The 70,342-nt window shown below is 45.3% G+C and overlaps 4 protein-coding genes across 5 annotated transcripts; 1 reads left to right on the top strand and 3 right to left on the bottom strand.

The window, feature by feature from the left end:
- Positions 1–316: 316 nt before the first annotated feature.
- LOC309674068 (C-type lectin domain family 4 member E-like) lies at positions 317–9,528 on the bottom strand. The gene is made up of 6 exons (XM_082486004.1): positions 9,096–9,528; positions 5,669–5,785; positions 2,757–2,849; positions 1,985–2,136; positions 1,639–1,760; positions 317–910 (listed from the first exon to the last, which is right to left on the bottom strand). Exons 1-6 carry the CDS (start codon positions 9,160–9,162, stop codon positions 751–753), a joined length of 711 nt encoding a protein of 236 aa, XP_082342130.1. The 5' UTR covers positions 9,163–9,528; the 3' UTR covers positions 317–750.
- An 11,154-nt stretch (positions 9,529–20,682) lies between these two features.
- NECAP1 (NECAP endocytosis associated 1) lies at positions 20,683–25,980 on the bottom strand. Its single transcript, XM_082480231.1, has 8 exons — positions 25,817–25,980; positions 24,458–24,558; positions 24,209–24,313; positions 23,724–23,805; positions 23,213–23,321; positions 22,940–23,126; positions 20,897–20,990; positions 20,683–20,766 (listed from the first exon to the last, which is right to left on the bottom strand). Exons 1-8 carry the CDS (start codon positions 25,912–25,914, stop codon positions 20,718–20,720), a joined length of 825 nt encoding a protein of 274 aa, XP_082336357.1. The 5' UTR covers positions 25,915–25,980; the 3' UTR covers positions 20,683–20,717.
- Positions 25,981–36,339: 10,359 nt separating this feature from the next.
- On the top strand, positions 36,340–37,544 carry LOC309686717 (C3a anaphylatoxin chemotactic receptor-like). Its single transcript, XM_082499463.1, has one exon. It carries the CDS (start codon positions 36,346–36,348, stop codon positions 37,462–37,464), a length of 1,119 nt encoding a protein of 372 aa, XP_082355589.1. The 5' UTR covers positions 36,340–36,345; the 3' UTR covers positions 37,465–37,544.
- A 1,300-nt stretch (positions 37,545–38,844) lies between these two features.
- On the bottom strand, positions 38,845–66,532 carry FOXJ2 (forkhead box J2). Of its 2 annotated transcripts, none has more exons than XM_082494560.1 (11): positions 65,874–66,532; positions 50,816–51,168; positions 50,219–50,293; positions 48,186–48,254; positions 47,645–47,785; positions 47,008–47,206; positions 44,798–45,124; positions 43,625–43,726; positions 42,963–43,163; positions 42,107–42,205; positions 38,845–41,428 (listed from the first exon to the last, which is right to left on the bottom strand). In XM_082494560.1, the coding sequence occupies exons 2-11, from the start codon at positions 51,146–51,148 to the stop codon at positions 41,340–41,342; spliced, it is 1,635 nt and encodes a 544-aa protein (XP_082350686.1). In that variant the 5' UTR covers positions 51,149–51,168; positions 65,874–66,532; the 3' UTR covers positions 38,845–41,339. The 2 variants fall into 2 exon arrangements, with proteins under 2 accessions (XP_082350686.1, XP_082350687.1); XM_082494561.1 differs by having other exon boundaries at positions 47,008–47,203.
- Between the last annotated feature and the right edge of the window lie 3,810 nt (positions 66,533–70,342).

Below are 70,342 nucleotides of genomic sequence, written 5' to 3'. Positions count from 1 at the left end.
GAGACTCCTGGCACAAGTTCCTGTTACCCTCCCAGGCAAGACTTTCAGCCATGGAAACAAATCCTCATCCCCAGAGATGCTTTCCTGGGTGCAGTCCTCTCCAGAGCTTTGGCTGTGTGCAACGGGACTGTGTAGCCACGTTGTCTCTGAGGGGTTTACTCTCACTGGCTGGATGCAGCCTACGAGCAGTAGTTGTTTAAGGCTCTATCCTGGCGCAGCAACATCTTTTGATCCTGCTTATACAAAACACCTGCAACTTAGAGAGGGAAAGAGAAAGAGAGAGAGACACACACAGCACAGAGTCTTTTTTATGGGTTTAATATTGTATTTTCTTTTGTATAGCAAATCGGCATTTGTTCAGCAAAACCCGTGCAACCAGAGGACATTCTCTGTGAGACCCGAGAAAAAGCAGACACCTCTGCTCAAGGAGACAAAGGAAATTTCAGCTCTGAACATGGGTCTTCCATTCCTCTGTCCTCTCCCTGGAGAACTCAACCTCTTTTCAGTCGGTGGCTGCGGGACCCACTCAGAGAGAAGAGGACACAGGAGCCCAGGACCTGCTTTGATGACCCTGAGCTTTAAAGCGTTCCCTGAGTCGATACATGCACGAGGGATGCTGGACACAGGGTAATATCACTTCCACTCACATTGTCCCACCCAGCAGAGAGAAAATGCAGGATTTGGGGACCCCCATCCCTCCCAACACAGCCATGAGCTGTTTCCAGCTTGCTGCTCATCTCTCAGTTTTACTCAACATGAGGGTCGGTCCGAGAAACTTGGTGCTGCAACTTCACAAATTCGATGGTGGGTCTCGCATCGGGCATCATTCCAGTTGTAAATATTTGGACTTGTATGGATTACAACACACGGCTCAAGTGATTCATTACTTGGTTCCCCTTGCCTCCAGAATCTGAGACAGAGACAGACATGTTACTCCCCAGAGTACCCTGTAGAGCACTGCCGGAACAGGCCACAGCAGGATGCAAGGGTTGGAGGGAGAAAGAACAATTCCAGATGCTGATTCACGGATAGAAGCAGTACTTTTCGTCCTGCTCGGCTATCCCACTGGCACCAGTCTTATGTGGAAACCCGCCTTCTTCCTACAGCCAACACAACAGGGCCCTGCTCACTCATGGTGGGGGAAGCTGCTCACCACCACTCACTCCATGCACTTTGCACCCACAAGACACACGTGTGTCTCCTCCAGAGCAAGTTTGCCCTCCGGGAGGAGGCACAGTAAGGACAGCCTTGGTGATCTCTCCCTGTGCCCCATCTCTTCCACAGCATCACAGCACTGGCCGTGCCCGTGCATATACGGGCCCGTATGCATGGTGGGGGCTGTATGGATGTCAGACAAGGCTGGTCATCTCTGAAGGGTTCTTCCTGGCGAGAGCAGCTTCATCTGAGCCTACAGCATTGATAGCCGCATCACAGGTAGTTAACTAACAACCAGTAACCAGCATGGATGGGGCTGTCTCAACCTGGTGTCCATACACAGTCCTCTCCTGCTCCGTCATTGTCCTCACACAGGGAGTTGTCTCACCTCACTCTCATGCACCCACGGACACCCTCACATTTCTCCTATTCTCTCACACTACCAGGAGCCACGCCAAATACTCTCCATCTGGGGATACTCACGCTGCCTTCTCATTAAGTGGAGTCCGGTCCACCCAATGCCACTTGCCCACCTCCTGTGCAGTCAGACCGATGTAGAAATTCTCTCCACTTGGAAACTGCCGTAGCTCCTCAGTGAGAAAACGCTGGAAATGAGGGAGAGTGCAATGTCCATGAGGTGCAGGACTGAGCAGAGGGAGGCAGCAGGAGTCCCTGTGGGGCGGGAGTGGTGGCAGAGCGGAGCCGGTGCTGAAGGGGTGCAGAAAGGACACCCCCCCTCCCCTGAGCAGCACGGAGGGCATCTGAGTCCCCACCAGGACCTGGCACTGTGTCTCTGGCTGCTGTGCCCCCTGCTCAGCCCTGCACCTACCTGCTCTGCCTCGCTGGTGATCACCACCAGGTGGGAGCCCATCCCAGTGCAGTTCTGCACACTCTGAGCCCAGGACATTTCATCAACCGATAGGTAATAGCACTTTTCTTGAAAGCGTTTCCAGCCCTTTGGGCAGCACCTCAAGCCTCGCTCTGTGTGGGGAGAGACCACAGGTGTGAATGCTGATAACGAGAGAGATGGTGACAGTTCTGTAGAGACAACGCTCATGTTCTCCTTAGATCGTTTGTCCTGACAGAAAGGGCTTGAAAAAACAAGGATAGTACAGGTATTTCTCCCAATTGTTTTGGGGTATGACCAATGAGCTTTGTGTACACAAATCCATGGTAATCCTTGTAACATGATCTCAGGTCTTGACTTGACAAAGTTATTTTGGTGATCTGGTTTGACTTCTTGTTGTATGCTCTCCTTTAGACCTTTAGCCCCAGCAACAGGCAACATTGCGTCTGTCCCTGACTGGACCTGCACTTTCATTATTGCTCCATTGTTAACCTTCCCTGCGCAGGGATGTTTATGTTTTGGTTCTGGGTTTTTTTTTTTTTTATCATTTTGTCAGTGTTCACAGCCACCCTGCCCTCCAGGACATCATTAACGTGGCCCTCTCCTCCCCCTAAGCTGTTAGCAAGAAATCCTTTTTCTTCCCACCTCTGCAGTATGCCTCTCCAGAGTCTGGTCCCACCGCTGCTTGCTGCACATCCCAGCATTCCTTGTCCCCGTCCCAGAGACCTTCTGCGCCCCTCCCAGCACTACTCACCTTTGCCTTGAGGTACTGTTGTGATGCACTCCCACTCCGTGAAATTCTGCTGCAGGGCTGTGCGCTGGTCACTGCTACGGAACAAGGGAGCAACTAGAAAGGGAGAGGAAAGGCGGCAGGATTACCCCTTCCTCGCAGCTCCCCACACACCACCTCTGGGCTTCACTCTTGTTTCCCCATTTCCCCGCCAAGCACTGTCTCAGCATTGCCTCTCCTCACGCTGCCTCTTTCCATTTCACAAGTGGTAACTGCCACCCTCTCGGCAAAGGGAACGGGCCTTTCTCCTCCCAGCATCCCACAGCTGCCCGCAAGGACTCCTCCACTCACTGACTGACAAGGTCTAGCAAGGATGACCTGGCCACCAAAGCTAGAGAAGCCTGCCACCCACCCAAGGAGTGCCTGGTGGCCGTAGCCAGCCTGTGCTTTGTCACCAGAATCCATCCCATCACCGAGCAACTGACATCAGGCCCCCTTGGGTGCTGTGGAGCTGAAGGTGGGTGGTTAGTGTATCCCTGGTCCATGGGTCTGAGAAAACTAGCCTGAAGAAGCGGTATGGCTGCCGCCACAGGCAGAAAGAGTCAATCTTCCGCGTCAGACAGCAGAAGAACCCCTGGAAGGATCTCACACTGAGGACATGGCACACAGGGTGCGATTGATTCCACCTGACTACGGGCATTTACTATGGGGATACCTATAGCCAAGCTGCCTGTCTAAATCTCTCTGCAATCAGTGAATAAAAAGCAGCACCTCAGTGGCACAGTTATCTCTTCCTAAGCCAGACATCAACCATAGTTTGGATGAGTAACACATTAGATGGGCCTATTTCATCATCAGCGAAGACAGTGCAGGTGAAGGTAATCACACACAGCTAGACCTGCTGCAACCAGGGTGGAAGGTAAACTCCTAGAACTTAATAGCCACTTTATGGGGAATAATATAGTGTCAGCAGGCCATATCACATACCAAAGGACTTTTATCGCTAAGTCACACACTCAGGGATATTGACTGGAAGATGCTCAGGGTGTACTAAGTAATACAGATGTCTATTTTTATCAACAGTTTCATTGAGAAATATTGTCAGTGGTGAGGAGGTCAGAGTAATCATAGTGGCTTCTGTGCCTGATGATGTGCCTACAATGGAAGAAGGATCACAGGAGATGGGCAATGCGTGGCTGACCACATCTTTTGCAAAGAAAGGTGATCTCATCTCAACATAAAGGGGATTGGACAGTGGCCTTTGTTCTAGTTCAGTTGAATAAATCAACCAGTTTTATCAGCTGTATGAATAGACCAACTGTGTAACTGTTCATCCCTCTAAAAAATCAAAACGATGGCAATGTCTTCCTAAGTTAGCCAGACCAACATGGGGTGAGCCTATATGTGGCTTGGCTCAAAATATTGAAAAAACTGAATGAATAACAAAAACATCTCTGAAGAAAGTAATGGGCCTGAGCTGGTTTTAACTCACCCCACATATTTCTTCTGGGTCACTGGGGACACCCAGTGTCTTGATGCTGAGCATATTGCAGAGACTAGCAATGAGAATTACATTTGTACTGTGACTCACCTGGGCATTGCAATTGCTACCCTCTGCTAAGTGCAATTGTACTTGTTTTTATTTAAATGCATTTTTGTATCACTCTGCTAAATCAAAATCTTATAACATCAATTAACTCGGATAAGTAAATTTGCCATTAAAGATTAAACCTTCCATGTGTGGAATAGCAAAAAGAGCCTGGCCAGACAGTATTAGACTCTTAACGGCTTACCCTAAACCTCCCCAACTATTTAACAGAGTATTGTGAAAAGTTAAACATTTGGGAACCAAGCAATACAATCTTCTAGGACTTGGGAAGTAACAAGAGCAAAGAGAAGGGCAGCAATTTAGCCTGGCAACATGTCTTCTTCCAGAATCCATCACCTTTAGTGACACTTTGTGCAAACATGCTATGAATGATCCTTAGCAGAAAATGAGAATGAAACAGTGATCACAACCTCCACAAAATTTGTGTGCAAGAATAACTTTAAATCAATTATTCTAGTGGAGTGCAGTTAACACTAAAAAGATGGGAGAGTTCACACTGTGCAGTTAATCCTGGATATACCAGGACTAACTGTAAAAAGATGTTTTTTCCATTAGGAAAAAAAACACAGTGTGTGTCAAAGCACCTTAGAGAGTTCAAGTGTGGGTCCAGCTGCCTGTATAGACACTTGTGCTGCCACCTCCAGGCTTTTTCCCCTCTACTGAATGTAATTAAGTTCTTTTTGTGTGCTCTGCAGGTAGAGAATTGTTCCATGGTTCCAAAGAGGCCATGCAAGATGAGGATGTGCAATCTGTGAACACTGAAAAGGCCTCAGGGTAAACAGTGGAAGATTTGGGGGATGTATGCAGACATATACTAAGTCAGGACAGAAAAGCCTGAGACCTTACAGAAAGCCCAAGCAATCCTGAAACTCTAAAGATTGCCGTGCTTCAAGTAGGGCATTAGACTAGAGACCTCCAGAAGTCCCTTCCCACCTAACTCCGTCATTCTAAGAAAGAGGATGTGTGCAACAGAGCCATCTGGCATAATGCTGTGGTAGTCCTAGCTCTTGCATACCAGTTGGCCAAAATATCTGGTTTGGCTGGCCTGCAAGAGAGAAGTTTGTGTCACATTGCAAATGTACCCCTAAATCCCCAATGTTTAAATAGTCAGGAAAGATTTTTCTCCTAAACATACCATTCAAATATTCAACACTTTGGTTTTCCAAGCCCAAATGTTGGTGCTTGCATCCTTTCTCACAACAAAACAGTTCCAGAGTAAAAGTTCCCTTCTGGTTGGAAGACATTCCCCTCTAGGCTCTGATTTGTCTGCTTTTCTCCCAGCACTTCCCCCAGACCTCTCTCCTGTAACCAGACTGCACATACTCACCAAGGAGAGCAATAATAAGGGCAATGCACACCAAAAGGAGCAGCAGTGAGATCAGCCATGGGAGCCAAGATGGGCATTTCTGGGGATGGTGCTCCTGCTTCTTGGTCTCAGGAGGTACTAAAAGTAAAGGAACACACCAAACACAATAGCAGTCAACTATGCTTCAGTCAGCCCACATACTAAGGATGTACAACTCAAGGGAGAGCTGCTAAAAAAAATGCAATTTCAGTTCTGACGTGGAGGTTACACAGTTTGGGAGAGATCAGGGGACCTCTGTGGTTTCTGGAGAAGGTCAGGTTCAGTGACACTGTTCACAGCCCCAGCGGTGTTGATGAGCTAGCAATGCTAATTGCTGGTGTTTGGGGGTGAGGCCTTCACATGGCCTCAAAATCTGGAGTGAAACCATGTCTTTCTAGACTGAGCCCAGAGCTCCCAAATACAACATTGCTCTATTCGTGATACTTGAAACATTCACATGAAGATTTCATGTTGACTTCTCCCCAGAAAATTTTTTACGCCTGCTTCAGTTCCTTCTTAGCTTTTTGGGCTTTCTGTGTAGAAGGTGGTTGCTGTAAGCTGAATGAGGGCAGAAGACAAAAAAATGTGCAAAGCCATAATGGCACAGAATCACTGGAATAGTTCTATCTCTGCTCTCCAAGCCAGGGTTCAGAGATTTGTTGTAGTAAAACTAGGCTGTGCCTGGCTGGATGCCTGGGGAGAACAGAGGGCTGTGTCCAGCAGCCTGAGTAAAATATGCCACTCAGATTCAGACTTGACAGGGCCCAACTTTTTGACTAGAGGGACACTGCCAGTATTGAGGAGGTTTGAGAGCACGCAGAATAGGTCACAGGGAAGGAGAAGCTTGTTAGGAGACTGTTCTAGGTTGTGACGGGTACGCAAGCTAGGGCAAACAGGAGGGGAAAGAGGCAGCAGTGCTCACTGCAGGGTATGAGTAAAGTTTTAAGAGGGACTGATATTAATGATAAGCTTTAGAGAGACCTCATTCGTTGTTCATCACAAAATCGCCAAATCTGCGAGCAGCCATGTGTGCCTGCCAGCCATGCCTAGTGAGCAAGACTTCCAGAAACCTGATGTTTGGGGAAGCTCTCTGAGTACTTCCTAAAAGGCTGGGGGAGGCTGTTACAGCAGGGCAAAAACCATCATCTTTCATTATCAGAAGAGAAAACATTCATAGACAGACAAGATCAGATTTCCCTATCCAAATCATGTTTTTCTAGCCAGAGCTTTTGTCTGTAGTGAAGACAAGGACCTGGATCATGATCTGGAGTCCAGCTGCCTATTTTAGACAATAGATCTGACCAGTCCAAATGATTTTTTCATGTGTTACACATCCACAGATTGACTATTCAACCTGTGCCCATCCAGATCTGTGCATCCTACACTCACACCCAGGTGACGCAGAGCCAGTATGCATGCACCTCACCAGCACAACTGAAGGGCAGCAGATTTTCTGCATACTTAGTGGGTTAATCGCCCTGCAAAATCTTTCCTACAGTTGGTCTTCATACTTGTAATATGTCCAGCATGATAACAACACAACAGACCTGATCAGCATGTGTTGGTTATTCAGCACGTAATCCAACAGCTCCTAGGCATGTGCAACAAGTGCTGTGCAGCACAGATGCCTGCGTTTCTACCTGGGAAATCCTGGCTGGAAACGCAGGAACCCTAACTGCCCTGTGCTGTGAAACCCACCACGGCAGTCTCTGCCACCTCCCACCACAGATTATATGTTGTTTGATTAGCTGCTGCCTTCTCCTTTCTATCTTCCAATGACTGCCAATTTTGTTATCTCTAGAGCCCAACTACAAGAGGCTATAGAATGGGAAAATCCAAGTGAGCTTGGCCATTACCAACATGGAGTCTGCATGGCCAGAGCAACCACTCAGAAGGACAACAGAACAGCAAGAGTCCCTCAAGCACACACCCAAACCTATAGCATGACCCTGCCCTCTGCAACTCAAACGAAGGTTGCTGGATCAGGTGTCTTTGGAATAGGTCATTGGGAACACAATGGAGAGCTTCCACCCCCCACCCCCACCCACCCCCCCACACCCCGTAATGGAAATGCCAGCTGTAAGCAGAACCAGCTAATCTTGGTGCATCAAAGAACAGTGAGCTTTCAAGTCAGTCAGGAGTATGTCCATTCTTTATTTCCATGACTCATTCCTCAGAGCAGGCAAGGAATAACCTGGAGCTGATACCTGCTCTGTTTGGGATTGTAAAACTGAGGTAAAGTGGTAAATAGGCAATTTAATATCCTTAGCAGCAATAATAATTATTTGTTTATTCATTCATTCATTTATGCATACATACTTTCACCCCTCTGGAACCTGCTGTTGTATAGGGTTCTGTATCTAAGAGTGGAAGCAATGAGCCATACATGGAACGTCTCTATGTGTTCCTACTTGTGGCAAAATGACTACAGAATACATACTGATGAGAACATGTCTTAAATTTGCACAAAGCCTAGTAAAGACACCATTTTACAACCGTCATTTTTAATAGCAATAAAAATTTGTTTGGTGTGTTAATTATTTTTCAGGAGTGATAGACATCAATCACAGAATTGGATCTTCCTCTAGATTGTACACAATTATTCCTCCGTGTACTTTAGGGTGTTTTGTTTAAGCCCATTCTTCCTTTTAACTTTTGGGTCTCTCTTCTCCAAAGACCATTTCTCAATCAACCAAGGACTATAAGCTTCTGCAGCCAGTGTCACTTCTCATGAAGCTGCAGAGGCCAACTGACTACTCTACTGTAAGGAGGCATGTTGGTTCACTATTCCTGCTCTCTCCATAAGTAGGAGTCTGTAGCCTCAGTCTCACAGAGGCAGGAGCAGGAGCAGCCAGGGCTTGGGCTTGTTTGCAGCCATTTGCTGCCCTGGGAGCCCCTCCATCTTTGTGACAGATCAGATTCCTTGTAATAAACCATAATCTCTATTGTTGGTACTTAGTATTTGTCCAGAAATAACTCTCATCCAAGACTAGATAACATACAGAGAGCCAGCTACTGCCTGCATCGTACTAGGGCTAAGCACCCATCCTGGACCCTCTACCATTCACCACTGTTGGTGTTGCAACCAGGGGACTAAAGGAGCCCGAATGCGTTCCTTACTGAATGCTCACTTGAAACCTACTGTTTGCGCTCCCAGTAGTCATCTTTGGCCATGTTGCAATTCCAATCACCTAAAGATTCCCACCTCTCCTCTTACATATGTTCCTTGACCCTCTTACTTCAAACCTTCTCCAGTCTCCTGCTCATGTAGTGGTAGACAACTTCTTTTTCTCACCAATTTGTCAAGACCAGGTAGGAAACAGTCACAGAAGGAAACATGTCCATTCCCTGTTCTCTGGTCCCTATCCCTCCAAGTCCCTTTCCCCTGAATAACCCACCCATTCCTTACCTTCAACTGCTGCAGCTGGTGGTGCATTCTTGAACTTCACCTCAGCGTAGGTGATTTCTGATGCCATTTAATCACAGTGCGATCACTGTGTTTTGCTATGTAAAAGGTGGGTCTTTTTGTTCCGTGCTTCCAGAGGGAGACACGAATAAATTACTGAGCTTTTCCCATCTGCTCATTCACTCTCTGTCAATGAAGGCTGTGCTGAACACTGGAAGCACTGGCAATAACCTGAAAATTCCTGGGAGCTCAGAAATGCTCTGAACGGATCTTCAGTTTCTTAGCCCAGGAAATCAGCCCCGGCACTATGGAAACTTCTGAGACAGAAAAGAAAAATGAGAACCTAACAATTCAAGAGGAAGTTGCACTCCTCTTTCCCCATACCAGATTCTCAGCTGATAGGTTTCTTTTTAAAGATTTTTTTTTTTACCCTTCTTTTTCAACTCTCTCTCCTTCCCTTATCTTCATGCCTTTCTTTGTCTGTTAGTGATTCTACCATTGCTCTTAGGTTTGCAGCTATCATTGGTCTGAGCCCAGTTTAACCTGCAGCACAGCCCAATATCCTGGGAAGTCAGCCCCAGTTGGCCACTAGCAGTAGAACGAATTTCAAACAAGGAATTAACACTGTCCCACACGACATCCTTGTACTAACCGGACATCCTCTCTAAACTGGAGAGACGTGGATTTGATGGATGGACCACTTGTTGGATAAGGAACTGGCTGGATTGTTGCAGTCAAAGGGTTGTGATCAATGACTTGATGTCCAAGTGGAAACCAGTGACGAGTGGTGTTCCTCAAGGGTCAGTACTGGGACCGGTACTGTTTAACATTTTGCCAGCAATATGGACAGTGGGATTGAGTGCACCATCAGCAAGTTTGCCAACGACACCAAGCTGTGCGACGCAGTTGACACGCTGGAAGGAAGGTATGCCAGCCAGAGGGACCTGGGCAGACTTGAGAGGTGGTCCTGTGCAAACCTCACGAAGTTCAAGATGGGCAAGTGCAAGGTCCTGTATGTGGGTAGGGCAATCCCAAGCACAAAAGTTTGATATATCCAAGGAGAAACAGAGAATGACAAGGCCAGGGTCAGCAGGGTCGGGAAGGAGAACGAGCAAAGTGGAATTAAAAAAAAAAAAACAAACCAGGTGATGATGATTTGAAAAGTTATTGGGAAGAGCACACACAGAGATGTCTCTATCACAAGCTCTATTTCTGAGGCTGAAAAGCATTGGTTTGTATGTATTGCTCCAACACTGTCATTTATCTCCCTTTTCTGGTTTCTGGTAAAGGCCTCTGATATTACTTTGGGGAAAATGTTTTTTCTGATTTCAATCTGGGGCAGATGTTGAAAAGACACAATTAAGGGAAATGGCTGCTGAGATACGTGCTGAATCAGAAAGACTTCTGAGAAGAAATGCCAATGGGTCAGGATACACTGAAGAAAACAGGTGAGAAGGGTTCAGTCAGCAGATAGGACTTAAGAATCATAGAATGGTTTGGGTTGGAAGGGACCTTTAAAGATCTTCTAGTCCAGCTCCCCTGCCAGGGGGGACAGGGACATCTTTCACTAGACCGGGTTGCTCAAAGCCCCGTTCAATCTGGCCTTGAACACGATGGGGCATCCACAACTTCTGTAGGAAACCTCTTTCAGTGTCTCACCACCCCCAGAGTAAAGAATTTCTTCCTTATATCTAATCTAGATGTAGCTTCTTTCAGTTTAGAACCTTTGCCCCTTGTGCTGGTAAAAAGTCTCTCTCCATCTTTCTTATAAGCCTCCTCTAAGTATTGAAAAGACACAATAAGGTCTCCAAAACAACCATAAAGAAGAAGGATGAAGCTTTCTTTGGTTAGTTTGGCTAGCTGGAATCTCCTCAAGACAGATCAGAATGAGACAGTAGCAGGACACATCCAGGGAGCCAGCACAGAAGGTACACAGGGCACAGTCAGAGGTGAGATAGGGCAGTGCAAGGAAGAACATACATCAGACAGCAGAGGAAAACAATGTGGCAAGGGGGGGGGGGAGGGTGGAGGGTGTGTGTAGTGGACATCTGAACACAGATTATGAAGAACTGGCCCTAAACAGAATGCTGCATACGTAGCTGGATTTCTTTACCAAGGAGCCTCATGTCTCACATGCACTGAGCTGGCTTCACTTCTCCTTTTTGTATTGTGAGCAAAGAGGACGACTTTTATACAAGAAGAGCAGCTGCAGGACAGAAGACTGGTCCATTGAGAAGATGCATGCTGCCTGCTTCTCTTTCCAACACCCTTCCAGCACTTTCCTTTGTCTTCACGCTTGGCCATCTCGGTGGAATTAAGTCTTCCTATGTGTTTCCTGAAACCTAGTTATGTCCTCAAATTTCATGCTGAGATTTCAGTCAAATTAAGCCTCTGCACGCTTCCACACTGCCCCTGGCCAAGCAAGCCACAACAGACGCACAGTCTCATGGGGAAAAGGCTTACTTCCTGACAGGGTTTCAAACTTTCCACCATGAAGAAACAGGAAATACAATCAGCAGACAGAGAAGGAAGTCACAGTGTAGCTTCATGAGCTTTTTGCTGTTGAAACACAACTCCAAACATAGCTGAGGCATTTCAAATGCAAATTCAGGATCTAGCTGCTGATTTTATTAGAATACACTAGGTTGTGCTCAAACTTCAGGAGACAGCTCAATTCTTCCTTCTCAGCCAGAGCTGTTGCTTGCTGTCAAAATTCAACCCTGAACCATACTTCCATAGGATACAATAGGCTCTTGTGCAACAACAGTGAGGTGATATTCCTGAGGGCAAAATTTGTGCTTTGAATTTCATATGCGCTGATGGCATGTAAGTGGGTGGGAGACAGGAAGAATTGAACCCAGCAGTCAGTTGCAGAGCTGAAAACAGAAATAAAGAAAACCTCTCTTAAAAAAATCCCAAAACTCGCACTGTTTCCTTGCATTCCCACTGTTGTTCCTCAGTTCCTCTCTTCCCCTTCCACTTGTGTTCTGCCCACCCCATGCAGTACACCCTCATCCTCCCACAGTATCTGTGTTTCCCCACGGACATCTTTCATCTCAGCCCCACACAGCACTGCCAGATGTCCCATGCTCCTAACTCCCACATACCTCGCAAGCCCCAGCACCTTCCTAGAGCTCTTATGTTTGCTCACCACAACAGTCCTGCTTTCCCTCAAAGCTCAAACTCAGCTTCAGAAAGGATAGTCGTGTGCTTGCCTGTGATGACAGGCTCCTGAAATCCCTCAGGTATAAGAGAAGGAAGAACAATATCCAGGGAACCTTCACACAAGAAGCCCCAACCCACCTCTTTACAATCCCCGTTAACCCGGGATTGTTTCTTCAGAAGCAAATTAACAAATTAACCAACAAAAGCCAACAGAGGACACGTTCAGATGTATTATCTCACAGCTTTGTTTTATGCCGTTACTGGGAACATCACATCTTCACCCCCTTCCTCTTTTGGGACTGAGTGGCAAATCTCAAGGCCAGAAATTGTTGGAGGTCGGCTCCCGATACTGCAGTTGCTTGCCACAGCTGCACATCTGACTCCAAACCTGGGCCAGAGCCAAGTCCTGGTCAGACCCAGCGGCCTGTTTCAGAGACAGGGCTGTGAAGTTTAGCTTCTTCGAGTGGGCACATGGGATTTGCATGAACAAACTGTGGCCATATAACACCTTCCCACAGAAGCAATCCTTCATGCTTCATCGTTGGTGCTGTCCAAGGATTGCACAGGTCTCAACAGCCTTGAATTCAGTTTGGCTACACCTCTACCCAGTGAGGCGAATGCACCTGTCCTGGTTTGCCTAAACCACGACAGCACCTCACCTCCTTCTTTTGAATGGGGAGTGGGGGAAAGAAAAGCACAAAAATGGAGAACAACCACAAGTAACCAAGCAAGCAAGGGGGCTATCAGGTAAGGTTGCCCAGACCCATGCTGTAACTTTAGATGACCCTTGTTTGACCTCAAGCTGTTTTACTCCACATCCCTGCATGCTCTCCAAGTACACACAGCAAAGCCTTCTCAGAGGGAGGTTTTGGGGAGGGCTGCACCGGTTATTTAGGCTGTCCCACCGGGTGGTACTGCAACAGCGGCACAAACCTCCCAGGCCCTGCAGCACTGGCATCGCCTGGCTCCCTCACGCTGCTCCTGGCCTCAAGGGTAGATTTATCAGGGAGACTGTAAATGGCCTGCGCTGACCCTTACTCTGAGCCCTAGCAGCACCCGGTAGCCAAGGTGGCCCTGCTTGCCATTTGGAGACTTTGCAGCCATGGTGTGCTGCGCTTTTGCAGGCTGGCAGTGGGGCAAGGCAAGGCAAGGCACACCACCTGCCTCCGGAGCAGCGCAGCCATCGTATGCGCCCAGTCAGGATGGCAAAGGCCATCTGGAAACAACGGTAGAAAACTGAGGTAAGCCCAAGGAGTATAGTCACCTCAGCCGGACAATTCCTGGCACCTCTTCACTCAAATACACCAAGGAATTTTTAATGCCAGGCAGTGAGGGCTCTAGCTTTGGAGTTGAATTGCACACAGGAGCCTCCTCACAACACAGATGTCAACCTGGTCTGATGGGGAAGGGCATTTTGTCCCTCTCCAGGTGCCTGCGTCAGCCACTTTTGCCAGGCTAGGACACTGAAGTCAGCATTGGCACAGTAAAGCAAAGGGCGGGAAAACGGCGCTCCCGGATGCCGGCCTCCAGCATGGAGCCGGTGTTGACTCAGAGGGTGAAGGGCTCCTGCTGCTGACTCCCTGCCGGCCCCGGAGCAGCCGGCTGGGACTGACGCAGGGTGCAAAGTGCTCCTTGCTGACTCACGCTGGCCTGCAGCAGCCTGGCCCACATCTCTCCAACTCTGCCTCCAGTTCACATTTAATTGCGTATTTAGTATTTTAGGACTGGGCAGGCGCAGCACACCGCGCTGGTCCTGGCACAGCCTCTGCCCTTCCTGAGCTGAAGGATCACAGTCAGACCTCAGCGTTACCCATCACCTACCAAAACCCTGTGTCAGGTGTCTCAGCAGACACTGCTGGCCCACCGCAGGGCCCACCTCACCACAGCCAAGCACAAAAGTTGCGCTAGGAAATAGTGCAGGTTAGAGGTATCTCGTTCAACCCTTGCTCAAAGCAGGGCTGCTTCTGAAGCTAGACCAGACCACTCAGGGCAGGTTCTCTGCTTACAGGAATCCTATTTCTGTATGTAAGGACTTTTTTGCTTAAGGACTTTTCCTACTCTTCTACCCAAAAAGTATTCAGCAGTCATTTCCAAGCACAGTATTGACTTCAGCTTTTAGGCACTAGTGACCGCAGCCCCTAACTCTGGGCCAGACATGCAGCCTATGCTGCCATATCTACAGCCCCTTAGCACGTATTCTCCAAAGAAAAAGCACTCCTACCCCTCTCCTCTTGGCACTGCTGCTCACTGGAATCCAGTTCCTTGTCCCTGCCAGCTAACCAAAGCAATGATTTGTGTAGCACTACTGATGTAGTGTCTCCACACATCTTTGAACAGTTTGCTTAACACCCTAAGCTCACAGACAAGTGCTTAGACTTCACTTCAAAAAAGACCAGGAAGAATTCAGCTCCTATGGGCCAAACTTTGAAGACAACACACATATATGCACTGGCAGACCACAAGACTGGGACATCTCAATTCTAAGCCCTACACTACACTGTGCTTGAGGCCAGTGAAGGGCAGAGGGCATTAGGATAGCAGAACATGCCTGTATTTGAAAGCACCTGTTCCATTACTGCCAAACTGTCAAAAGAGAAAAGAAAAAAATAGAATCTTTAAACCATGCTTCTCTAAATTTGACATGGGGTCAGTTTTAAATCATTCAGGAAAGCATTTGAATCACAAATTGTGATACTGGTGGACATGAAGGCAGAGCTGCTATTGGACTGATGGAAAGGTTCAATAAAAACCAATAGAAACTCAGCTGTCACCCAAAGCTGTTCTGTTCCATTTTAAACCAGACCCACCAAAGTCCTTGTTCTGTCATCTTATGATTGCCTATCTCCTTCTCCTTTGTGCCTCCTGCTTGCCAAAGTCCAGACAACCTTTCTTTTCCCCTCCATCTCAGATGCTCCTGGTGACACCACCAGATGCTGCAGTTCTGCACTGTGGCTTGTTCCATACCCAGGTACAGCCCTTGCCGACGTGCCCAGCACAGGTCTCCCCTGCCCAGGGAGAAGGTTACTGCAAACATCCAACCCAGGAGTCAGCATGCTCTTGCTGAATGATGTCAGCTGCGATTTCTTTTCAGAGAGCACTTTATAGAATCATAGAATACCAGGTTGGAAGGGACCTCAGGGATCATCTGGTCCAACCTTTCATTTCACCAGTGCTAGCCCGGTCCCAGGTGCCTGCATCACCCTCTCCCGACTGCTGGGGGCCCAGCCGCTCCCTGGAGATGAGGGCTGAGCCCATGGACCGTCAGAAGCTCCGCAACGAGGGGATTCAGCGGTAGGTGGCAGCACACGGTCACGGGTGAGACTGAAGTTGCCAGCCCCGGTCGCAGGAGTCACCAGCTCAGCCAGGCTTGCAGACCAGGCTAGGAGGGCAGGGGAGCGCCGCGCGTTTTTACATCCCTAAAGCACAAGGCCGGACACAAAGGCTGCAAGTTGGGGGCAGCCCCCTCCTCCAGGGAATGTCTCTTCAGACTGCTTCAAGCATTAAAAAGCTGGTCTCCTAAGCAAGCCAGCTGCTTCTGTCCCAACATGCAGGAGTTGCCATCCTACAACGCCTGGGAAAGAAAAGTGAAAGCGGGCTACTGCAAGTGACCGGCTGGTTTACCTCAAACGCAAGCAAGGCAAGAAACTCACCACAGGCTCCCAGCAGCGACAGCTAGCAGAACGTGACTCCCGGTCAGGAGCCACTACAGGCACCAGCTGCTGCTGACTGATTTTCCCATGCTCAGAGGCAACTTCAAGGAATGTCTGTCAGAATCCCAACTCTGGACAAGGACACACAGCTATGGGTAATGGCAGCTGGCAAAATTAAGCTATCAAACTAGAAGTGCATCACATCCTGCAAAGTGCTTTCCCTGACTATTAGCACAGGCAAAGCTATTAACTTGGAAGAAAGAGACCTAAGACAATCTCTAGACTGAGAATCTATTGTTCGCATAATGTAATGAGTGCTCAATGGATTGCCTAGGCGTTGAGGCACTACCATGTGTCTTAAGTACACCAGCCCCAGTGCTCTGTTTTTATGCATTAATACCCCAGTTGTGCTCCCTCCTCGAGCTTTGTAGGTTTATGCTGATTTAACAGAATAATTTCAGGTTTGGATCCTGTTCCCTCATCAAAGATTAAGACTTTGGGGTTTCTGGTTCCTTGTTTGATTTTTATTTTGTTTGATATCCTCCAATGGACAACTCCTCTTCTCCATTTCTTCAGGAGTCCGCACACAGCACCAAGGCTTTCTTAAAGCTAGCAACTTTGTGCCTGCAATCCGTATTGTGTGGCTGTAGTAGGAACAGTTACTGTACAACTGTGAGACAGGAGTTTTAAGCCACAGAACAGAATTAATAGGGGAATTTGATCTACTGATCCACATTAAAGGCCTGGCCTTAATCCTTTACCTAGAGAATGCTATTGTCTGGAACATCAGACTGTAGGTCTTTAGCAGCCTGCATACTGGCTTCTGCTGCATTAGAAACCTCTGGCAGGTTCAGAAACCTGAAGTGCAGGAAGAGGTGGGAGGATTCATCCAGTCCAGTCACAGGGCAGGTCATTTCGTCAGTAACTTACTGTCACAGCCAACTTCTCCCGCTGGGGATGGAAAGGTTGTTCCTGATGGTTGCCAAGGAGAAGGGGGAGAGGATTTACACAAGATGTATCAAACTTGCTTTCTAGCAGGCTCTAGTGTGAGGAAAGACATGGGGACAGAGAGGACTAAGTTTGCTTTCATGAGCGGTTTCCCAGTCCCCTGTGCATAAACAGGAGTGTATCCCAGCACCTCCCTTCGGTACACCTCACCTGAAAAATCCTCCTACTCTGGAGAAATCCCCTGTTAAGCTATTCAACCCTTTTTGTTGCAAGTACCTACTGAGAAGTCAGAGAAGCTTCACCATAGCTCATGGACAAGACCCTTCAACTTCTGCCTGGCCAGGACCTACGCAACATAGCCAGGACCCACGCAACATATCCACCCTATTCACCAAAACAGGGTTTTTGGTCCTAGATCTGGAAAAAAAAAAAAAAAAAAAAAAAAGTAATTTTTTTCTGGCCACCACAGACACTAGAATATTTGATAGTGACACCAGTGTTTACTGGTCCCATTCTTCAAGCTGATTTAAAAAGTTAAGACTTTTCATCTTTATCCAGGCCACAAGATTTCAACACAACCATATGCAGAGCTTCGCTGTCTGACAGAGGAACACCAAGCAAACATGGCTGTGCAAGAAGAGAGGGCTCTGAGCAGGCTTGATAGAAGAATGTCAGGGCCCTGAGCATATTCTCCATCTTCTAGGGGACTGGCTGCCTGGATTCAGCTCCAGGTTAAATAATAGGACTTTGAGAAAGCTCAGCAAGGTTTGCCTGCAAGCTTATCTCAGCTAAGGTTCTCACCCTTGATCCCTGCCTGAGCTAGTGCAGCCATGCCCATGCCTGGCCATGTACCCTGCTGATCTATATCTTCATGCTGACCTGCTCTGATCTTCCTGCTTAGGTACTGTGGGACTCTTCCTTTGTGGGCGAGGCCACTGTTCCTGCCTGCCTTGCTGTGACTCAGCTTCCAGCTTGCTCTCCCTTTCAGAGGGCCTGCCCTTGCTGCTCCCTGACAAAGGGCCAACTCAGCTCACCTTCTCATCTCTGCACTCAGAGAGACTTCTTCCTATTTACAAGTGTGGCAAGAACCAATTCTGAAAACATCTGCAGGGTCTAGAAGCCTCTAATGTCTGAAGCGCTAAATGGCAGGGCAACTAAGTTCTCACTTGTTAGTTTTATTCACATTATTATCAAGCATCATACACACCCCTACCAGCCAGGCCTGTTTCCATGTTGTTGGATTGGTTTGGGGTGTTTTGTTTGATTTTGGGTGGGTGGTTTTTTGTTTGTGGGTTTGTTGGGTTTTTTTCCCCCCCATTTGGAACAGCCATAGGTCATTTTTGTGTCCTTCTTCCATGCTCCTACATCTTTGCCCAAACACAACCCGAATCCGTTCACTCATAAAGTTGTTGTTGTCCAGCCTGTAGGCGATCACACACTTGCAGAAGGATAAGTAGGCTACTAGGATCTTGCTGGAGACAAAGACCTTCAATCTGCAGGGCTTCCAAAGCAACAGCAATTTGACAACTTAAAAGACTCATGACATTCTTTTCCCCAATATTACTTGTTTAATTACCATTTGCACCAGTACATCTTATGCTTTATATACATATATCTTTAATTTTTGCTTCTTCAGCTTTTCAAATACATAATATATTATCTCCAGAATACTAACTAAGACAATACAGAAGAGGCTCATTGTTAGTTGTTAATTGGTGCCATGAACTTCCTTGGTTTGGGGAACTGATACATAGTTGAAATGACAGGACCTCACAATGATTTAAGCAAAAAAAAAAAAAAAAAAAAGAAAAAAAGAAAAGAAACAACCAGCAGAGTCCATGACTTTGCTAGCCAATTATAGCCACAAATTCAGAGGAGGCAGGGAGTTTAAGTACAATGAGATTGCAGGAGTGACTATGGAGGTGGGAGAGGGGCGGCAGGGAGGGAACACTAAGAAAGCCAGGGGATCAGGATTAAATGACTACTTAAAATACATCCAAGAGCAGTCTGGTCCCCACTTCCACAAGTGGAACTGCAGCAGCTTTAGAGCTATTTTCAAGAGTTTTGCTTCCCAGAGGCACGGTTTAAGTGAAACTTTGCCTCCAAAATGCCCTCAGTGTAGTAAGACGACAAAAAGAACAAGAGACCTCTGCAAGTGCAAGGTGCATACAGCTAACTACTCTCTTTTTAAAGCCTCACCAGGCAACCTTTGCCCAAAAGGAAAAAGTTACTTGCACAGGTATGCTAGCAGAGCTCATCCCAGTTACAAAAGTGTTGCTGCTGGTAGACACTTCAAACAGAAAGAAGCCTTTGAGTGAAGTACCAAAATCCTAGTGTTCTAGTAACTGGGTACAGCTGTACAAGAGTCACTGAGACCATCTTCCCAGCTAGTGTTCTGGCTTATCAGCTAGCACAGAGGGTAGCTAGCGCTGTGGTTTCCAGCCTGCCCACGGGCTTTGCCCAGAGAAATCAGCTGACTTATACTCCAGATCACATTCACAGCTGCCAAAGATGGAATAGCGTACAGATCAAAGGGCCTTAGGAAACTCTCCCAAAGAGAACAGCAGAGAGTAAGGGCCTTCTACCCCTTTCTAACCCCCTAAACCACACAGGAAATAGAGGGGGTTTTGGGGCACATTAAAAATAAAAAAATATCCAAGTTACAATAACCAGCTCACACCCCTAGAAATTTAGCCTCAGAAGAAAAGCCACAAGAAGGAACACAGGTGGGAGAATTTCACTGCCACAGTTCTCAAGATTGGGCCTACTGTACATTTCTTGCCCAAATGGCAAGTGTGAGCTGAAAAGGGAAGGAAACTGTACCTTCACCAGAGAATAATCCACTGTCCCACCATAGTTCTTACTGTGGCATGGATATGCAATACTTTAACACAGTGCCAAGTCACAACACAAGGCCAGGGCTCAGGATACTGACGCAGGAACATGAAATGCTGAGTGGTGGGATTACCTGGTTGTCATCTAGTGCAAGTAACTACCGAAATACAAAAAACAGGCCTCTTTTTTAATGCTATTTCCAGTTAAAACAGCTCAATGACAATGAGGCTTTTGCATGGGGCAGGAGGGAGAAAGGAATGAAAATGAGAGAAGTTCCTCCAGTGAACCTGCAAGCCAAACAAGGAGCCCCAAGATGGGGTGCCCACCTGGAGCTACAGCACAATGGCAGCAGGTCTACTCAAGGACTTGCATGACTCCTCCCACAAGAGCACAGGAACATCCAGCACTATCAAGAATTGCACCAGAGAGGAAGAGTAGTGTGTGCATGGGGGAAGTTCACTCCTCAGCACAGGTGTAATTAATCAAAGAGGGGTTTGTGATGAGACAAGACCTATCTCCTTACAGCTTCCATTTACAAGCTGCAGCCAAATGCAGCTGCCCTCAGCACTGCAGACCAAGCTGCAGAGAATTAAGTCACACTGCAAAGCAGCCACAAAAAGCAACAGTCTAACCAGAGAAAATTTAAATTACAAGGAACCCAGAGGCACCTACCCAGCCTCCTCCTGTACCCACCTTCTTCAGGATTCTTGCTTTCCCTGTATGGAAAGACAGGGAAAAAGAGCTGGATGTACCATGTAATGGCCAAGCAGGTGGAAGAGATGAGGCTACCTCTCTCCTACTTGCCCATCTTGTGAGGAGTCAGTATGTTCTCTTGAGGTTCACTGGTTTCACTGTGGGATCAAAAATAGTAAGTTTTGACTGAAGTGAAGATCTGGTTTAAAAAGGAAGGATTGTCCCAATTTGTTTTTGATTGAAGAACTAGAGAGGTTTGTGCCCCCTCTGATCCCATTTGGTGCCTCTAGAGCCTCTTGGTCATCAGTTTGTCCCATTCCACTGCTTTGACCATTCAGAACTGGACCCAGTTGGACTGCTGAGGAGCCTGATTGGGAACAGCACTGAAATAAAGAAAGGAGAATCAACAGAGCTGATCTAATAAGATCTAATAAGACTTCTTAACTCATGGCTCTTCCAGTGCCCATCAGGACACCACCCTTCTTACATGCAGTTCCCTTCACCACAGTTTACCTGGATGCAGTGCTGAAATCTCCCCAGAGGTCTGTGGTAGCTGATGCTGGTGCCTTGGATGTAGATGCAGGAGCATCCAAGTCTAATAGAATATCTAAGGCAAAGAAAAAAAAAACAAAAAAAAAAAAAAATCAAGCTAATCATGAAGAAAACCCCACAGGCATTTAAACTCTCACTTTACACAAACTGCTGGATGCAGTGGCAGAGAATCTTTGAAGGAACTCCAGCTCTCCCTCCAGAAGGAAGTTAGTTTTTAAGGATTTTGTTATAACAGCAGCTCCTTTTGCTGAATGTGCACTGAGCCTCCAGCTCCTACTACAGGGGTACATAGTCTTCAAGAATTATTCAGTCTCCATCTAGCATACCAACTGACAGATTTGTGACATATTACTTTTCCTGGTAGAGATAAGGCTCAGACTCAGGCCAATCTCAGCAACCGTAACATTTGTCAAGCAGACATCACCTTAAGAGTACAAATCACACACTGGAGCCCAGCCCTATTCAGAAGTTTGTAGTTTCTTCTCAGTCAGATGTGTGTACAGCACTGTTAAAGTCTCTGCCTTCACAAGAGTACCATCAGCTCTCCAGACACCTCTGTATGATCACATTAAAAGCATGTACAGCATCCAGAACACTGCAGCAACCTCTTTGTTATAGAATCACAGAATGGTTTAGGTTGGAAAGTGCCTACAAAGATCCTCTAGTCCAACCCCTCTGCCACAAGCAGGGACATCTTTCCCTAGAGCAGGTTGCTCAAAGCCCCATCCAAACCAGCCTTGAACAATTCCAGTGATGGGGCATCCGCAATTTCTCTGGGCAACATGTTCCAGTGTTTAATCACCCTCATTGTAAAGAATTTCTTCCTTATATCCAATCTAAATCTACCATCTTTCAGTTTAAAACCATTGCCCCTTGATTTTAAAGGCCACTACAGGCCCTGGTAAAAAGTCTTTCTCCATCTTGTTTACAAGCCCCCTTTATATACTGAAAGGCTGCAATAAGGTCTTCTCCCTGGAGCCTTCTCTTCTCCAGGCTCAACAGCCCCAACTCTCTCAGCCTGTCCTTATAGGAGAGGTGTTCCATCCCTTTGATCATTTTTGTGGCCCTCCTCTGGACTCACTCCAGCTGGTCCATTTCTTTCTTGTACTGGGGACCCCAGAGCTAGACGCAGTACTCCACGTGGAGATTCACGAGAGTGAAGTAGAGGGGTAGAATCATGTCCCTCGACTGTCTGATCACACTTCTTTTGATGCGGCCCAGGATACAGTTGGCTTTCTGGGCTACAAGCACACATTGTTGGATCATATCCAATTTTTCAACCACCAGTATCCTTAAGTCCTTGTCTGCAGGACTGCTCTCAATCCACTCATGCCCTAGTCTGTATTGATACTGGTGATTACCCCACTGCAGGTGCAGGACCTTGAACTTGGCCCTCTTGAGCGTCATATATATATATACACACACACGTACGTATGTAGTTCAACATATAAATATAAATAATACACATTAAATAGAATTATATACATATTTTTAAAATAAACCACTACACCCACAATTCCACTATACTTTGCACCTCTTTCTACTGCGAATACTGAATTTTCCACTCTGCCTATTCAAAACCACTCAAAAAGTGCTTCTCCTGCATCTTTCAACAACAACCAAAAGTCTATCTATATTTTTCTGCAGAAAGGAAGTGACTGTACAGTACTTTTCTGGCCACCCTATACAGCTCTGCCAGTGTCCCTAAAGCACGTACAAGTTCAGAAAAATCCAATTATTTAAAATTTCACACCCAGCCTCCCAGATCATTTTAACCACGTCGCTTGGTTTCTCCTTTTGCATGGACAGGAGCTACAACGCTGTCCTCTTGGCAAGGAGGACAAGCAGGCATTATATAACAAACATGGAGAACTTCAGGTGAAAAAGAGCAACCACAGGGCACTGTTGGCACTAGACTGCACATTGGTTCCCTGAAGCAGGCTTCAGTCCTCTCTGTGCACCTACCAGCATCTGACAGACCATTTGCACTATGCTAATGTTTACCTGCACTGCTCGCATTACTGGATTTCAGCACAGGTGGTGGTGTGACATGGTTGGCAATGGCTGTGGAAGAAGGGGGAGGTATAGGAGGGGCTGCGATTTTGCCTCCTGGTGGGGGCGGCAGCAGGCTTAGGCCCCCTGATCCAGACACACGGGGCTTGGCTGCTCCTCCTTTCTTTGTCGTCATGTTCTGTATAAAAAGAAAGAAAGAACAAGTGAGGAAGAGTCTTCATTGGCATATCTATAGAAAGAAGCAGGGTAAACTGGGCTGCTTACCCCAATGTTCAGTTTGATGGTCTGACCTTCCTTAAACCCCAGGTCTAATTTGGGACGTGTGTCAGCTTCCTGGGACTCCTTGGATATCTCTGTCTCCTGCTTTACCCACCTAAAAAGAGAGGAAAACATAAGACCCTGTGGCAAAGGGGAACAGGTTTTCAGAAAAACACATGGTTCCTCTCCCCACCCCACCAAAGAACTACCTTGCCTTGTCAAACCAGCTACCTTCCTACTCCCAGCGTAGTATAGCAAAAAGCTGGGACCACCACAAACCCAAGAGACTAACACTGCACCTGCAGCATCACAGGACCTAAGCTTAACACTTACAGATCTGACCCTGCAGGACTCTCAGCTTGCATGACAGTTGGCAGCACACTCAAGTGTCCCTGATGAAGCCAGAGCAGGACTTCACAACCATCCCAAGGAAGCCTGCGCTAAATGAACATGCACCACCACCCACCACATTCTACAGGCCAGAGGAAAAACAGCATTCCAGAAAAGCACAACTCACTTGAAGTGATCCTGCAAAGAGACGTTGAAGTCAAAGGCATCACCACGATCCGTGAAGCCAATGCCTATAAAAGCACTTCGTCCTAGCAAGGAGACAGGAGGAGTCATTGGAGGTGCCCTGCAAACGGGCCCTTGTGTTCATTTACTCCAAAATCCTTCTGCTTCTCCTAAACCACTCTGTGTTACCTCCCTCTGACACACCTGCAACTGGACACCAGAAGCTCACAGCAGTTCATTGTTCCTAGCCTTCAAGATGTACCCTTCTTCCCATCCGGCACTCTCAGAAACTGTATGGTCCTTCCCAGCCCTTGGACTCTGTGCAATGTAGACAATCCTCCTCTGTTAACCTTGCCTTCCTACCCCTCCAGGCATGCCAGCCTTTTCAGCACCCCCAACACCATTTCAATCCACCTGGCATATACCCAGCTCCACCAGGCTGTCTCCTCCACCCCTAGCACTTGGCACATGCATAACCCCTCAACTCACCAGTCCCATCCTGAATCCGAATGACAAAGTAGCGGCTGGAATCCGTCACAGTCTCCACTGCAATGCCAGGGTATTGATCTATAGGAGCCTGGGCAAAGAGTTCTCCTGTAAACAAAGAACCAGGTGTTAAGGAGAGCAACCTCTTGCGTGGCCAGGGCTGTCAAGCACAGCTCTGAGCGGGCTTAGAAGCACATGCTCATAAGCAGCAATCACAGTTGCAGTCTTGGCAAGCCACTCTGTTTCCCGTACCTGAAACCTTATCCTCCAGTTTTATGTATGCAGTTTTGCCTTTGGAGGTGACACGAAGCCGCCCTGTCCAGTCTGGATGGTCCAGTTTCCAGTCAGATGCCCTGAAAAGAAAAGCAGCTCTTCACTGACCATACTTCAATGCCTCCACTTCTGCCTAATCATCTCAGCATAAGTCTCTGTTCCCAAACCTTCAACATGCGTAGCTGCCTTATTTCACTTCTCTCCCCAAACAATATATGAGGTCTCAGCTCCTCTCTGTTCCTGCCAGTCAACACACATGGCTCTGACTGGCCTCTCTTTCCTCTGGCAAAAATGGAAATAGACACTGTCCAGAGAACATCAACTCTGTCTTTACCTTTAGAAACTTGCAGAAGAGAGGAGACTGAAATTCAGAAACTCACTTGGAACAGTAAACCCAAAAGCAGCTGGGAGCATCAGGAAGACCCCAAAAAATTAATTACTAGGATGCTGAAAAGCCACTCCATTGTTCTACCCTGTGGATAATAAAGCAATATCAAGTACCTCTGAACCTAGAGCCAGCTAGCTTACACAAAGTAAAACATAGTACACACAGCCATCTTAACTAGCCAATCAAACTCTTTGCTACAGACTGTCGTGCAAGGGAAAAAGAAGGGGGGGGGGGAAAGAGAGAGAAAAAAAACCCCCAACCTACAGGATTCTACAACTGAAAACCCCAGTGGCCTGGCACAGCATCCACAGGGGCAACAGTTTGCCAAGTTCAGCAAGTACCACTGACACCCATCAGTGCTCCAGAGGGCAAACCCATTTCTCCAGCCAGTCTGTCTGGAGACAGTCTATCTAAGCCTCCAGCTTACAAAGGTGCAGTCCACTGGTTTTGGCTAAAGAGAAAGAAGGCATTTCTAATGCCTGGTCCTGCAATCCCTTCCTAAGAACCATGCCAAACTCCTGGCTTCCTCCCCGTTCCTGTGAGAGCCAACAGACCAAACTCAACACACCGTTATACCACATCAGACTCACGTCCCAGGGAACCGGGCAGACCAGGAGCGGAGGTCAGCTCTGCTTGGCACAGCAAGCGACTCAGGTGCCCCCACCTCCTGCTCAGAACGAACAGAGAGCAGCCCCTGCTCCTCCCCGGCAGGGAGCCAAGCCTCCCCGCTTTTAGGCACAGACCAACCTACCAGAGGCAGCTCAAGCCGCTACAGCCCCCGAAGCAGCAGCCGGTGGGGGCTAAGGCCTCAGGGAACAGGCCTGACCTGCTTGCAGCCACAGGCTAAGGCCTCCCAAGGCCCCGCCCGGGGCAAGGACGCCCCTTCCCGGGCCCAGGGCCTGAGACTGGGCCTGGGCCGCGGCGACCCTGGGCGCCACACGGTCCCTCACCTGTACCCGCGGTTGGACGTGCGCGGCGGGATACGGTAGACATTAACATCGGGCTTCACGCAGAGGACGGACTCGTACTCCAGCTCAGCCGCCGCCATCTCGGCCGCGAAGCCCAGCAACCCAGCAGAGGAGCGATGGGTGGGCGCCTAATAACCGGCGGCGCTTCCGACCGCCATCTTTGGTGAGGGCGGACGCCGCCTAGGGGCGCTGGGGCGGCCGGGCGGGAAGCAGGCCACGTTGAAGGCGCGGAGGAAGGCATCTTGGATTCTGGCAGCAGAGCGCGGTGGGCGGGGAGGTGGCCATCTTGGAGCCGGTTCTGACACAGCAGCGGGGGCCGGCGCCATCTTGGGCCCTGGCAGTTCATCCGCCGGGCCCGGCACCGCCATGTTTGGTTCGGGCTGGTGAAGCGGTGCCGGGCGCCATCACGGACCCGGGCGCAGCCATAGCGGCAGCGGGCAGAGCAGGGCGGGCTAAGGAGGCCTTGCGGGGAGTCCGGCTCTCCGCCCTGGGTACTGGGGAGGCCTCCCGCCAGCCCGGTGCGAGAGAGGAGGCGGCGGCCCCGGGCTTCAGGGAACGGGTGGCACCGATCAAAAGGCGCAGGCGTCACGCCGAGAGCCGGGAAGGCAGGGCTGGGCCGTGTCGAAATATGGGGATGGGTTTTGTGCCGCCACACGGGTATCTGGGGGAGGTGGTGGGGCTTGTGGATCCCGGCGTGCCCTGGGCAGCGGGGCCGGGGCGCTTCTCTTCTCCCCTGCGTGTTTTACTTCCCTGCAGCCTCGGGCCAAAAAGCTTGGGTTTTAAATGCAAATGGGTTTTCGTTTCGCCTGTGGTGCTGGGATCAGGAAGCCTTTGGTAAAAACAGCAAACCAAAGAGACAGCAGCACAAATCATTACAAGTTTTGCAACTAGAAGTGGTGAAAATGCTTGCCCCATAAAAGTTAATTTCAGGAGTGTGACTTCCCAGAAATGTGGCCAAAGTAACTGTAGAGATAGTAGCTTATATGATAAGATAAAGACTAGTAACATTCAGAGAATCACAGAATGGTCAGGGTTGGAAGGGACCTCTGGAGACCATCTAGTCCAACCCCCCTGCCAGCGCAGGGTCACCTACAGCAGGTTGCACAGGACGACGTCCAGGCGGGTTTGAATGTCTCCAGAGGGGCAGACTCCACCACCTCTCTGGGCAGCCTGTTCCAGTGCTCTGCCACCCTCAAGAAGTTCCTTCTCATGTTTAGATGGAACTTCCTATACTCAAATTTGTGCACATTACCTCTTGTCCCGTCACTGGGCACCACTGAAAAAAGACTGTTCCCATCTACCTGGCACCCTCCTTTTATTTATAAGCATTGATAAGATTCCCCCCTCAGTCTTTTCTCCAGACTAAAAGGACCCAAATCCCTCATCCTTTCCTCATAAGAAAGATGCTCCAATCCCTTAATGATCTTTGTAGCCCTTTGCTGGACCCTCTCCAGCAGTTCCCTGTCCTTCTTCAACTGGGGAGCCCATTTAAACTGCTGTTTTCCTAATAGTGACTTCCCAGTGAAGACTGCTGTTGAAGTGCACTACTATGCAGTAGCCTGTGAGTGAGTCTTTAAAAGTACTAAGTGTTTACTGTGAAAACTGGAAGAAAAGGTGTAGGAAAACTTACAAAGTTACATATCCACAGAGCCAGGGGTGGGCATAGCATGAGGTAATTGTGCTAGGAAGTAATTTAAGCTATCCATGGCAGACTGAGTGAGCACAGTTTATTGCTGAAGGTAAAGCAAAAAGTGAATGGAACAGCACTAAGTTTGAGGAATTATTTTTTTCCTGTATGGAATAGTGTTAGTTAATGTAGTAAGAGCTGAAACAGTATCTGGAGATTTGTTTCTTGCTCTTTCCAGAAATCAGTGGAACAGGATGGTCATGAACGTCAGTCATAGCAGTCAAACAAGCTGCCTTTCTGTCAGGTCAACCGTCCAACTAGCCCGGCACTGTATCTCTGACAGTGCCCGGTGCAGAAAAACTTTGAAACGAAGGAAGGGAGTCTGTGCTGCTGATTCCATAGATATGGTAAGTGAAGCTATTTTGAAGGCAAGGACAGGAATAGTCTTGGGTCATTAAGACTAACTGAGGAGGATACTTGTAATTTAACTAGCATGTCTAAATGTAACTGGCCTGGTTTTCCCCAGAAATGATGATGTCAGCTGTATAAGTAGATACACAGGAAAGACACGTGACTAGTGTGAGCTAAGTACCTGAACAGATACAGAATGATGCAAATGCGCAGCTTCCTTTTCCCCTTCCCGTCTGCCAGCTTGCTCTTCCTCCCTGCAGCGGGAGGGAGGGGCTGACATGATCTGCTTTTTGGCAGATCTGGATGCCCCAGGGAGCAGCAGCCCACACCCTACTGTGTGGGTGCCCTGCCAGGCTACACACTGGAGCAGACAGATATCTGCCCGGGAAGAGAACTTTGAACCCTTTCATGCAGCCTGTGCAAGAGCTAGTAGGAATACACGGTGCCGATGCTTAGTGCAGATACGTGCCACAGTGCTCTGCCTCCCTGCTTGTGATATGCCAGCGTTACATTGCTTCCCAGACTGCCGACATTAAGGCAAAGAGGTTAAAGAGAGGCAAACCTTAGAGAAGAACAGAGCAGCTTAAAGACAGTACAGAATTACACTTTCCTAGTATACTAGCCTGGGAATCTGTAGCGTAAGGGGTTTGTGGGCCAGGGGTTTGGTGTGCATTTGTTATTCACATCCATGAAGCCATCCATCTAATTGTGCGATATGAAAAATGGTAATTTTTTGTTTACACACTTCTACCTGATCATTTCATTTGATACCTCCTAGTTCTTGTGCTACAAGAATTCATGTGTTACCTTCTCCATGTGTCTCTGTCATAGTTTGGGCCGGATTGGCCACTCAGGCAGAACAACAGATGCTCTCCCCTACCTCTCTTCAAAGAGAGGCAGGAGAGAGAGAAAGCGACTTATGAGTTTAGAAGGAACTAAACTACTTTAATTAAATAGTAACAATCAAATTTAAAAGGAAATAATGAAATATATACAAAACCATATCAAGCTCCCAGAATGGCAATCACATCACTGTCTGGCACTGGGGAAGTCCCAGACTGGACTCAGTGACGGACAGGAACTGGATTTCCAGATCTGGATTCAGGAACATACAGATCAGGATCAAAGGCAGACAAACAGACAGAGTCCTCCTCAGATGCTGGCCATTAAAGAAAGACCACTGACCCTTTGATCCCTCAACTTCTATACTGATCATGAGGCAGATGGGATGGAATATCCTGTTGGTCAGTTTTGGGTCACCTGTCCTGTCTGCTCCTCCCCGCAAGTGGGACCCCTCTACGCTTTTCTGCTTCTGACCCTCCAATGGGGCAAATAACAAAGTGAGCTGCCCTTGGGTGTTATAGCAATAAGTATAAGCAAAAGCTTCTCTGCATGCCGTTCCTTGGTATTAGCTGTAAACATAGGTCTTACCACTCTGAGAGTGCACAGTTTCTGCACAATATGCTGTTAATTTCAGTAGTTAGAAGAGGCCCAGCTAAAAAGTAAAGTTACTGAACAGAAAATTGGTTCTGTTTTACCTCAAACCAGGACATCAAGCTGTCTAGTCATCACTTTCTATATCATTTCTGATTCTATAATTGTTTTTAAGATCAAGGACCACCACAGCATTCAGTATTCAAGAAGCAACTGAATACTTCTCATTATATTTACCTTTAGAATAGCATTGTATGTTGACATGATTTTTCATAGAACTTTCTGCAGTGATTGCTAAGGCTTTTGTTTGAATGGTAATAACTTTTCTAGAGTACATCACTCTGTGTGTATAGGTATGGTTGCTTTTCCAAATTCAATAATTCACAATTAGCAATATTAAATTTTACCTGCCTTGTTCAGGAATGTACTTAATGGATGGACCCAACATTTGGAATTTTCCTTCTCTGCACAGAAGGTACAGGGGAAACCAGTCCCACAAAACAACCATTAGATAACTTAAAGGTTAATCCCCAAATGAGCATTTTTACAAAACAGCCCAAATACTATTTAAAATGGTGCTTCCTTCACGGAAAATGCCCTGCAAAACATATGACCCAAATACTTACCCAGTACTGAGAACCTGTTATTGTGAAGAGCTACTTTTTAATTATGTATGATCTATGTATGTGCAGGTTTTGCCAAGCTTTGTTCCCTGTTTGGTGTCCAAAGCTTGTGCTCACCTTAGCTTACTCAGCAATGTACAAAAATGCCTTGGGGTCATTCAGTGGGTTTTCTAAAGAGGAGAGTCTGAGGAAGACAAGTACAGGACAACCCTGCAGATCGTTGATGTTACTGGAGAATCCCTATGAAACTAAGTGCATGTTTGTGACAATGAAAACAAGCACATGGCAAAGACTGGCCACCAGACCACTGCAGTATGCTTTCTGGATAAGCAGTTGTGCTAGTTATAGCTAAGCTGCACAGGGAGAGTTTTGGACAGGTTTTTTTTAGGAAGACAGGTTTGCCATATACACAAGTATCATTTAGGGTCTGTGAAAGATCCTAGCTATCTAGTCACTCCACCTGCAGAAAAACGAATGGGAGATCTGAGAGGGGCTGCAAAACTTTGCATAACTGCAGAAGAAGTAGTAGAAGTATGAAATACAAGTGGAGTTCTCAGTTCTTGCCAAAGTGTTTTGGACGCAACCTGCATATTCTTGCAGGAGGGAAGCATCTGTAAATATGCTGATCACATTTTTAGAATTGTATATGGGTGTAACTATTTAGTAACTGAGACTAGTGCAGTTTTGTAATAACAACCCTGAAGCAGCAATATAAATGGTAAGTTGCATTAAGGTTTTAGCCAACTTGTTGTGTTGGCCAGTTGAGTCTCTATATCAAGATAAACTTCAATATGAAGTTTACCTGGACTTGTGCAAAGCATTTGGCACTGTCCCACATGACATCCTTGTCTCTAAATTGGAGAGACATGGATTTGATGGATGGACCATTCAGTGGATAAGGAATTGACTGGATGGTCACACTCAAAGAGTTGCAGTCAACGGCTCAATGTCCAATTAGTGATCAGTGATTCCTCAGGGATCGGTACTGCAACCAATGTTGTTTAACATCTTTGTCAGCAACATGGATAGTGGGATTGAGTGCACCCTCAGCAAGTTTGCTGATGACACCAAGCTGTATGGTGCAGTCAACACACTGGAAGGAAGGGATGCCATCCAGAGGGACCTGGACAGGCTCGAGAAGTGGGCCTGTGCAAACCTCATGAAATTCAACAAGGCCAAGTGCAAGGTCCTGCATGTGGGTCGGGGCAATCCCAAGCACAAATACAGGCTGGGTGAAGAATGGATTGAGAACAGGCCTGAGGAGAAGGACTTGGATGTGTTGGTTAATGAGAAGCTCAACATGAGGCAGCAATGTGTGCTCACAGCCCAGAGAGCCAACTGCATCCTGGGCTGCATCAAAAGAAACGCAGCCAGCAGGTCAAGGGAGGTGATTCTGCCCCTCTACTCCACTCTCTTGAGACCCCACCTGGAGTACTGCACCCAGCTTTGGACCCCCAACATAAGAAGGACATGGGCTGGAGCACCTCTTCTATGCAAAACAGCTGAAAGAATTGGGGTTGTTCAGCCTGGAGAAGAGCAGGTTCTGGGGAGACCTTATAGCAGTCTTCCAGTACCTAAAGGTGGCCTACCAGAAAGATGGGGAGGGACTTTTTATCAGAGAGTGTAGTCACAGGATGAGGGGTAACAATTTTAAACTGAAAAAGAGCAGATTTAAATTAGATATTGGGAAGAAATTCTTTATTGTCAGGGTGGTGAGACACTGGAACAGGTTGCCTGGGGAAGCTGTGGATGCTCCATCCTTGGAAGTGTTCAAGGCCAGGTTGGATGGGGCTTTGAGCAACCTGATCTACTGGGAGGTGTCCCTGTCCATGGCAGATGGGTTGGAACTCAATGATCTCTAAGGTCTCTTCCAACTCTAACCATTCTATGATTCTGTGATTTACAGCCTCATACACAAGCTGGTGGAGTATGGGCTAGATAAGTGGACAGTGGAGGTGGATTGAACAGTGGCTGAATTGAGGGAGTGGTGATCAGAAGAACTAAGTCCATCTGGAGACCAGTTACTGATGGTGTCTGGCTGCAGTTGACATGGGTTCAAGTACTGTTTAACTCTTCATTAATGACCTGGATCATGGAGCAATGTGCACCTTCAACAAGTTTGCAGATGATACAAAACTGGTAGAAGTGGCTGATGCACCAGGTGTCTCTGCTACCATTCAGAGGAATCTGGTCATGCTGGAGAATTGGGCGGACAGAAACCCCGTGAAATTCAACAAGAAGTACAAAGTCCTGCACCTGGGAAGGAACAACCCCATGCATTAATACATGCTGGAGGCTGACCACCTGGAAAGCAGCTTTGCAGAGAATGATGATGTTGTGGTCCTGGTGGACAAAAAGCTGAACGTAAGCCAGCAATGCATCCTCACAGCACAGAATGCCAGTAGCTGCCAGGGCTAGATTACGAGTGTTGCCAGCAGGTCAAGGGAGGTGATCTCTATTCTGCACTGGTGAGGCTGCATCTAGAGTGCTGGGTCCAGTTCTGGGCTCCCCAGTACTAGAGAGACATGGACACAGTGGAGTGAAACTTGTGGAGAGCCGCAAAGGTAATTAAGGAGCTGGTACACGTGTCATGCAAGGAGAGGCTAAGAGAGCTGGGACTGTTCAGCCTGGAGAAGACTCAGGGGGATGTTATCATCTAGCTGATGGGAGTGTTTAACGGAAATGGAGCCAGACTTTGCTTAGTGGTACGTGGTGACAGGACAAGAGGCAATGGAGACACAAACTGAAACACAGGAAGTTCCATCTGAACACAATAAAATAGTTTTTTACTGTGAGGGTGGTTGAACACTGGAGCAGGTTGCCCAGAGAGTTTGTAGAGTCTCCTTCTGTGGAGATACTCAAACCCAACTGGACCAGTCCTGGGCAATCTTATGTAGTTGACCTGGCTTTGAACGGTGGGGTTGGGCTACACAGTCTCTAGTCTTCCAGCTTCAGCTACTCAGTGATTCTGTGAATTAGAGCCTTTCTAAGCTAACTCAGTCTGTTTATCATGAAGGAAAGGGAGAGATCCAAATGAGAAGAAAAGAATGCAGTGTGGTGATTTGGGATTACCATCAGAGCTGCAAGTCAAAGGTCTGGTCTCATCTAAGTAACCATTTTATGAAAGTAACAAAATGACTTTTTTTTTCCTCCTTGCACCATCTCCATAGAGTATCTACATCATTAGGCCCTTTATGCTGAGGGGCAAAACACTTCATTAGTCAGGCTACTTAAAAGGTTCCTTGATCTGGAAACCTATACAGAGAGGTGCCACATCATCTCATCACTGTCCAGCATGAGCTGGCTGGACGAAAGATAAAGTGCTTACTGTGTCAAGGTTGGCTGCAGGGCAGAAGTTTTAACTTGGGGGATCAGAGCTGGCTAACTGGGGGAGAAGGACCTTCTTGCAAAGGAGAGTTTGACTAGAGATAGTGAGTCATATGGTGGTGAAAAGGCTGTGAGTCCCTTGGCCAACACGAGACACTTTCTGGCTGGGTCTGAGGAGTCCCCCAGGAAAGATGGCAGCTGAGAATAAGATGCAGCTAGAGGAATTTTCCTGGCAGGCTGCTGACAGCCCGTCCATCTTTGGGGGTACAGCCCAGCCCTGGCCTGCCTTCCTGTTTCTGGTTTCATGGGTTTTGTGTTGGTGGCAGCATTTGTGTGTTTCACAGATATGCTCAGGAGCAGAACTCTGCTCCGTCCTCATTCATTTCCCAGACCAAAACCAAAATACTGAGGCTGATTCTTGCGTATCTGGGTTTTGTCATTCCTGCTAGCAGTCTTGACTTCGCAAACTGGGAGGGGTGAGGGGGAACCCTATTGTTACACATTTGAAATGCCTCACCCTAGATGTTTTTTCTTTTTATAGTCTTGCCACATTTTTTGCTATCAGCATTTCAGTTCACCACTTCTAACTTTTCATCAGTCAAGTTCCTTCTTTTTAAAAAAAAAAAAAAAACAAACTAAACAAAGCAAGACTTTAAATACCCTGAAAGGTCAAAAATCAGATTAAAATCCCTTTGACATGAACAATTATGGTTTGCTGAGTACAGTGTTCTGTATTTGGTGAACTAAGCTGTCTCAAGCTGGGACAGAAGCTGATCTGGATTGATAAGAATCCCAGAAGTGGGATTAGCTAGGTGAATGTGCTGATCTGATAAAACATGGAAGTACATACAAGACAACAGATCAGACACCTGATGGTGGCACAGCAGAGTTTGGAATTATGAATTACTTTGATCAAAGGTCAGTGTTATGCCGACAGGCAAGACATCTGATTCAGTTGTCTTATGGAAACTATAGTAAAATAGGTCTGTGCCTATCATTCTTTTGTGTTCTATTATTCTTTGACTCAGAGCTTATTTTATTTTGATGGTGTTGAGATGGCTTCCTTTGGTTTGACTGTTAGTTTATTTTATCAGCAGATCATATGTAAAACTTCAAATATGAGTCATTCTAAGCCTTTCTGTCAGGGTCAACAACATACTTAGCACACACGTGCACATACAGGAAAAAAGCAGTTCCTAAAATTTCATGAGAGTTTCTTTTTTCAGTCACTTCAGAGACAGGACTGGTGGAGCTTGCTCCCTGACACACCGAAATATCTGCTTCACTCGGGTAGGTGTAATAAGCTGCAGAATTCTGGTTTCCTCTTAAACTTGCAATTTCTTTTTCTTCACTCCTGAAAACCTCTCTCTCCCCTCCAGTTCTCCCTTCCATCTTCATAACCACATAGCAGCCCTTTGAGCACTCTTGAAAACATATCGTGGGCAGTGTCTTCCTACTGATTCATCCTTCAGTTTGCTTTGGAGTAGGATTTGTATTACTGTCTTTACCACATTCCTTGATTCCCTACCCTCTTCACACCATCTTCTGTAGCTATATGGGAAGACAGCAAGATCCAGCTCTTGCAGCACTGTTCTCCAGTTGTCCCTGTAAAAGTTGATTCTGTGTATTTCAGAATGGAACGAACTTGTTAGAATTTGTCTCCAGTTGCCTTCCAGTGACTTCTTTCCTAGCTTTCCTTGCAGGTCACCTTCACCTAAAAGCCTCTTAGCAATTGTTACCAAAAAGTGGTAAATTTCTCAGTTTCCTCCTGGTGAAGTGGTTCTAACACTTATACATTGCTCCACATTTAGACTGTATGATATGCAAGAAAGAGATTGATGATTTGGAATTTATTTTTTTTTAAATAGTATTGATATTTATTCCTGCACACGACAGTTCCTGACTGGCATTTAAGTACTAGCATAACAGAGGTTAAAATAAAATTGGTCTGGGCTGTCTTATTCATGTCTTCTCAGTTGCTTCTGCGAGCTGTATTCAGCTCTTACCTATGCATTTTCCTTGCGTTCTGGTAATGCTTTTAGGGACCTTTCAGCAACACAACTGCCTTCCTTGATTCGGCAAGGGTTTAGTTAACAGAGATGTCATAAACAATTCTAATAATGCCTAAAGAATTAAGATCAGGCTCTTTTTCTCAGTTCTATCTTGACTTCGCTAGATTTCCTTTACTTTCCTTTCTAAATTTATTAATACCTAAGTCCAAGAATAATTGAGCAATTAAAGTTTTTCCACTGCTATTCTCATAATTTTAAAACGTCACTTAAGTATTCTGTGGCTCGGCTTCATTGTCTTGCAATAAGACACCTTTTCTTGTATCTAAAATGGCTCAAGAACATTACTGCTATTACTGTATTTTAATTTTTCTTTCTACAACTAAATCTCTTTCTGTTCTTCTCAAACCATTCGTTTCTTGCATTTCTTTTCATCAAGACTAACTTTCTAAGGAACCAGCAGAGAGCTCAGAACAAAAAAAGGGAGAAGGAAGTGCCTACTGAGACTTCCCTAAAAATACCCCTTAGCAAACAGAGTTGCTGTCCTGTCTGTTCTATTTATAATGTCCAGAAAGTGGAGCAGGGTTATTTCATCAACACAAGCATTGCTTTCTCAACCTAAACCTATTTCACTGGTTATACCAGAAGAAATCACTCATTTTACAGGGAAAAGGAACTAAAATGCCAACTTACCTTTCTGAAGAAGTGTATACAAAGCTGAAGTTGGTCAGGAAAGACACCTGGTGATAGTGTGGGCATGTGAACAGAGCACTTCACTTTAGAGCGGAGCCTAAAGAGAACCAGACTGAAATCAAAGGGGATGACAGAGAACTTAAGTTGTAGACCGACCCCCTGTTTGAATAGTGGGGCTTATGTAGCTTTCCCACCATGAGAATGATGAAGGTGTATAATGATCAGATTCGTAAGCCTTTAGCGCAAACTTGTATAGACCCATGCCTTTGTACCCTGACAGCTCTGCACTGTCACCTAGCTCAGAGATGCTTCAGTAAAGACAGAGAAGAATTTGGGGAGGAGGGTGTGAATTGCCTATTAATTTGCTTTCTGTTTTATAGCTACAGAATGCCTCGACTCCTGGGTAATAGCAGTTCATATGAAGAGACTGCTGTATATTACACATCAGGATCCATTGTCTCCATTGCTATCTTCATCATAGCTTTCATCATAGGTATCCCAGGCAATGGGTTGGTGATCTGGGTAGCTGGTCTGAAAATGAAAAGGTCTGTGAACATTGTCTGGTTCCTAAACCTTGCTGTGGCTGACTTCACGTGCTGCTTGTCCTTGCCGTTTTCCATTGTTCACCTGGCCCTCCACGAACACTGGCCATACGGTTGGTTCCTCTGCAAAGTCATTCCATCAGTCATAATCTTCACCATGTTTGCTAGCATCTTCCTACTCGTGGCCATCAGCATTGACCGGTGCCTCCTTGTGATGAAACCTGTCTGGTGTCAAAATCATCGAACAGTGAAGTTTGTATCACTAATATGCGGCGGCATTTGGATCCTGGCCTTGTTTTTCTGCTGTCCTGTCCTTCACTATCGTGAGACTAGCACTCATGATGGCAAAACTGAGTGTGGGTACAATTTTGGAGATGACGAAGTGCTAGATTACATGGATGATTCTGTATATGAGTTATTGGAGAAATACTCACCTTTAGCCTACAACGGTAATTACTCATGGGGAAATTTCTATGAAAGTGATTATTCTGTACCATTTCCCTTAGTAGTAATAAACATCACTAGGGCTGTCTTTGGCTTTGTCCTCCCCTTTGGCATAATGGCATTTTGCTATGCCCTTATTGCTTTCAGAACACGTGCAAATCGGTTTCACAAGCCGCGCAACAGGATGCTGCGAACAATTGTACTCGTGGTAGCTGCATTCTTCATCTGCTGGGCTCCATACCATGCAGTTGGGATTCTGTCCCTTGTACCTACTCTTGGAACAGGACTGAGGGAGTCATTCATCCTATGGGATCACCTCTCTATAGCACTTGCATATGCCAACAGCTGCATCAACCCCCTGCTCTATGTTTTTGTGGGACGGGACTTCAGGGCAAAGGCACGGCAATCAGTGCAAGGAATCTTGGAGGGTGCCTTCACTGAGGAACCAACGCGTTCGATCCCTTACTCCCTTGACAGAAGCAAGACTTCAACAGAGAAGGACATTAGCAGCACAGTGTAATGCAGGACTTTGGTCACCACTCTCTACTTAACAGCTTTTTTTTCTCCAACACATTTGATTAATCTGTAGATCCACATACAGGGCACTGAGATGGTTCAGATCAGAACAGCTAAGCCCCTTTATATCCTACTCTGGAGAGATGGGAATTTGGAAGTACCCAGAGTAATAATCTGAGGGAAGACTGGTGAAGCAGGAGACAGAGAGTACTTTAAAGAAGAAAGCAGGCTTGCAGAATGATTTGTGGTGGGTCATGTAGTTTAACCTCTGAATTGCTAGATGAGAATGTCATTAATTTGCATATGTCTATGTTCTATATCTCCTGTCTCTGATAAACTGCAGAGGAAACTAACTTTGATGTGTCTCCTTGGAATCTGTCACCTGTTCTTTCCTCTCCTTTAACTATACTTGGGGTCTGAGGATTTTTTCCCTTGAAAAAAGGGTAGTGGTACATTTTCTTACAGCAGCCTTTTAGAACAGCACTTGCCCCCGTCAGCTGCATTGAACTAAATTTCATGCCCTGGTAGATGCCCAATATATTTATTTGTCCCAGAAAATACATCACAATACAGTAGTAACTGGTCCAATGCACATGCTGTAGCTGTGCTCATTAGCATTCACTCACTCACTCACTGTCTCCGCACCACACCCTCCACCACCAGAGTCCCAAATCTTCCTTTTAGGAAGCAGCCTAAGATTATCCAAATGTACCTACTGCATTTTAAGATGGCACACAAGCATAATTTGAGCAACTGCAGTCATTGATGAACCAGAATAGGTGGCTGCTGGACTATGAGCCATTTGGTAAAACCCTGGAATTGAGAAGCGATGACCTCTAGTCTGACCCCAAAAAGGTGGGGAACAAGCCTGTTGCGACACAGTCATGTCCTGCTCTCTACAAGAGAGATGTGCTTCTCATGTCTTTCTTGTGGAGGAAGATAAAAATTCTGTCCCAGTCAGGCTATTTGGAGGTGTTTCCCAAGCTTGAATGTTGCCTGCTCCTGAAAAGCAGAAGTATGTTTACCTACTCTAAGGGAGTGGTATAATATCTGCATTTTGTGTTAGTCCTTCCTTCAAGGAGTAAGGTCAACACACAGTGTGAAAAATGCCACTAAGCATTGGTATGGCTTTCACATTGCCTTTCTGGCAAGCATGAGTTGAAAGAGTCACTGAACTCAGTGCCCTGTGAACAGTCTGCTGCAACAACTTTCAACTCTTTCTCTTCACATCCTAAAAGGTCTCAGTCATAAAGTACATATGGGTGCGGGGTTGTTAATTTAGCGATGTCCACACCCAAATTCCACTTCTAAAGTAAGTAGGTGGGAACCCAGCCCACATGACAGGCGCCGCTGAGAAAAAAAATCAATACCAGTACCAAAAGAGTTAAACCATAAACATTCACTTTTTCTTTTTATTAAGAAAGCATGCACAAAAATAAACTCGTGAGACCACGCCCCTCTCTCCCTGACCACTGACACAAAGCACGGGGGGGGCCACACCGCGCTGGGGGGGTCCTGCGAGAGCCCCTCTCCAGGGGTGACAGGCTGGCGTCTCACCTCTCCCTGCAGGCCGGTACCCACGCACCCTGCAGACCTCCACGCCGCCCACCCGATGCCTTCCCACGCACTAACAATGCACATTTATTTCAGGGGCAGAGGAACGAGGCTAATTTGCACACTGACCGGCATGTATTTACATATGCAAATGAGGCGCAACTTAATACGCAAATGAGGCAAATATGCAAACGAGGAGCACTTGGATACGCAGAAGGAGCCATCTCGGTTTGTTTTTCTTCTGGTGGTGTTTTCAGACTTCCACAGGGCCGGCTCTCAGTAACACCCTCTGGAAAGCACTAACTGGCACCTACCCGAGGTTGTCTCTTACAGTTGTCTCTGGTGCCACTTTACACAGAAACCCATCACACGTGCTTCCAAGCTGTATTATTCCCATCAGGAGGCAGCAGAGATAACAGCTGACTCCATGTTGAAGTTGGCTCTGGGATTCCTCATTTCTCTTGGAAACACTCAAGGACGAACTCCCCCCCAAACACACACTTAAAAAAAGAAAAAAAAAAAAAAAAAAAAAGAAACAAAAGTGTCCCTCCCGCCCCCCCATTACAATGAGACTCTGTCCACTTCCCTGACAAAGATCTAATTAGTTTATCCATACAGCAAATTTAAAAAGCAATGCCAGTTCCCCACCTTCCCCAGTTAGAGGTTACTACTCCCCTGTTCCAGGTCTGTCAAGCAGCCATGACATTTTGTTTCCATCTTGGTTCCCTTCACTGGTAAATGGGGAATAAGGGCTGGGGGGAGGCTTTACAAAATATTAAGAGGTTTGACAGAACAGAGCCATACCAGAAAAAAGGGGAACACAGGACACAGCTTTGGGGAGGAGGCATCTCAACACTCACTCCTGCTTCTGCACCTTTTCCACCTTCCTGATTTGCAAGTGCTGACAAAACTCATCCTTCGGGATTTACACTAGATTCCATCATCTCCCCAGCTGAACTGCGAGGGGTCTGACCCACCCTCCTCCCTTTTATACTATACTCTTTGGCTGTTCAGTTTAAAAATCTGCCCCGCTTTGGCCTCTCTCTTCTAATGCACCTCTTACAAAAAACACTTGTGAGGGCCTCGCAGTTACTTGACCAGAGGGTCCAGCCCCTTGACCAGAAGTCCCCTAATTCACCTCCACTCCGAGCAGCAGCTTCCTCTTCCTACTGTCAGCCCATTCACAAAGTGGGAACCACTGACTGAGAATTTGCACCTATGCAACAAGACTCCTCTTGCTGGCACTCTCTGACCACAGGCAAGGACAGTCTCCAAAGAAAAACCAGGGGCAGAGGGCCAAATAATAACTGAACAAATACTGATGGGAGAAAACTTCCAAATTTGCATATGCAAGTAAGAGCCTCACTACATATTTTGAAGGAGGGATTGAAGGGGTGAGGGGTGAAATTAAAAGCTCTGGGAAACAGAATTTGCTGAATCACATGTGACACCCCTGACTGCTTCTTTTACCTGATGGGTACATAGTCTTCAACTGGAGACTGCAAAAGGCAGTGTAGAAAATACGTCAGGATTCCCTCAAAATCTCTCAGTCCTCACAGATGGCACTGCATTCTGAAACCCAACTTCTCTGCTGAAATACCATCTCCGCTACATTCCACTTTCTCCAAACTCAGTTCTGCCCTCCCAGCTCAGCTCAGCTCTCCCTACCTCAGGGATCACCCTCTCTTTGTACTTGGGAACTCTATTTCTTTTCTTGCTTTTCCTGCTGGTGCGAGAAAGTTCACAGAGCTAAGATCACCCCTCCAGTGTCCCTTTAGCCCCCTGACCTTTACAACATTTACGAAACAACATAACTATAGGCTCCCAGGGTCCACTAGGCTCTCTCACTCCAGTAGCCAATACGACAGATTCACTGGCCACCTTGAAGGGAAAGAGGGATTGTTAAACGCAAAATGATGGAGGCAGAGAAAGATGCACTCGAGGATTCAGCCTTCCGAGGTCTTTTCATGGCACCAAGGACCCATCTTTCCGCCCTCCACAGAGCACCACGCAACACGAAAGAGCCGATCTGATGTGTCCGAGGGCACCAGAGGAGGGGGAGGGCTGTGCTCAATTATTGGTAATAATAATAATAATAATAACAATAATAATAAACAAAAGAAGAAAAAGAAGATAAAACAGGACGCAAGGAAGGATTATCTTCGGCAGCATCTTGCGGTGGCTTCTCTGGCGGAGATAGAGAATATATATCTATATACAGGCAAGGCAGGGAGACTGGGGAGGGTGGTGCTGGCACCATTCACCCCATGTCCCCCTCCCCTCCCGCGTCCTTCACAAAGGACGGGCTATCAAGTCTGTAACTCGCTAGGTGATCAAGTCCCAGTCGAAATCATCAGGGATTTCCTCATTGGCACCTGGGGGAGGCCCTGGAGGCCGAGGGACCAGATGGTGAGCTGAGCCAAAAACAAGAAAAAAGAAGAGAAAGGAAAGAGAACAGTTAGAATAAAAAATGTCATGCTTTTTCACAGTGGGCCCTTGGGCAAAAGAAAGCATAAGGGATTCAGGTCTTCTCCCTTACAACAGTCTAACAAGCAAGAACACTACTGGCATGAATTTCCCCTTGTCAGACAGCACCTACCACAGCCTGTAGGTGGTCCGCTGTGAAATTCTCCACCTCAGCTTCTACAGAGGTTAAGTTTCAGCCTCCTTAACTTTCTTTCCAGCTGACTGCTGGTAGAGCACAAAGGACTTCATCAACAGTGCTCTAGGCAATCCTGCTTTAGCAGGGGAGTAGGACTAGATGATCTCTAGAGGTCCCTTCCAACTCTGAAAATTCTGTGATTCTGTGAACAGTAGCTTCTCATGTAAAGTTGCCTTCAAGCAACCAACTGAGGGTGAGGCTGAGCTAGAACACTATTTATGTGAAGTGAAAGAAATCAGGCCACCGAAATCCTAAACCTTGCCAGAGCTATGGCAGAGCCCTAAATGGAGGGTCCCTTGCAGTCCAGGCTCCCTCTCTACCCTCAGTGCTCCGTTTGGTTAGTAAGTGCTTTGGGAGAAATGCACAAAAGGGCTTTGGAACCAATTATTTAATGTTCATTGGTATAATATGCCTTAATATCACCACTTACCTGGGCGATTATATCCTGGAGAGTCCTGGGTGGAAATCTGGTACATAGGAGATGGCCCGGAGAAGAGATGGGGAGGCTGGGGCTGACCATAGGAGTTCACTGTGAAAGGAAAGGAATAAAAAAAAAAAAAAAAACCAAACCAAACAAACAAAAAAAACCTGTTAATGTTCTGGTCAGCTGTCTTGGCCCTGACTGGGTGGCAGCTCAGCCACAAAGCAACTCACTCAGACCCACGGGATACTGAGGAGATGTTCAGCTGCTGGGTCCTAACTGCAAGCTATAGCTTGGTCAGGGATCTTGTTCTTGGAACCAGCAGGAGTTTCTCTATTATTGCAAAAGAAGAAAATTTTCATCCAGAAATGCCACATGCTGGCTCAATATCATCCATTTAGTTCAGTACTAGATGACACACACCATCACAGTTCTATTAAGACCATGATATCCTCTGTGCTCTCCTCAGAGTGCATCCTCCTACTCCTTGTCCAGTCAGTAGTTCTCCAACGTGGGTGCAAGAGCTTTCTTCCTTACAGCTCCTGCCATCTGGAACAGCAATCTCTCTACCTTGCCATTCCTTTCTGTTGGTCACCTACAACAAACACCACCCTCTTCTCCTTTTCTGGGTTTACCTTTTAAATGTATTTCTGCCTGGAGAGGTTGCGTGTTAATGCTATGCCTCACAGACATAGGACATCCTAATTCTCTCAAGCCAGAGGAAGCCAAGTTGCTACGAACAGCTCTAACAGCCTAGCCCCAAGTTGCTTGGTGCTACATTGCCTGGCAAGGCAGCAAAGTAGTTTAGGATATTCACAGAATTGAGCCTTCATTTACATGTTATTTTAGTCTCCTTCATAATTACCTTGGTTCATGGATTGCTCCTGTTTGCCAGTGTTCAGGGCACAAGAATCAGAGATTCGGGGGGGCTGCTGTGGGCCAACCAGATGGGGGAGCTGACCAGTCTGAGTAAGGAAGTGATTAAGGGAGTCACAGAGGTTGGCAATATGGTGTTGATCCAGCGTCCAGTTCTTCCGCTCAGCCTGGCGCAGACTCTCCATCAGCTCTGCAGAGGACAAAGGGCAACGTCAAAGACAGCACTCACACTGTGGTCTTCCCTGCAATGACTTTCTGTTTTCTACCCCTAAATCCTACCTTCTCCCCACAAACCCAACTTCATTGCTTCGAATCTGTCACCGAACTCCTGGAGAGCTCCATATCTAGGATACTGTCTCACTGACTCAGGTAGGGGATGGAAGAGTAGGAGGGAAAAATCTCAGTTAGCTTTCTGACATACTTTTATGAATTAATTCCCCCTGCCCCAAATTCCTACAGTGTTCAAGTGCTTCAGGGTCTTTAACAGAACCCATGAAGCAGGACACCTCATTTTACAAAAAGAAGAGTTGAGTCACTGAGAAACCCATGGACTTGACACGGTTACATAGGAACAAAAGATCTGGGCACAGCACTCGCATATTCTAGACTACAGCCCTAGTCACTAGACCTAGTCACTAGGCCAACACTGACCTGAGAATTGGGAGTGCTCAATGCTAGACCAGTTCAGCCGGTTCACCATCTTGAAGCTTTCCTTCAGGGAATCAATGTTGGAGCACCAATCAGGGGGAAACGCTGGAATGAAATGGGGACAAGATTATTCCAATGCAAACTGCCCCTTCTTTCCACCCATTAATATAGAATGATCAGCCCCTCTTCACCAAAGAGCCTGGTGCTACAGTAGCTAGAAATCCTTTCTCCCTTGGAAGACCGGGGATGGTGCTTCCTTTTTCATTTATCCCCTGACTTTATCCTGCATCCCTAAACAGAATCCCAAACCCAGTGCAGATGTATACTCCTTTCCTGCAGTAAGAAAGCCATTTCCCTCTCAGGTTTCAATCATAACTGGCTCTCACCCTTTTTCCACACACAATGTAGACACTACTTAGCGAAAGAGACCTGGGAGTCCTGGTGGACAACAGGATGACCATGAGCCAGCAATGTGCCCTTGTGGCCAAGAAGGCCAATGGCATCCTGGGGTGCATCAAGAAGAGTGTGGCGAGCAGGTCGAGGGAGGTCATCCTCCCCCTCTACTCTGCCCTGGTGAGGCCGCACCTGGAGTACTGTGTCCAGTTCTGGGCTCCCCAGCTCAAGAAGGACAGGGAACTGCTGGAGAGGGTGCAGCATAGGGCTACCAAGATGATTAGGGGACTGGAACACCTCTCTATGAAGAAAGACTGAGGGAATTGGGTCTCTTTAGTCTGGAAAAAAGATGGTTGAGGGGGGACCTGATCAGTGCTTATAAATACATAAAGGGTGGGTGCCAGGAGGATGGGGCCAGGCTCTTTTCGGTGGTGCCCAGTGACAGAACAGGTAATGGGCACAAACTTGAGTATAGGAAGTTCCACCTAAACATGAGGAGGAACTTCTTTACCTTGAGGGTGGTAGAGCACTGGAACAGGCTGCCCAGGGAGGTGGTGGAGTCTCCATCTCTGGAGACATTCAAAACCCGCCTGGACGCGTTCCTGTGCAACCTGCTCTAAGGTGGCCCTGCTCTGGCAGGGGGGTTGTACTAGATGATCTCCAGAGGTCCTTTCCAACCCTATGATTCTATGATTCTATGAAAGTTCTCTTGTGGAATTTCTGTCTGGGGTCTCCTCACTGCTCCCTTTGCCCCAGCTGTTCTTTCTATTGCCCCTGACTCACCAAAGCCAGCATTGTTGATTGAAGCCTGTGACTGCTGCTGCTGCTGGTGCTGATGTGGCTGCTGCTGTGGGTGGGAGTGTGGGTGATGTTGTTGATGCTGGTGGTAGCCTCCATGCTGCATTGGGGGCGGGTGCATGGACATCACTGGTGGAGGGCCATAACCTTCACCACCCTGCTGCTTTCCCCCTTGGGATTGGCAACCCTCTGGGGTTGGAGTGTGGAGTGGGGGAGCAGCACCCACTGATGAAGGGCCTTGCTGCTGCTGCTGCTGGTACATGTAGTAGTTGTGGTTCGAGGGCTGCATGTCACCAAGGAGAGAAGAGAAACCTGCCAAGTAAAAGAAAGAGGAGGGAGCTTTAAGAGATGTCTGGATCAGACCTCTGCTTAAATTATCCATCTCTAATTTCACACTACTCATCCTTCTATTTATGAAGCTTTTGGAGTGCCCTCTACAGGCTACCAACAACTATCACCTGCACAGTTATGCCCTCACCATGCTCCGGATTCTGTTCAAAACAAAAGGCTCTGCAACAAAGCCCCAGCAAGATTTAAACTTCTAGTAGAGAGTTAGCCACTGAAATTCCTCCCTGTATTTTTACTATATTTACCAAAATAACCCATGCTCTCCTACAATTTCATGCACGTGTTTTTTCTTAGAAATGACCATTAAGCAAACTTAAAACATTCAGAAAATAGGTAACTTGATAAATCTGACTTGCGATTTCCAAAAGCTCCCTTCAGTTCCTGTCTTACAAGCAGCTTGGTTGGGAATCTACACAATTTTTCTCACACAGAACATTAGAGGTCACACATTCCACTGCCTTTGTACACAGAGCACATTGCACATTACAGGGCTCTTTTATTACTGTCATTCCTCCTGACTCATTGGGAGTGTCATTTCTATCCTCTTGTATTTCAGGCATCCCCTACATGCAAGAGCATCAGGTGTTCTCCATTCTTCTCTACATCAGGAGTTCAGCATATCTCTTATTGCCTGCTTCCCCAGTTTATTCTCCCCTTACATTGTGGAACCTTTGGGAAAAATCATGGTGAAGGGCATTACATGCCACTAACCTGAGCTACCCATTTCTTACTGTGAGTGCCCTCACTTGACAACCCACAAGCAAGCCTCAATTTTTCACTAGATCCAAAATCAACCCTTAGATCCAAAATCAACCCTTAGACCATCCTACTACTGCAAAAGGATGAATACTGCCATCCTGACTCAAAAGTTGCCCACAAAATTTCCTCAAAGATTGCAAGTTTTCCTAGACCACCTTACAGCTGAAGACTTGGGGGGGGGGAAAACAGGCCACTGCTAAGCTTTTACAGAGACACACACTGAGTCAAGGTTCTTCTCTACATTTTTGTATCTTGCTCATTCTACATCATCTCACACAACAGCCTCCTACTAGGAATCTCAAGTGCCATCATGATAAGAGCAGTAAAAGTAATAAATTTTTATTTCACTGAAGCTACAAGTTCAGGAGACTTCTCCCAGAGTAGCAAACTTTGCCTGCACTGTATGATGGCTGACAGCATAGGTGAGAGGCTCATCTAATATTATATTATTTTTTTACAGCAGACTAATATTTAGAAGAGGGTTTAAAGGTGGGAACAACAATCAGAGATTTTTCTATCTCATCTCATCTCATTCCTACAGCAATTCTGCCCTCTGGTGGCTGCTTCCTCAATCCCAGAAATGCAAGCTATGGATGGAGTTGTAGGCTCTCTTCCGTGCTCTCAATCCACAAAGATCAATTCTCCAAGGCTTTGAACAATCCTAGTTTTAACAGATCTGAGCAATGACTTTCTACTCTCCCTTCAGAGAAACTCCACTCCCTACATGCAACAATCCCCTCCCAGGTTTCTAGCCTGACATATTGTGAATACTTCTCCAACAAGCTTTTCCTCAGGACTTCAATTTGTTGAAGCTTCTGCCATTTTAGTATTTGCTTTCGTATCAACACAAGGTATTTTTAAATCATTATCCTCTTTATTCTGAGAGAACTGGGGGGAGCAACAGATAAAGGACACGCAGATTTCTTATCTGCTCCTGGCAGAACTAATTACAGCATGCCAAAGAAGGAAAGTCTGTTTGCACAGGCTCCTAAACGAGGAAAGATCTGAGAGATACCAAGGATAGATCAGTGGACAAGACTGTGTGGGCAGATACCTGCCCACCCCACATGACGCATATGGTTACTCACCGTGCTGAGAGGAAGATGATTTCTCCAGCATAGATTTGTAAAGATTTCGGAAGGACCAGCTAAGATCCTGGAAGTTGATCTCAGAGTAGGAGAACTTGAAGTCATGGTTGGCACTGTACAGCGGGGGTGGCACATCGGCCCCTTCACGGCCTTGCCCCCCTGCTACAGTAGAGGCAACATCCACAGGCCCTGCACCCTGCTAAGGAAGGTACAAGTAAGGCCTTTAGTCGTACTAGATTTTGTAACTTCAGACAAGGATCCAGAGACTAGATACAGGTAGAACATCCACTCATATCCCGTATCACTTAGCTCATTTGCCAACAAATCTTCCCAAATGCCATTTTCCTTGAGGAAAATCAACCACCACCCTCCGTCTGCAGCACACTGGCTCCAGCCTTTTCTTCAGCTATCTAATGCCATTATGCCTTTATTCTTATCCCCATCCAGCCCTTTGTTAAAATTCACTTCCTCCTTATTTTCCATCTGTGCAATTTCAGATTCTCCCCTTCATTTTTGCTTCTACATCACCATTTTCATGATTCTCTCTCTTCTCACCACTTCGCTTTTCCCTTCACGCGCTCCTCCCCCTCTCCTTTTCCCCTGCCATAAGGCTTCTATGATTTTCCCTGCTGCTCACCTGACTGTAGTTGGCAATGGGGGTGGTGCTTTGGAGTGACAGCTGAGGGGTGGCCTCAGGTGGCAAAGAGGCTTCTGTGCTGACTGGAACGGCCCCTCGGGGGCTTTTACTTGCCTCTTGCTCTGGGGAATCTTGTGGTATCTGTGGATGGGGAAGAAAGAGAAAAGGAAAGGAGCAGAAATCAAGAACAGATGGAGAAGTGAAACTGCAGATGGGAAGCCAGCTCCCCCACTGTAGAAGTTCATGGCTTAGAAAAGAGGAGGACTGGGCCTTAGTCACTAAAGAGTCAAGATAAAGGACTGGGCCTTAGTCACTAAAGAGTCAAGATAAAGGACTTCAAACAAAATTAGCTTCGCTACCGAACAGCAGCAAAACAACAGCCAGTCAGCATGACATACATGATAGTTCATTCAGCCTTTGTCTCCCCATCTGTGTACCCCACCCCCAGAACGGTACCATGGTCTGGTGCTGGAAGGACTCCTTGGAACAAGAAGGGAATTCCCCCTCCTGCTCCATGCTGTCTGGAAAGAACAACACTCACATCATCATCTGGAGGATGCCGCCTCTTGCGAGATATATCTGGACACGTATCTATTGTCCAATAAGAGCCCTGGAAAGAAGACCCATTGGTGAATGCATGATTAAATCAGAGAGCTTCCTGAAGCGGGGAGTTACTGACTCAAAGAACACAGTGCCAAATAACCATTAGGACCACCCTCCAGAATATCAGACAACCAAGACTTGGGGGTTGGAAAGAGATTCCTCTCTTGCATTGGGATGTATTGAACAATGAGGTAAGATGCTATCGATGGAAGGCAAAATGCTCTACGCTTCCATCACTCCGAGACAGGACACCAAGAAGAGCAAAGGATGTTTTGATCTAAGCTAGCCCAACTCTTCTGGGCCTGCGCACCCTTTTCAGCACCTTCCTCACAACATGAATTTGTTACTGACTGATAAGAACCAGCTCAATGTTCATACTGGGCAGAGTCAACTAGAAGGAACACTCTTTTTTCCATGCTTGTGAGACCCCACTTTGAGTATAGTGCCCATTTGGGGGGTTCCCAGTGCAAGACAGACACTGACGTGCTAGAATGCATCCAAAGAGGGGCCACCATGCTGGTTAAGAACCAAAACACACGCTGTACAAGCAGTTCACACAGTGAGATCTATTTAGCCTGAACAAGAGAAGGCTAAGGTCGTCTAACCACTGTCTTCAATTGTGTAAGGAGATTATAAAGAAGACAGAATCAAACTCTTCTCAAAAACACACACCACAAAAATAAGAGGCAACAAACACACATTACAGCGAGGGAAAACACAATCAGATATAAAGAAAAATTTCTTCACAATGATGGTGGTGCAGCACTGGAGATATTCAAAACTCAATGAAGGCCTAAACAACCCAATCTAATTGTCCCTGTCTGGGAGGGAGATGGGGGTGCGTGTTGACTTCCAGAGGTCCCATTCAACATAAAATAGTCTATAACTAATCTGTTGTTTTCTGAATAAGTATAAAGAGAACTCTAGAGTTTGATTTTGCTCTTTTTAACCTCCAGTTGAAATCTGAATAATCAGTGATAAGCACAGGACAGGTTTTCATTATAAACCCAGCCCAACATGCCAATGAACACCTACAAATATATACACTGAAGTCAGTTAGGATTTCCTGGAATAAGCCTATAATCAATGGTATTTTTGAGCAGTGATCTTCAAAGATATACTACTTCCATTTATAGACGCCAACTGAGCACCACTTAGTCCTTTAAATATAACCTGAAATAAAAGGCCTGCGCAAGTGGCCCTTTCTGGTAGCTTTAGGATGGGGGGGGAGGAGACAATCTTTCTGCCTAAATATATAGCTTCTTGTCCCCACCATCTCCTTCTGCTTGTTGTTTGTTTATTTGTTTTTTAACACTAATAATATCTGCATGCTGAGGTGCCAAGTCTTGGCTTTGCTAGCAACTTCCCTTTACAGTCCATACACACTAACAGAGCTTTATTAGCCCTTACTTAGCCAACAAATTCCTAAATTCTTGAGTTTTACTTGTAAATTATTTCTATAAATTTGAACTATGTGACAATGACATTTTTTTCCCCAACACCAAATGTTCTGCATTCTAAATAGGTAGTAGTTCTGCTCTCACTTCCATAGATCTTGCCTCCATGAAACCCATGATGTCACATCATAGTCCTGCCGTTCACCAGCAGCCACTACAGTCTTTCATAATAGAACACATTGGACTAGACCCACATTTTATATATAAAGATCATGAGGAAAAAGGAACAAAACTAATAAAGTACATTCAACCCTGTTTTTTTCCTTCTTCCAGTATCTTTAAAGTCAAACAAAGATCACAGATAAGAAAAATAATTGCTAAATCATTAAGGCCCCTTTACAGGTTCCCTTTAAGCAAATGCTACTGTAGCCAAAGCACTGCAGTAAATCTTACTACTGCTTCCATTTTTGCCTACACTTTAGGTTTCAAATTCCAACCATGAGTTAGAAAGGGCAACCCCGGCTTATTCCCTGCAGTTTTAAATTGCTTGCCCAGGAGCATGCAGATTTCTTACCTTCCCAGGATCATCTCTTGGTCGAGGCACCTTCCGAAAACATTTATTCAGAGAAAGGTTATGACGAATAGAGTTCTGATGAGAGAGTAAGAGATACAGGTAAGTGCTACAACAAAAACATACAGCCTTCTGAGTATGCCCAGGAGCAGGTAGAGAAAACAGAAGGACGGTGATACTCAAAAGCCAAACCTCACTACATATACCTGGAATGGAGCAGAACAGAAGCTGTAGAAAGGAGGGATGAATTAGGATGAATAATACGGGGCTGAACCCCCTATACATCTACAGAAGGTGCAATGAAAATAGTATCAGTGTGATGCAGAGGTTGGTAATCATGTGGGTTTTGTGGTTTTTTTCTTTTGTTTTTATTGGTTATTGGTGGTAGGTTTTTTGCACACTCCTTCTTAAGGGGCCACTACACATATACAAAAAAATTATCAAATAAATTGGGACTTCTGGCTCCTCATTTTATCCAGTTGGTCAATTTAGTTTCACTTCTGTCTTTTTATTTTCCTTAATGAGGATATTTTGCACAGAATTAAGAAAATAAGTCTTGTAATTAGACAAAAAGGGTACTTTAGCGATGCAAGTCCTCACCTTCCAACCAATACCAGCATTTTTGTAGTAGGGAAAGTTGTCACAGATCCAACGGTAGATCTCACTAAGCGTCATCTTCTTGGCAGGTGATGAGTTGATAGCATATGTGATCAAAGTAGCATAGCTGTAACGTGGCTTCCCGTCTTGGTGAACTGCAGCCTCATCCTTACTCAGGGTGGCGTTGGGATCTGTTGGTGAGCCTGGGGGACACTTCCGGGCAGCCCCTGGAGGTCCTGCTTGTGAGGAACCCCCTAATTTTTCAATAGTAGCCCTTAAAGTAAGCTGTGGGAGCCAGTCTATGGAAGTGAGGCTGCTTTCCAGGTCAGAGGCCATGATGCTGGAAGCAGGAGTATCTATGAGGAGAAAGAAACAGAAAGGGAACTCTTGAGATATAAACAAGGTCAACTCTAAGAACAGAAACATCCAATAGCATTCCTCCTCTGCTTCTCCCCCCTATCACAAATACCCGTGTGAAGATGATCCTACTTCACATACCTTATTCATAGCCAAATAGAATCATCCAAACGGGCCTATGACTGTGTCTGTGGGAGGATCATCCTTGCTGATAGTAGCTGGGACAGCGCTGATGGTAACACTGCTAGGACAGTCTTACCCAGGGCATCCCAACTGTTCCCAGGTAAAGAACTAAGGTCTATTCAAAGGAACTAAGGTCTATTCAAAGGAAGCGCAGCCTTTTCAGCAGCTGTATCACATTCACTCCTTTAGTATGTAAGCAATATAACCTTGCGACCCTTCATCAAGATTACCTGTAATCCAGTAGGTTTACTGTGTCAAGTAAGAGGAAAATCACAGCTCAAAGGGAATACTCCTTCATGCCATATACATACCACATTTAATTAGATCATCTGGAAAAGTCAGGACTGTGACTATGTTAATTGGGGGGAGGAAATTCATTTCTCTCTAAGGCCTAGCCTCTCTTTTTGCATCAGGTGACATGATAATGAATCCTATTCCTTAGAGCTAGGATTACACATCTCATTTTAAAACACCAAGATCATGCATAATACTATATATAGATAATTACATCTACCATGTCGAGGTGGAACAGACTATATTAAGTTCATAATAGTTAAAACTATTCCTAACATAACCCATTTTTCTTAAATATACATATCATTTCATTTAATTAAATCTTGTTTAATTCACAATGTAACAGACAAGTATTTTTCCCAAATCTGAGAAACAAGAAAACCTGACTTGTCCAAAGTCACACAAGTTTTCCACAGGGTGGAAACAGACTCAGGATCTTTCCTGTCATAAATATTATATACTTCCCCTCATAAAAATAAAACACACCTGTCCAACATGGCTAGCACTTGTACCCAGGGTTTTCTACTTAACGATTATTTTATATGAAGCAGCATGAACTTGTATGAACTTGTACTTGGGACACAAACTTGTATGCTGTCTTTTTAGTAGTCAAGGCAGCAGAAGGATCATCATTCTTACTCATAATTGCCTGCATCACTATACTAGGAGCAATCCCTTGAAGTCTGGACTGAGGTAGCTAAGTTTCCATGGCCACAACCTGCACTGCTCTGTACTTATTCTTTGCATAAAGAGAAGAATCACGTCTTGAAGGGCTGCAAGTTCTGCATCTTTTATTTTTGAAATTAATCTTTTTAGATTATACTACTTTTGAGCATGCTAGTGCATACAAAAGGTAAATGCACAAACACACATGCACATACTTATGTACGCACTCATGTAACAAATTAAACACATGCATGCATGTAAGAGAGAACAGACCAACGTGAACACACTCGGCTTAGGAAAGATTCATCAGCAGACACCTCCCACCAAGTGCATCACTCAGATGAGTGGATCAGATGAGACAGGGAGACACCCATCTGCATGAATACCAATTAGATACTCATTCTAAAAATAGGTATTTGACAATAACACAGTGTGGATGCACAGATCCAGAGACAGATGCACCCAGCATTTTGACACAGAAGCTCCCCATTCTTCCCCCACAACCATATGCATTATACCCTGCACTTCTGCACTGAAGTGCTCTCACAGCACAAAAGCACTTAAGAGTCTACACTCCAACACGTTTTTATGCACTAAACCTTTCATTTTCATGCATGTGCTCATCACACCTCTTAGGGCTCAAACACCTACACGATACCCCAACAAAATCTATCCTTCAACCACCACAAGCAGTGGCTCCAAAGCCTTGGGCTCAGAAAACACCTCCTAATTGCGCAGCTGTTATCACTCACACTCACATGCAAGCACAGGCTGAAATGTAAAATTGCAGCACTAGAGTATCTGTAGCAAGTGGAAACATTTTTCTGCCTGTGGAGGAAAGGAAAAGCCCAACTGCTACTAACTTATCTATCTACTCATCTGCCACACACTATCACACATGATAGCGATGACTACTTGCTACGCAGCTCACTAGATGATCAGAGCTGCAAAAAAGGCTTTTCATTATCCACCCTCCCCAAGTTGTTGTTTATTGAATGTAGCTCTTGTTGGCTGAATTGATCTAATCTCAAATATTTCAAATTAAAAAAAAAAAAAAAAAAAAAATCAGCACTATTCCTTCCGGAATTATACAAGGGTAAAGCAACAATGTATTTTTATCCAGTGGGGATGGACAGACTGAGATATCCATGTAACTGAAACAAAGCTACATTTGCGTGGTAACTTTACAGGTACAGCCCTCACTAAAAGTAGTATTCAACTTGGGAGAAAACAAACATGAACTAAGTATCAGTTGAATGCTTAATTTTGTGTGATGTATAAATTTTAATTTCCACTGTGCAATCAGAGAACAAATTACTGCTGCTTATCATATGCATGTTAAACCATTATGAAATATCAGTTATGTTAACAACACAAATCCCAAGTAAGTACAAATTTCCCAGCCAATCCCCCTTTTTTTCCTTTTTTTTAAGACAAGCACAGATATCAAGAAAATTAGGTTATGAAAGCCTATGGCTGATTAAGATATCAATCTTAAACACCAGAAATTCAAGAAGCAGAAGAAAACACTGCAGTTTTCACAGAGCTTCAGATTTGCCCAGATTATGTCAGTAGAGCATTTGGGATGACTGGCTATGCAGTAAAATCTAAAGTTGATATGCAACATGCCAATCATCAAACACAAAAGGTTTTGTGTATTTGTTTAAAATACACTTGGTCAGGGAGACAAGCAAGGTTAGAATTGGGTCATATCACACCCATGCTAAGAATCTGAAGATTTTCATTCCCTGGTTTATAAAAAATCTTTGACAAGAAAACAAAATCCCCAAATCTTAAATAAAATAAAATAAAATAAAAAAATCTGTGTATACATGTGTCCTAATTGCCTAGTACTAAAACAACTACTTCTCCGTAAAATACAGCACCTCTTTAAGAACACACATGCTAGACAGTAACTTAGGACAGAAAGTGAAGACTCAGACCCAATAACAATCACATGGGAAATTTCAAACAGTGAAATAAGTTTTTTTTCCCCAAGTTTACACTTCATCATGTTACGGGATTTATAAGTCTGTATCCTAGTAATATGAAATCTGTAATAATTAGGCATAGTAAAATCTTAGGTAAGGTGGCAATTCCAGAACATGTCAGTGCAAAATAATTTGGTGTAATTGGCTGCTAAATTATTTGAAAGAATATTTACTATAACAGTAATACTTGCTATAAGTTACGCTGCATATCTCATTCACCTGATCCAAGCACTACACCAGCTTGACATTACTTAACGGTACGATAAAACAAGACTGCAGCCAAACCAGAGCAGTGGATGATTCTTCAAACTTTCCCTTCCCAGTTTATTGCTTGGCAAATCTTCTTTCAAACTCTTCTTTTATGATCCCACTCAAACAAAGAAAAAAAATACTAATGACTAACAAACACTGAACTGAAATCAAAGGTGTTTTAAAAAAAAAAATCTACATCAGCAACCCGGAATAAACTTTGAAGATTTAAAAAGAAAGCTGAAGACCAGAATTCATAATCTCCCACTTTACATGGTAAATGCTATCTTTTTATGTATTTGGCTGACTTTAAAAACCAAGGGCAAGGTAGCCAAGTTATAACCACCATCAACAGCTGGAAACTGACTGCAGAGTCTTCATTTCTCAAGCACCAACTAGTTCCAGTAAAACACTAAGTCAAGACAGGTCAGAGAGATGCAAAAATGATAGCCAAGCACTGAACTAAAACTACAATTAAATAGAAGAGAATCTGTCTGATTCAGAAGAAAAACGTATTCATCATTAAAGAAAATCCTAGCCTTGAATACCTTTTAATAACCACTAATTCACTTGGGACTGGTAATACTTCACTACAGCTTTCCAGGAAAGCTACTGCCTTACTTTGAATATCTGCAACTAGCAAATCGAACCTCAGGCTGAAAATGCAAGGCAGCCTTCTGTCTATCAGATTGTACTATCCCTACCGCTGGACTGAAGAAATCTGTACTTTGCCTGCCCTGTTATTTTGCAAATGCTTGCTCTCAGCCAGTCAGATCTTATCCAAGATCGCTGCTACTTACATATCAGGACTGAAAAATGTATGAAATGTGGGCAGCAGCACTCTAAGGGTCATATTGAATGCAGTTAATAAACATTTATAGCCTGAAATACTCTCTAAGGCTGAACTCAAAGGCTGGCCAGTCAGAATCAGTTATGACTGAAGCAGAGTGTCAGACAATGAATGAAACTACACTGTGCACACCTTACAGAAGATGTGTATTCTAGAATAAATCTCTACATTTACTTTTCTATATTAACTTTCACTGTTGCTTTATTTGCTACTATTCCAACCCAATGAAACACTACTGGCAAAATGTTCAAAGGAGACTCAACTTAAGTTTCTGAACATAAACTTTGATAAGGAAGAAATGCACAACAGGCTACCAAGCAGTGAGGTGAGAGACATTGCTGTAGAACGTCTATAAAAATAAGGTCACTTCTATTTAGGTGCCTGAAACACAGATCCAGCAATCTACCTAACAATATCCATCTAATATACTCAGAGACACTCCTAGCTTCTAAGGTATTTAACAAAGAACCTCAAACCCAACAAACTGGCAAAAAAAGAACCATTTGACTGCAACCTTTCTGAAACAGAAAGGTAAGCAGGATGTCAGAGGAAACTGCCTCAAAAAGTAAGGAAGTAACACATAAGAATACCACTTGCATGGAGAAACAGACAGCCTCTATCGAAAAAGGCAATCTTTACATACTTTTGCAAATTACACATGCAAGAAACCTGTATTTTATGCCAATACAGAAAGGGGAAAAGAATCCGTTCTGCTAACTCTGGCAGGAAGAGAAATTTGCCATTTTAAGACGTGTGCTTTCCCTCAAAAATCAGAATGTGCGAACTAAGAGAGCGGGAACAAAACACTTAAAAATCTTATCTTCTGTAAGCAAACATCCTCACTGAGAGATATTTGGTTTGTGTAAGAAATTAGAAGAAAGGATAGCTATTACCTGCATAGTCTGAAATTGTTATCCATTATTTTGGTAACTACTTGTGAGAAGCTTTCAGGAAATGTTTATGTTTCTGGAATCAAATCCAGAAGAGAGAGGCTGCTGGGTATTGTTCATAAAATGAAATTTAACCTGGAAGGAGTGGTAGGTGTCACAGTAGTATATCAGCAAACCAAAAGAAACCTGCAGACAGAAGTGTACTTTCAAACTGCTGCACTGCCATATGAAAGGAGGAAAACCAGTCCCTGGGACAAAGAGGTAAGAGAAACTGTCATACCATAGAACCATGTTTCCCTTCTTTGGGAGCAGCAGAATAAGCCTAAAAATATTTTTCCAATTAACTATAGCCTTGCAGATGTGGTAATAAGGGGCACACAGTCATGAACCACAAAGAAAAAAAGAATTCAACCAAAGGAAGTTACTGTCACCTAAGAACACGCAGTGTGGTATCATCTATACGAATATGAACTGTCACAATCTGCGCCTGTCCGCATCACAGTAGACTGACTCTGTACCCCTACTCTACTCAGTGTGCAAGATGGAATGGCTTTGAATATTCAATGTTAATTTGTGTAAAATAATACAGGTTGTACAGTAATTATGGCATCCTGAACTGAAAATTTGCTAAAAGTCACAACAAAATATGCTAAGATGGTACAGAAAAATCAGAGTTAGAGAAAGATGAAAACTTTTAGACCACGTATATCTTAATACAAATCACTGCACTAATTGTTTTGTTGTAATTAAATTGGTATAAAGACATGTTTTTCTTTTAACAAACAGAAATCTCAACAACATAAAGTTCATATTAAGTCTCAAAGAAAAATAAACAGAAAACAAATTTGTTTTCATAATAGCACATTTTAACATAGGACCTTTCAATTCCCTCCATTTTGTGAAAGGTGCACAAGCAAGGTATAATTTTGTATTTTGAGTTTAGTGAATGAACAGCATGGGCTGTGCATGCATTCTTGGTACTAATGAAGCATGAAGTCTTGTGGGGACCATAAAGTCACCAAAACCCCTATGTTGGAAGTGCATCAGGATCCAATTCCAAAAGTAATCATGTACTAGTTTTGTACAAAACTGACAAAATGGTACAGTTCACAAAACCTGACCTGCTTACTTAAACTTATCAACAGATGGCATTACAGCCAAAGTCTAAAATATTCTTATGTCAAGGGAGGCAGCATCTTTACAGGCATAAAAGGCTAGGATCAAGCATAGCTAGTGCCTTGCCAGATTTTAATAGGACCAACTAATCAAATATTTTTGTTGTCTGCTATATAAACATGCAGAATAAAAGCAGAGAGAAATACTACACAAACATTACAGGGACCCCTCAGTCTGAAAATATGTGTTCAGAGTTAAGATTAGTTGGCTTATTTACAGTGCTGCTTAAATGTAAGTGGGGAATACGTAACACCTGTCAAAAGAAACAGCAAATGATATCGAGAATACCGGTATGTCTAAAATACTTTTTGAGACAAAAATTATTTTCTTTGTAATAAGACTACTATAAAAGATTTATTCTAATAATAAGCCAAATATCCCATGACAACCCTCCCAATAAGAGATTTGGAGTAAAAAGTAAACCAAGCACTTTGAAGAACCACATTCAAAATACATCACCACAGCAGAAATGCCTCTACTGCATCCCTCCACCCTCAGTACCACGACGCAATATTTTACCATTGGAAGTAGGAGTTATAATTCTAAACATATGCCAAGGCAGGCAAGAGAAATTTTTGGCATTTGCTTTAAGAATGTTAACAGAACAATTACTCTTACACTGAGAAAGGTATTGGATATTGTGTTTGGAATAATTCAAATTTATGAGCAAATATCTGGAATAAAATCTTCCCCTGGAAACCAGGAAGTTGGTGGTAGAGATACTGTATCTAACAGCAGATATTTCCCACAGCCTTGTGGGAGCACCCAGGTTGATGAGAAGGATTTCAATTTTAGCTGCCTATCAGAATCCCATCCAGTAGTAAACCTTCAGTACAGGATATGCAACCACCGACATGATACCCAGATCATCTCTGAAATTAGAGACAACATCAGAAGTAGATCAGCATGCAGAATATCTTGCTCAGACGATCCTCACATTGTTGCAAAGATAGGTACAGAAACTCAGGTTAAAAGAATGCAACATGCACTTAAAAATGAAAACTGTATTATTATTCCCATTACAAAATGGGTCTATCAGTGAAAAATGATTGTTAACCTTGCGGTTTAATAATAGTAATACTACAAAGCTTCTACATAAGAGAGCTCCCAGGGCTCAATGAATGCCAGCCAGGCGTAGTGAAAATTAAAATCTGACTGCAAGTGGTCAGAACCTGTTCACCAAAGGCTCAACCACTGAAAATAGATTAGTCAATATGAACTCTGCAATAGTTGCTGAAACAAGCCACAACCCATTCCATCCCACTTGTGGAAATGAGTATCAAGCACTAGTAAGAACTATGTACTGAATTCATAGAAAATAAGGAAATGGGTATCAAGTGCAGATCAGTCGTATACCACATGGCCAAAATGTACATATAGCAGATGTTCCCAGAGTTAAGATTACCAAAGCACTGCAGAAAAGCCTGTTAAAAAGGAGTTTGGAAGCAAAGTACAGCTGAAATTGAAGCTGGAGTATGATCAGAAGAATCAAGTAATACTGCGTGAAGCTCATAAATTAGGTCTTAACCACTGTTTTAGCATAATTCCTTTTCACTATTCTGTTAGCTGTTATTCTGAACTAAACTGACTGAACTGTCTTTCAGGAGTCAAAACCCCTGACAATCCCTAGCTAGGCTCACAACTTGTAAAGATACCAAGCTTGAAGGTCAAGAGGATTCAGAATCACACTAGCAAAGAACACACACACCCATTAACAGTTTCTTCTGGCTTAAAACACTAACATTGCTACTTGGCTTTCCTACTCATAAAATGCTCCATTTTGTGTATCACCATCAAATTAAATCTCCTGTTCGTTTCCCTACAGATACTGAAAAAAGCCCCCTTCTTCCACATACTTGCCACAGTTACCACCTTTCAACTGCGAGTAAATATTACCCCAACCTTACTAGTCTTTGAGATGTTGTTTCCTTGCTTATGATGATCTTTATTTACTTTTGTAACCATCCTTCTTTAAAGAGAAGCCAGGCAGGGGAGGGTATATGTAATAAGACAACTATCTGAGTATCAGTTAGACCTTTTGAATAATTTTCAAATATACAAATAAGTAGTGTCCAGTATGTCTGGCCTCTATTGGCTGGCAATTTTCCTATATGTATCAAGGTATGAGTCAGCTGAGGAAGAATGTGAAGAGATGCTAATGCAAGAAATGGAAAAGCACCATGTCATGCTTGCGTTGCTGGCAGAGCAAAGGACAACACAGTAAGAGACATCAACAGGTAGGGGAGAAATATAAATGTGAAGGCCCCTTAAAGTGAGCACAAGAAGCTGGAAACTTATGTGGTTGATGATAGCCAACGAACAGGCTTGTCAAGGAGGAGATGTCAGCATACTGAAAAACATGCCAGGAGGATAGCTTCAGTAACTGTGTTTTTCACAAGACAAGGAGGTAACACAGTTGTCAGAGACCAGCAACCACAGCTAGCAGTAACCAAGAAGATTAATGAAGGAGAAAGCATAAGGGTTACCCAAAGAGACTAAGAAAGAAGAAGCGGGAGATTCAGGCCATGAAACTGGAAGGCGAGCTTCTGTCCTGTATGTGCAGAGCAAGAAGAGAGTGAGGAAAACCATGTTACAGGCCCAACTGTGCAGGCTTGCAACAGAGGAAAGCAGGAAACAAAGGGAAATCTCAAAGGAGGTTTCCAGAGTTCCATCCTGGCCTCAGCAGTCTTAAACTTGCAGCAAATCATTCAAAAAAGATGTTAAGGTAGTATGCCAAGTTGCATAATTTAATATCACTGGCATGAAGGAGGTAAAGAAAAGTAAGGAGAGGATACCAGAGGTGGCTCTTTGTGTCTAACTTATGAAAAAAATAAATGGAGGAAGGTAAATAGCTTAGTGCAGAACCTACTGAATGAATGACTAGAACAGTAGGAGGGAAACCAGGAAAATACAGACACAAAAGTCAAGGGAGGACAAGATTTCAAGACCGGGCATGATCAAGTGTCAAAAACAGCAAGGAAGCCAAGAAGGATGAAGATGGAATAGAGACCCTGAGACCTGGCCAAGAAAAGGTCATTAGAGATCTTAGGAGAAGCTTCAAGGGAGGCAGAATATCTAAACATAAGTCAACTTAAAAAAACAGTTCTAGGCTGCAGACATGGTACAGGATCTTTCAGTTTTGGAGTTACAGCTCCTTTCATGAAACAAAAATTAATCGGGGCATCATGCTTTCACTGTTTCTTAATGCCACAAAAAGCAGCATTTTGAGTTTAATATTGCATTGTAATTGAGGTAATCAACAGCAAGAAGAACAGCCCGCCTTTATAAAGTGTTTTGCATCCTTATACTTTGAAACCCTTAAAAAGGATCAATAAACTATTCCAGGATAAATGGGAAGCCATACATGAAGAAGTGCACAGCCCAAGGTCAGCCAGTGGAGGAGTAGCAGAACTATGCAAAGAACACAGGTCTCCCAAACCCCAGACCAGTTCTCTACATTCAAAGTTTGTCTGCTTTGTTCAGGTAGAGATTTTTTTTAGAGAATTTCAGAGGTAACTATTTTATCAGCTTGTTTATTTTCCTTTGCAAGATGGGGAGGAAGAATTGTTTTGGTTTTACTTAACAACAGTTTTTGGGGGGAAACTGAGAATTCAAAAATTTGCTCCTTTAATTTGTGACCACAAAAAGTTCAGATTCCTTCCCAATTATTCAGATTTGAACTTTTAACAGTAATTACATATTTCTGCTATAATCATCCACAGTCTTTATACAGAAAAGAGCATAAACAAAATTTGAATTGCTAATTGTAATAAAAAAACAACAAAAAAGCAAGGTTTTTTTTCCTTGAGGTATAAAAGCTCTCACTCATCATCTCTCCCTCTCCCTCATTACTGTCTCTCTTATACACATAAAAGGGTCAAAAAAGAATACACATTCCCTTATTTCTTGACTTCACATCAAGTAAACTGACCAGCTTAGAAATATGAGGAATGAAGTACTGGGTGTTGCACAAATTGTTCACCCCAATTCTCAAAAACAAGATCTTGAAGTGCTGGAAGGAACCAGAAAATGTAATGCAAGGGCTTTTCATTCTAACCAACTAATTCCAGTTATTCCTGAGGAAGGGAAGGGGGCATGAGGGAAGGGGGCATGAGGGAAGGGAGGGTGGGAGAATGAATGAGTCAGATGGAGACAAAGCACCATTCTCCAGCCTAGCAGAACTGGGTATTTTCAGAGGAATAAAATTCTATTTATTATATAGTGGTAAAAAAAAACAGGTTTCTTGACATAACCTCAGACAAAAACCACTATGTGTCCACAAGCATATAATCTAACAAAAGTCAAGCCAAGAACAGGTCAAAATGCAGGTGTGGAAGTAAGAGCGGGGCCTGAGAGCTGTAGTAAGAAAGGATTCCCAATAGTGAAGAATCCTAGAGAGGAGATGAGGGATGCTTGCTTGAGGAAGAGAGAAGCAGCATTTTAGGTTTGCAGGACCACAGGACAGAATGCCAAAGGGACAGCATGGAAAATGAGATGCAAAGAGCAGTACAGAGAGAACTAGGAGGAGGAGTGGGGTGTAGGAGGAAATGAGAGTGAAAAAGTAGGCGGGGTGGAAACATGCTGGGCCTTAAAGGTGCAGGAGAGGAACCTCTCCGTGACATGATGCTAGGAAGCCTGGGATGGGATTCAGGAAAGGGTTCACAAGGTCAGGAACTAGCAACATCTATGCATTGTCTACCTTTAAGACACAAACTCTAAGGTTTGTAATAGGATGTGGTACAGGATGGGTCTAGTCCAAATCTTGGTAAAGCACCACAGGACACAACATTAAAACCATTTTAAAATCTGCTGCGAAGTCTCCACTTTTGACAAATGCCCAATATTTTGCATTTTCATTTCAAACTTGAAAATTTGCAATTAATTAACTGTGAAAGCATATTGCAGCACACTTGCTCTCTCTCAGTAATACACATACACAGACTGCCTTTAAAAGTGAAAACATGAGTACAGGACAGAAATATGTTATAGATTTTTAGGTTCATCATACATCGCTTAGAAGGAAGAAGGAAACAAGAAGAGCAGACTAGATAGCAAGTTGCTATCCTGGCAAGATGATAGGCATCTGGAGGTTGAACACATGAACTGGATATTCTTGCTAAAATAACATGATGTGCAATAGCCAGCAATACAGAGATTTAAATGCTTTTCTTTAGGCTTCACAGTTAACGTAACTGGAGAGTTCAAACATTTCAAAGATACCATTTTAGGCTGTCCATTAATCTGGCACTGCTCATATTTTCAAAGTTGTCTTCCAGACCAAAAATGCTAGAGGCAATATTTTTTAAAGTTTCGACTCTGAAGCATCAGTCAGCAACAGATTCTCAAATGTAGTACTACAAAACACAGAGGGTTCTGTGTGAAAGTCTCTGGTTACAATTCTATCCAAGGTTGGGAGAAGCAAATGGAAAAATGAGTCCAAAAGCATTTCACCTTTTGCTTGCTAATGACCAAGATGCAATTCCTGTCTGACAGCTGTGTGAAATGAGATAATAAGCTCAGTCCTGCTCTTGAGGGACAGCTGTCCATATCACAGTTGCCATCAACCATACCTTCTTTCTGACACAAGTAAAGGCGCATCAACCATACCTTCTTTCTGACACAAGTAAAGGCGCAAAAATCCAAACAGTGATGCAGACTGAATCTCCCACTATATGAAGGTCAGCTGAAGTTTAGGGGAGGAGGTAGTATGCAAAGATACCTGCACATGTAGGGTAAGAAAAAACTTCTCCAGAGACACCAGCATTCAGCTGTGCTTTTAAAAGTACTAAAGTAGTCACAACCCCATCTTGGACTGGGAAATTATATCCAAAGTCCTCAAACTGTTTATTGTATTTCATTCCAACTTTTCTGACTCTTTATTTTACCCTAGAAACTTGCCTACAGAACCAGATTTCAAGATAAAACCCAAGAACTTACAGAACACATACTTAAAAATTAATATAACCTCATGATCTTTCAGTAACGTAATCCTTTTCCCATAACTCTCTAGACCTTCTCATTTCGTTTTACTTAAGGGCTTGACACGAGAAATGCCACACACAGTTCTCGGATGGGAGTGGAGTGCACATAGGACAGGATCAGGCTGCTTCAACTTTAAAAGTCAACTTTTGGAAGCATGAATGTCCAATGTTAAATTTACAAACCCATACATGCATAACTAAGCGCCTCTTTACTCAAATGTTGAAGACTTCATCGCTTCTGTTAAAGTCAACTCTACATTCCTGGGCACTTACAAGAATTAGGCTATTTACTTAGGTAGCTAAATGTGGTCTTTAAAGTCTAATTTTAGGTGTTCAGGTTTAACATTCTTAATGTAAACTATTAAAGACACAACACTTTCATTTAAATGCGTCTATAAGGTACCTTGCACTTTTATGAAGATAAATAATACTCTCCCTTTTTCTTTTATGGATACTTTTGTATAAAATAAATGGTGCAGAACAGCTGCAGTATTCCACCTCAGAGGAAGCTGCATTTTAGCCTGTGATAAACATTTGACGTAAATACCATGATCACACTGAAGAGTTATGCTCTCTAAAAATTATTCCCTTCCTTAAATTTATCAGTATGTCCTAGCTTTTGTATAGCTGTGTTTTAGACTATGAGATCTTCAGAGCAGAAATTGTCTTAATTTTGTGTGTCCAAGTCAGCACTGAATGCCCTGTCAGCAATTAGCAAATAAATAACAACTACTCTACAGCGTGCGACTTTCAGCCTTGTATGTCTGTCATAAATATTTCAAGCTCAGGCAGCAAATATAAAATCTTAATCTTTATCGTTAATAATGAAGAAAAAAATGTTTCCTATGCAGAAAGATATTTGTTGTGGGAGAGCAGAATTTTGTAAGGCTGGCATATATATTCTGTAAAGTGTCCTGGCATCCATCAGAGCCAAAAGCACTTGAAAAATGTCAAGTCATTACTGTGAGGAAGGGGGCAGCGTGAGGTAAATTAACCTCAAGAGCATGAAAAGTCAGTTACCCCCTTCAATGTACAAAGGCCAAAATGCCTCAGTTATCTCTTCCCCTGTGCTAGATAACACAGCTGTACTCAAAACAGGCTGATTGCATAACTATAGGGCAACAGGTAGGAGGGCATCTAACAGTACCCCCAGAACATATGTATGCTTCATGGTTCAGTCTTCCCTTGGAAAGAGGCACCCTCTGAAGCTATGGATAACTGTCAAAATTCTCTGCCAAAATGGGGAATCACTTTGGAGGAACCCGGCATCTTTTGTCTGATCTTGCTACCACATTACACCAAGGAGTTCCTTCTTCAGGGACTCCCTGTTAACCACTGTGCTCCCAAAAGGATTCCAGAAGGGTCCCTGTCCTGGCTAAGGACCTTTTGATCTCGGATTTCCTCACTGCTATCTCACCAGAGAACAGAAACAGGAATATCTCAGGTGAGATATCCTTAGGCATGATTCTGCTGCTATGGGAATCTGCTTGGGCTTCATTTGAGATGAACTCTCCCTCGGACTTGATTTCTCAGGAAATCACTATGTTAGTGTCAGAATACTCATTTGTGACTGGAAATCAACTGCCTCGTTTACAAAAAACGGCCAGCTTGGCTCACCATGGCACTAGCATTAGGATTCACATTCCTAGCCCCTGAACACAGCATAAAACACAGATGAAGACTGGTGACAATGGAATGGCTTCTATTGGCTTTTGGCAGGTTCCACCAGCACCGTCACGATTTTCATTCCCAGGCCCCTGAGCACCACAAAACCCACTCTCAAGGGCACTCTTTCCAGAATTCATCCCACAGCCCCTAGGTACATTAGGACACACATCTCAGAGTATTAGCACAGGAATCCGTACATTCAGCTCCAAAGCACAGTGAGGTATGCATCGCACAATGATTTTATACCCACAGTTACGAGCATAGTAAGACACACATGCAGAACAACTGACACTCCAACCCCACGGGTGCACCCTTGGACACTAGCACTACAAATCACTGCTCCTGTCTCCTCAATGCTTTTTTGGACAGTACTATCCTTCTCAATGACCCCTAAATGACAGAAATTAATTTCACACCGGTGATGATAATGGCTGAGCCTAGGATGAATACACCAGTGAAAGAAAGTACAAGGGAAAGGGCAGAGAGGTTTCTTACAATTAATTAGGTCTAAGGTCTTCCATAAGGTAAATAGTGAAGGAAAGACTCAGGTCAATTCCATATAGCATATAAGGGAGCTAAATGAGAGAGATGGAGAAAGACACAGAAAAAGAAAGCTGGGGAGAGGTTCAGAAACAGGAGAGAGAAAAGATCAAAAGGAAAGCAGATACAATGAGAGAAGAGACATGGAAAACAAGGACAGAAGGCAAAAGAGAAGGACAGCTAGGAATAGAGAAGTGATATAATGTGGTCACTCACTCTGGAAGATTTTCTGGAGGGAGATGGATTATCTTCAGTGCTGGTTTCTGGGGTGCTGCCCTTCACACTCCTTCTCTGAGACCCATTCTCAGAGTGTTGCTGTCAGCTATTCCAAGAGCTTCTTCAAGAAATATTTTGAGGACGAAGGGATTGTGGATGAAATCAGGATCTTGAGTATTAAAACAATCTGCTTGGGATTGTCAGTCCCCTAAAACTGCTGCTTTTATCCCAGGATGGAGATCCTCTCTCCCTTTTGGCAGCTAACTACTAAAGGGGTGTTCCCCTGGGAGACAGCCGTTTCACTGATTGTCAGATTATTTCAGAGATCAATTCCCCCAGCCTCCCTACCTGTAAATATCTCTTCTCTTTCCTCTAGGTGCGCCTCGTCCTTAAGGGTGGGCAATTCTTTCTCTGAAAAAAATTCTTCCTATCTCTGTGGATATTATCAGCGAAATCTGCCTTTTCCTTTCCCTGTAACTGGGAGGCGTGTCTTCTCTCCTTGAACAGGATATTTGAAGAAGACCCTCTTGGGATTAGGGGATGAGGGATCTTCCTTGGGATGAAGGAGGATGAGGTCAGTATTGGAAATTACCTTTATCTCCAGTGGTTAACAGCAACTGGAACAGGGAAGAATAATATCTAAATCTGCCTCTGCTTTCTCTCCCTTGTTTTGCTTTCTCTGCTGCCTGCTGAGCAGATGTAAATAATTAAAATTACTAGGTAAGTATCTGGAGCTCCTGCTTATTTCTGTCTTGGGGACTGCCTCTCTTGGGCATACAGGGTTTCTTCTGTGGAGACTCCGGTTACTATCTAGTCTGGGGATGGGCTGTCTCCTCCGCCTGGGGGAGGAATTTCCTCAGTAGCAGGGGGGAGTAGGTGGTAAGGGTTATTCTCACAACCCTCAGAACCCGGGGTCTGAGGACGCCTCTCCCCTAAACAGCTATCGAGGGAGCTCCAGGAGGCTCTATTCCACAGCGAGGAAGAGCAGACCTGCGCCTAGATAGTTACCAGGGCTTGGTGCCGGAGGCCTCTGCCCACCCTCGGCTCGTCAGCGGGGAAGGGGGCAAATGTTAAGCTCCCCCACCAGCTGCCGGGAAGGGGGCTGGCGGCTGCGCCCCGGCCTGCCAGCGAGGCGGGGGTGGCGAGGGGCCGCCGGGGCGTCCCCCCCGCTGGGAGCGGGGCTGCCTAACGGGGTGTCCCCTCACGGCTGCGGATGAGGCGGGGGGCGGCGGGCAGGGTCTCTCCACCCACCTCGGCAGGCGACGGGGGTGTCCCCCCACCCCGGCTGCCCGGAGGCTGTCCCTGGCTTCCCCCCAGGCCCCAGCTCCTCTTGCCCGGGCCCGGCTACCACGGGAGGCCGCGGCGGCTCACGGGCCTGCGCGGGGCTGAGCGGCCGCCTCCGCCGCCTTCCGCCGGGCCTCGGCTTCGTCCCCGGGGGGCTCCCCGGGCTCCGGTGCGGGGGGCCCCGGCCGGGCGGCGCTGAGTCTCTCCAGGCCCCGCCGCTCCCGCGGCTGCTTCTCCGGCTGCTCCGGGCTGCGGCTCCACTGCAGGCCCCGGCTCCTCCCCGGCCTCCGCTCCGCCTCCCCCGGCTCCCCCCGGCCGCGGCCGCCCCCGCCTCCCCGGGTTAAGGAGGCGCCGGTCTGGGGGAGCTGCGGCCGCCCAGCGGGGACCGCGCCCGCTCTACCCGGTGGAGGGGAGAGCCCGGCTCTGCCCGGGGGGCCTGGCTGCACGTCGGGACCAGCCGGGGCCGCGGCCTTCCCCGGCACCCCCGCCCCGGCCCGGGGGCTCGATTCACCCCAGAGATGGCCGCCGGCCGTGGGGCCCTCGCCCCTCAGGCCGCTGCCAGCAGCAGCCCCTCGCCGCCCCCCAGCTGGCGGCGGCAGCTGTTGGGCCACCCCTGCAACAGGCACTCACTCTCCCGGCGGTCATCGCCTCCAGCCTGGGACGCTCCCTGTCCCACCGGCGGGATGCCGCTCCCAAATGGCCGCCTGGGCCTGGGCCTGGCAGCCCCACTGCAGGTCGGGCTCACCACCGTGGGTGACCTGCCCTGCTCCTGCCAGCCAGGCCAGGATGCTCAGAGTCTTCTCCCACCCCCAAAAAACTTAACTCTCTGTCCCTGGTAATCCTCCCTCAAGCCTTGTATTTGTCAATAACCTACAGCAGTAATATCCCCAAATATTAAGAGGTGTTTCTGCCACAACCCCATTAAAAGTCTCATTGCTATCTCTCCAACCTGTTACAACCACCCAAAACCCTGTGAATGACACACAGCATTGTTCCGCTTTCACCCAGTTGGGTGAAAACTGGGACTTTGGTGTCGGTATGTCACAAGGCTGGTCTTAGGGATGCAGAATGAGGCAACCATCCATTAGTTTACATCATGAAAGGGGACTGTGCAGTGCAGTAAACTAAATAGATAAAATACCCCAAAATGTGCGTGTGAGCAAGAACAGCCTCTGCCTGGGATCACCCTGCATCTGAGGCCAATGCCATATGCAGGACACTTCTACATGGAAATCTGAAATGCACAGTCATGAAACAGCCCCCCGTCAGGGTCCCTACCCCAGTTATCTGAAAGACCTGTATTCGACAATCTCTTCTTTCTGTGGGTAGTTTCACATTTGCATCCCTCCAAATGGTAACACTGCTATAAGGCTTGGAGTAGAGGATAGCACACATGCTGGCAAAAATGGCATTTTCTGAGTAATTTTTTTTTTCTTCTGGAAACTAATACAGAAATTGTTCTGATAGCAGAGGAGGTGTTGTAAGTCTTGCTGCTTTTGCAGGGCTCAGTTTACTGTTGCACCTGCAGTGACTCCTTGCATTCCTTCAACAGGTCAAAAGCTGTGCCAAAGTCCCATGCCTTCATTTCAGGTAGTGACAAGAACGAATGCTCAACCTCCATCCTCTCAGGACGCTCTGTGTCCTCTTGTCCCACACCAAACCCTTCTTCTGCTCCTATGCCAGCAGCTCTGGCTGTAGTTCTTCTCCCTGTGCAACTACCTGTTCTTCTGCCTGTCAAGGAGGGTTTCCTGCTCCTTTTCCCATATAATTATCTCATTACAGATCCCATTACAGTGTTCCTAATCATTACCAAGGGCCAACAACCATCTCTTTCCCTTCCACCTCCACAGGCTGCAGCAGAGCTCTGTCCTATTCTGTCCTTTTCCCCCAGTCTCGCTCCAGTCCTGGGTACACACCTTAGCTCCAGTTCCCTTGGCCTTCTGCCTCTCCTTGGACTTCTCTTTGGGCTCGGTGGTCTTTGGGTCTCCCTGCTGTTCTTACATCAAGTTCTCCAGTTCCCCTCTAGCTAGAATTTGTGTCCATACTGTGTATAGGCTCCTCTTAACTCTACTGAGAGACAAAACTGAGAAGCCTCATTGTGCTGGGAGGCACTGATGGGTGGTATCTGCAAGTTGTTTGATCTATAGCCAACTGCAGAGGTGTTCGAAAACTGCGGTTGGACTTGACACGTGCCAGGCATCCTATGTGTCTTCCCCATTTCTTTTTCCTTTTGGTTTTCAGGATCCTCTCCCCCAAACAAATGTCTGAAATAATTTCTGCTTTTTATAGACAAAAAAAAAAAAAAGGTGTAACATTCTGCTACTTGAAAGAACACAAATACAAAAATGCCATCTAACACAAAAAACGCCTTTGGGAGGCAGGCCAAGGAAATGGTGTTGCACAAACGCACAGAAGTGAATAGATTGTGATCCCATTATCATATTTAACATTCAGAGAAGAAAAAGATTCATCCCAAAGCCTTTGCAAGCTAAGTAGAAGACAGGGGCTAGCAGATGGAGACATGGAAAAAAAAGTAAACTAGTCACCACATAACTTATTTTTACATTACACTCAATATACTTTATCGTTCTTCCATTTTTTCAAGATGTTGCTTGCTTTGTGCATGACTGAATTGTTAGTATTTGTCTAGGGAAAGCTATAAATTTTGACAGATGGGTAGCGGGCAGTTGGGGCTTCTGGTATCCAGGAAGGTGTAGGAGGTGGCTTTGGTTTTTGGCAGTTAGGACATTGAAACTTATGGTATTTGGGAAGGAATTCTTTTCCACATCCTGGCTGAAGAACTGTTCCTTCCATTTGCAACTAGTAGTAAACAGGTGTCTCAGCAATCCCGTGTAACATACAGGTATCCTCACTTATTTTCCTCCCTGAGTGGGGTTTGAAGGTTGGTTTTTTTTTTTTTTTGTTTTGTTTTTCTCCAAGCCTTTTCTTACCCAGGAAAATATTTTTTATGTATCTGTGTGTAAACGTATATATAAAAGTTAACTTTAGCTGCTTGTGTTGTGTCCCCTGAATTATTTGTCAGTACTATATTGGAAATGGAATTGGAAATAGAAATCTGCCCCCTTTTCAGGGTAGACCCACGTGGTTTACACCATCAAGAAGCTACAATTGGTGTTTTAAAACTGAGCGCTTTAAGTATGCATTTAGGATCTTGACAAGACAGG

The sequence above is a fragment of the Vanellus vanellus genome, assembly GCF_965231255.1.
Source record: "Vanellus vanellus genome assembly, chromosome: 1".
In the NCBI taxonomy this organism is placed as follows: Eukaryota; Metazoa; Chordata; class Aves; order Charadriiformes; family Charadriidae; genus Vanellus; species Vanellus vanellus.
This window is presented reverse-complemented; position numbering and strand designations above follow the sequence as displayed.

What these genes read in the sequence shown, in the direction of transcription:
- FOXJ2 (XM_082494560.1), bottom strand. Translation starts at nt 51,148, where the DNA reads ATGGCCTCTGACCTGGAAAGCAGCCTCACTTCCATAGACTGGCTCCCA. An exon ending in ATGCTGGTATTGGTTGGAAG is followed by an intron (nt 50,294 to 50,815) that starts GTGAGGACTTGC and finishes CTCTCTCATCAG; the next exon opens with AACTCTATTCGTCATAACCT. An exon ending in TCCAGGATATAATCGCCCAG is followed by an intron (nt 41,429 to 42,106) that starts GTAAGTGGTGAT and finishes TTTTTGGCTCAG; the next exon opens with CTCACCATCTGGTCCCTCGG.
- LOC309686717 (XM_082499463.1), top strand. Translation starts at nt 36,346, where the DNA reads ATGCCTCGACTCCTGGGTAATAGCAGTTCATATGAAGAGACTGCTGTA.
- LOC309674068 (XM_082486004.1), bottom strand. Translation starts at nt 9,162, where the DNA reads ATGGCATCAGAAATCACCTACGCTGAGGTGAAGTTCAAGAATGCACCA. An exon ending in CCTTATTATTGCTCTCCTTG is followed by an intron (nt 2,850 to 5,668) that starts GTGAGTATGTGC and finishes CTCCCTTTCTAG; the next exon opens with TTGCTCCCTTGTTCCGTAGC. An exon ending in CCACTTAATGAGAAGGCAGC is followed by an intron (nt 911 to 1,638) that starts GTGAGTATCCCC and finishes TCTCTGTCTCAG; the next exon opens with ATTCTGGAGGCAAGGGGAAC.
- NECAP1 (XM_082480231.1), bottom strand. Translation starts at nt 25,914, where the DNA reads ATGGCGGCGGCTGAGCTGGAGTACGAGTCCGTCCTCTGCGTGAAGCCC. An exon ending in CCATCAAACTGAACATTGGG is followed by an intron (nt 23,127 to 23,212) that starts GTAAGCAGCCCA and finishes CTTTTTATACAG; the next exon opens with AACATGACGACAAAGAAAGG. An exon ending in CAGTAATGCGAGCAGTGCAG is followed by an intron (nt 20,991 to 22,939) that starts GTAAACATTAGC and finishes TCTTTGCCTTAG; the next exon opens with ATATTCTATTAGACTTGGAT.